Genomic DNA, 64836 nt, shown 5'->3' with positions numbered 1-64836 from the left:
ACAAGTGACCTGAAGAGTGTCATCATGGGCTTGGCCTCCCTAGTTTTGAAGGTTCTCATTATCCATCCTGTCATTTTTCTAGCAGATGCGATTGATACAATGTTATGGTCCTTGAAGGTGAGATCCTCCGACATGATCACTCCCAGGTCTTTGACGTTGGTGTTTCGTTCTATTTTGTGGCCAGAATTTGTTTTGTACTCTGATGAAGATTTAATTTCCTCGTGTTTACTATGAGTAATTGAAATTTCTCATCGTTGAACTTCATATTGTTTTCTGCAGCCCACTGAAAGATTTGGTTGATGTCCGCCTGGAGCCTTGCAGTGTCTGCAATGGAAGACACTGTCATGCAGATTCGGGTGTCATCTGCAAAGGAAGACACGGTGCTGTGGCTGCCATCCTTGTCTATGTCAGATATGAGGATGAGGAACAAGATGGGAGCGAGTACTGTGCCTTGTGGAACAGAGCTTTTCACCGTAGCTGCCTCGGACTTTACTCTGCTGACTACTACTCTCTGTGTTCTGTTAGTGAGGAAATTATAGATCCATCGACCGACTTTTCCTGTTATTCCTTTAGCACGCATTTTGTGCGCTATTACGCCATGGTCACACTTGTCGAAGGCTTTTGCAGTCTGTATATATTACATCTGCATTCTTTTTGTCTTCTAGTGCATTTAGGACCTTGTCGTAGTGATCCAATAGTTGAGACAGACAGGAGCGACCTGTTCTAAACCCATGTTGCCCTGGGTTGTGTAACTGATGGGTTTCTAGATGGGTGGTGATCTTGCTTCTTAGGACCCTTTCAAAGATTTTTATGATATGGGATGTTAGTGCTATTGGTCTGTAGTTCTTTGCTGTTGCTTTACTGCCCCCTTTGTGGAGTGGGGCTATGTCTGTTGTTTTTAGTAACTGTGGGACGACCCCCGTGTCCATGCTCCCTCTCCATAGGATGGAAAAGGCTCGTGATAGGGGCTTCTTGCAGTTCTTGATGAACACGGAGTTCCATGAGTCTGGCCCTGGGGGAGAGTGCATGGGCATGTCCTTTATCGCCTGTTCGAAGTAATTTGGCATCAGGATAACATCGGATAGGCTTGTGTTAACCAAATTCTGTGGCTCTCCCATAAAAAATTAATTTTGATCTTCGACTCTCAGTCTGGTTAGCGGCTTGCTAAAAACTGAGTCATATTGGGACTTGAGTAGCTCACTCATTTCCTTGCTGTCATCTGTGTAGGACCCATCTTGTTTAAGTAGGGGCCCAATACTGGACGTTGTTCTCGACTTTGATTTGGCATAGGAGAAGAAATACTTTGGGTTTCTTTCGATTTCATTTATGGCTTTTAGTTCTTCCCGCGATTCTCTGTACATTTTCTAGGTCAGCAATTTCACCTGCCTTGAAAGGTGCTGTTAGTGTGCAGCAATATTCCAGCCTAGATAGAACAAGTGACCTGAAGAGTGTCATCATGGGCTTGGCATCCCTAGTTTTGAAGGTTCTCATTATCCATCCTGTCATTTTTCTAGCAGATGCGATTGATACAATGTTATGGTCCTTGAAGGTGAGATCTTCCGACATGATCACTCCTAGGTCTTTGACGTGGACAGTACTCATTAAATTTCATTTCTATTTTTATTTTTACTTCTTCAGGTACATAATATAACTTATACAGATCAAGCTACATCACTGACATACTATATAGAAAGCCCCTTGTTATGCAAGGCATTTCGGGCAACTTAAGTTAATCTTGTCCCCCAGGATGCGACCCACACCAGTCGATTAACACCCAGGTACCTACTTACTGCTAGGTGAACAGTGGGCGGTAGTCAAAAAGATTACAGAGGTACATAATGGGTCCAGGGACAAGTCCCACTTTACCTATTTTATCGAGTAAATAATGATAATAATTTTTAATTCAATAACTAAAGAATGCTTCTGATTTGCTTCAAAATATTGACGATACATTCGTCATTTGTTATATATAACCTCAAATATGTGAACTCTTGTATTCTATATGTTAAAAAAATCTCTTCCCAAGCAACTGGATATAATTAAGAAAACGGAGGGACTTCAAATACCATGGTGTTGGGATTTGTATAGGAAACTCTGCTCTCAGTATATTGAGCCTGTATGTTCTTGCTAGTAAATTTAATTACATGAATCCTCCACCTTGTGTACTTGTGCTCTGTCTGAACTTATTCTTATTGTTGGAGATTACAGTGCAAGTTGCATAAACATTGGAAACGCACAATTTTGTAATCGTAATGGCAAACAACTTTTGTCATTCTCAAATAGTCATGATAATGTGTAAATTGTAGGTGATATTGAACACACACATTTCTATGGAGGTGTCTTTGATCTGTGTCTTGGCTTTAACATTACTGTAGCCAGCAGTGAGTCTTCCATTGTAACAGGTATACCATTAGAGCATTTCCCAAGATTAACCACTCTCGATGTTGATAATACTGCCCTCCCTGACGGGATATTGGTAATACTATCCTCCCTGGTGGGATGTTGGTTAATACTATCTGTGGAAAATTGCTTTTATCTGAATGTATCATCATATACATAACAGTAAATGAAAAGATAATTATTATTTATCAGTTAGACAAGTAGGAATTTGGGACACCTAGGTCGCAAAAAATGTCCCCCTTCGATACCTACCACTGTCATATCCACAAGTTGCTCTGGACCTATTAATTACCAATAAAATATGTATAACCAGGAATACTGGTAAATATATAAATTTTGTGGACTGTATATTAAAAATAATAAATGGTTATATATATACACAATTACATAACAGAAGGAAAATATATCTTAATATCACTCACCAATTTGACTGGAGATTAATGTGTATCATACTCAGAAAACCTCACTCTAACTAAATCTATGAAAATAATGCTGGCCAGAATTACACACAAATCTAGAGAGCTTATCTGAGGTTCCTGGAGCTGTCTTGTCCAGTCGCCTGATATCTCAAGTTATGCAGGAATGCATATCCACCAATTTCGCCTCCTATTTGAGAGGTGTCACCTGGAGACCTGGAGTTTACCTGGAGAGAGTTCCGGGGGTCAACGCCCCCGCAGCCCGATCTGTGACCAGGCCTCCTGGTGGATCAGAGCCTGATCAACCAGGCTGTTACTGTTGGCTGCACACAAACCAACGTACGAGCCACAGCCCGGCTGGTCAGGTACCGACTTTAGGTGCTTGTCCAGTGCCAGCTTGAAGACTGCCAGGGGATCTGTTGGTAATCCCCTTTATGTATGCTGGGAGGCAGTTGAACAGTCTTGGGCCCCTGACACTTATTGTATGGTCTCTTAACGTGCTAGTGACACCCCTGCTTTTCATTAGGGGGATGTTGCATCGTCTGCCAAGTCTTTTGCTTTCGTAGTGAGTGATTTTCGTGTGCAAGTTCGGTACTAGTCCATCTAGGATTTTCCAGGTGTATATAATCATGTATCTCTCCCGCCTGTGTTCCAGGGAATACAGGTTCAGGAACCTCAAGCGCTCCCAGTAATTGAGGTGTTTTATCTCCGTTATGCGCACCGTGAAGGTTCTCTGTACATTTTCTAGGTCAGCAATTTCACCTGCCTTGAAAGGTGCTGTTAGTGTGCAGCAATATTCCAGCCTAGATAGAACAAGTGACCTGAAGAGTGTCATCATGGGCTTGGCATCCCTAGTTTTGAAGGTTCTCATTATCCATCCTGTCATTTTTCTAGCAGATGCGATTGATACAATGTTATGGTCCTTGAAGGTGAGATCCTCCGACATGATCACTCCCAGGTCTTTGACGTTGGCGTTTCGCTCTATTTTGTGGCCAGAATTTGTTTTGTACTCTGATGAAGATTTAATTTCCTCGTGTTTGCCATATTCTTCCCCATTCACCAACGTTTCTAATACAAATTCAAAACCAAGATGGCCAGTCTTGTCTGCGCAGATGCAGGCTTTCCGTTTTCTATGACGAATATTATTAAATACAGTATGGCCATCTATTTACATATAAATACTGAATTTCTGGATTATTATTATTATTATAATCAAGGGGGAAGCGCTAAACCCGTAGGATTATACAGCGCCCAGGGGAGGGGGGGATGTGGAAGGCATTCAGGCTTAATTCGGGGAACTGGAGCACAGATCCAATTCCCTAAATCAAGAGCCCCTCACCAACATCAAGGAACCTTCCATGAGGGGTGAATTTCTGGAAAATATATACAGTATTTTCCACACTATCCTCCCTGGTGGGATGTTGGTTAACACTAGACTCCCTGACGGAATATTGGTAATACTATCCTCCCTGACGGGATATTGGTAATACTATCCTCCCTGGTGGGATGTTGGTTAATACTATCCTCCCTGGTGGGATGTTGGTTAACACTAAATTTCCTTACGGGATATTGGTAATATGTACTATCCTTCCTGGAGGGATGTTGGTTAATACTATCCTCCCTGGTGGGATGTTGATTAATACTAGACTCCCTGACGGAATATTGGTAATACTATCCTCCCTGACGGGATATTGGTAATACTATCCTCCCTGGTGGGATGTTGGTTAATACTAGCCTCCCTGACAGGATATTGATAATACTGTCCTCCCTGGTGGGATGTTGGTTAATACTAGACTCCCTGATGGGATACTGATAATACTATCCTCCCTGGTGGGATGTTGGTTAATACTAGACTCCCTGACGGGATATTGGCAATACTAATCTCCCTGGTTGCGTTATGTACTGAAATGTAATAAAATTAATGAATGACCCCAGAGAGAGATATTTGCAATATCATCAGTGAGCTAAACGGCAGCCACAAGACAAAAGTAGTGTCCGCTCACAGGTGCTCGCTTGGCTCTACCAGGAAAGGAAGAGTGATACTAGACCAGCCAGTTGATTCAGTGAGGCCAGAGATGAACCTCCCATTTGACCTCTATCCTCCTACCAATAAAGCATGCTCCCTACCTTCAGACTACCAGTCTGCTCAACTTTCAGACAGGAGAAAACATGGAATTTATGGGTTGCAGTGCAGAACAAACGCTCAGGACTGTATTTAGCTAGGCTACTATGTGCCATAGGGGTTATCAAGCTCACTCAGTAAGACAGCCAAGGTTAGATAGTTGGAACATCAGAGATATAGACTGTACATGGTTTAAACATGGGTGACCATGGGGATGGGTACCACAGGGGCCTGAGGGCACTGAACAACTCTGGAATTAGAGCTGTGGATGTCTTCCTAGGTGAAGGCAAGACACTGTCTTAGCATAAGAGAGGCTCTCCTTTTCTTTAAAACAATGGATTTCATGTTTCCTTAAGAAAACTGGGAATGGTGTGAATATGTAGGGTAAGCCTCTCAGTGAAAATAAGTGGGGAGCTGGCTGTAAGATAGATTATAGTCAGCTACACATCGGATGACATTCTGCTAGTGATCTACAGTACTTGGCCAGGTGGACAAGTGCCAGCAATTTATGTACTGTTGAGATGTAGGAAGTAATTCCTGCACTTGTAAATGCTATCCTGCTACATAAACCAAATATTGTAGAGATGTTATCTATACACTATTTGGCAATATTGTGTAGATAACATCTCTGAACTCAAGCAGGAAGGACATAAGTTTCTACTTTGATAACTGAGAGGTTCTGGAGCTCAAGCTGCTCCTTAATGATTGGGGCACATTGTGTGAAGTCCTGTTGGACAATATAATGCAGAATGAGGACTGCACCAGTTAGAATTGAGAAAAGAATGTGTATTGTGATAGGTGTTGCCAATGGAGCAGAGAATTGAGAGCTGTTCATTCTTAACAGAAAAAATACACATCCCACTCTTGAAGGCATAAAGGATATGTTTTACCCAACATAATTCAAGAGTGCTTTGCTAATGCTATGGTCGGCAAATCCAGCAGTAGATGTTGTTGGCTGAAAAGGATTTTGTCCAGGATTGGCCATGAAATACAGTTAAGAGAGGAAGAGATTTCTAGGGAGCTTGTTTCATGGATTAGGAGCAAGTAGTGTCAGGATCATCAAATATGGGTCGAGGTAGTTTGGACAGTGGCTTCAAGTCAATCTGTCCTGTGATGTGCGAATGATCTGAAAACGGATGCACCATCAAGGGAAAAGCCAGGATCATTGTGAAAATCAAGCAAAGGTTAGAAGTATCAAAATGGTCAGCCAGAACTCCAGTACTATAATCAGGCATGATAACGATGCCCGAAAGTGGTACTGATTTAGAGGAGGACTAGCAGGCCTGCTGGGGTCAATGAAGGGTGCTGCAGGGGTAACAAGAAGGCCAGGAGACAAAACATGAATACAGTAATCCATGTTTAAGGTCTTTTCTTTATAAAACGGGGGGAGGAGAGAAAGAGGGGCACCTCCGAGGGTAAACGAGAGACATATATCCCCCTTCGCAGCCAAGAGTATACTCAGCACAGCAAGTATTGCTGATGCTTCATGGAAACTGCTCCTTACTCTTCCCTCCATGCCAGTGAACCAGCACTCCAGTATGGCATTCTCTGAATCATCCAAGCCAGACTTAGCCAACAAGAGAGGTAGGTGACTGGAAATGCACTGAGAGTTGTATCCCCTTTGGCTGCCACCAGGAATACTTGTCACTTAAGGACAAGCGAGGCCACCCACCTGGATCTTGAAGGGCAGCCCATCATCATCCCCAGATAATCAAATTCCAATGGCAAACACCACCACTACTGAGATCCTTAACAAAATGGGGTAAACAGCAATCCCTTTTCCTTCAACCTAGCTGTTTTTTGAGAAGAGAATATCCCCAGAGGACAAATGGAAAGGAGAGAAGAGTGGAGGGGAGGAGGTACTTAGATTCAAATCGAGAAAGGAGACAAGAACCTTGATTCCTCAGACTGAGAGCCCATGGGGAACATCCCATCCCCTTTGAAGGAGAATAAAAAAATAGAAAATATATATTTTTAGTAAATTTTTATTTTCCACAATGGCATTATACATGATTTATATTACAAATTGCATTGATATGCTGCATATGCAAAATAGAGCCACATTTTATTTAAAACTGGTAAGTCCCTAAAAATGTATATGTACATATATCATATATGACAGAATTACAAAACTGAATATTCACCAGCACACACACACTTATGCAAATCAAATCAAATTAACTGCAGTTTTATATACATTACCTATACAGTGTATCTGAAGAATTATCTTTCCAAACCTCATCCTTCACAAACCCATCTGCTGACAAGTCAACTACCAAGTATCTGAAAACATTCACTTCTTTCATACTCCCTCCCTCTAATGTGATATCCAATTTTTCTTCATCTAAATCATCTGGTACCCTCATCACCTTATTCGCATCTATGTTCACTTTTAACTTTCTACCTTTGTACACCCTCCCAAACTTGTCCACTAACCTTTGCAACTTTTCTCTAGAATGTACAAGAATGGTATATAATACCGACAAGATGAAATTAAGACACATGTGCAACATCTGGGTATCTTTATTGTAGACATTTTGCCATCCAGTAGCATTATCAATACAAATTCCAGGACATAACTTGAAGACAGTAGAACTATGTACAGAAGATGAGGTAATCAGTCCCTCAACCAAGGTTGAGGGACTGATTACCTCATCTTCTGTACATAGTTCTACTGTCTTCAAGTTATGTCCTGGAATTTGTATTGATAAAGCCACTGGATTGCGAAGCGTCTACAATAAAGATACCCAGATGTTGCACATGTGTCTTAACTTCATTTATTCTAGAATCTCCCAAAAGCACAGTATCATCAGCAAAAAGTAACTGTGTTAACTACCATTTTGTTTTTGACTCCCCATAATTTAATCCCACCCCTCTCCCCAACACCCGAGCATTTACTTCTTTTACAACCCCATCTATAAATATGTTAAACAACCATGGTAACATTACATATCCCTAAGACCTACTTTTACTGGGAAGTAATCTCCTTCTCTTCTATACACCCTAATCTGAACTTCACTATCCTCATAAAAACTCTTTACAGCATTTAGTAACTTACTACCTAGTCCATACACTTGCAACATCTGCCACATTGCTCCACTATCATAAGCCTTTTCTAAATACATAAATGCAATGAAAACGTCCCTACCTTTATCTAAGTACTGTTCACATACAGTGGAACCTCGGTATGCGATCTTAATTCATTCCAGAAGGCTGTTTGAGTGCTGCTCCGTTTGAGTATCGAACAGGTTCTTCCCAACCAGTTTTCTGTTTGGTTGGCTGTTATCATTAATCTTCGCAGTCCCCATTTTGACTTATTTATACATACACAAAAGGCATCACGAAATGCAAAGAAACATGAAACAATTTACAGCGAAGTTCAGGCAGGTCGTATTTGTTTGGTTGAGTGATGAGCTTTGTTCGAGTAGGAGCAGGTCATATACTAAGGTTCCACTGCATATGCTTAACATCCCCTACCCATTTTAAAGCCTCCTTGTTGATCTGCAATCCTGCTCTGTCTTACCTCTAATTCTTTCAGTAATAAAACTACCATATACTTTACCTGGTATACTCAGTAAATTTCTTCCCCTATATTTTTACAATCTCTTTTGTCCCCCTTCCCTTTATGTAAAGGAACTATACATGCTCTCTGCCAATCCCTATATACCTTCCCCTCTTTCAGACATTTTTTTTTTTTTAACAAGTTGGTCATCGAACATTAAAATGGTATAAAATACCGACAGGTTGTAGGTAAGACACATATGCAACAGTTAGGTATCTTTATTTCGAAACGTTTCGCCTACACAGTAGGCTTCTTCAGTCGAGTACAGAAAAGTTGATAGAAGCAAAACTTTAAGGGTGATGGACTGATTACATCGTCTTCAAGTATCTTCTGCTTCTATCAACTTTTCTGTACTCGACTGAAGAAGCCTACTGTGTAGGAATAAAGATACCTAACTGTTGCATATGTGTCTTACCTACAACAAGTTGGTCATCGCCCACCGAGGCAGGGTGACCCAAAAAAGAAAGAAAATCCCCAAAAAGAAAATACTTTCATCATCATTCAACACTTTCACCTCACTCACACATAATCACTGTTTTTGCAGAGGTGCTCAGAACACAAAAGTTTAGAAGCATATACGTATAAAGATACACAACCTATCCCTCCAAACTGCTAATATCCCAAAACCCCTCCTTTAGAGTGCAGGCATTGTACTTCCCATTTCCAGGACTCAAGTCCGGCTATATAAAAATAACCAGTTTCCCTGAATCCCTTCACTAAATATTACCCTGCTCACACTCCAACAGATTGTCAGGTCTCAAATACCATTCATCTCCATTTCAAATATTATGCAGAATATCCCTGACTTGGTGGGATACAGCGTCTTGTGTTAAAAACAAAAAATTTGCTAAAATATATACAGTATATATATTTTTTGTATCGTACAAAGAGAAGTATATTTGACAAAATTAATACCGTACTGAATTACAGCACTTGGTATTCTTTAATAAGATTTGCTGCTATGACTAAACGTTGAATTTCTGAAGTGCCTTCGTATATTTCAGTGATGCGTGCGTCCCTGTAGTGCCTCTCTGCTGGCATGTCACTAACATAGCCCATCCCTCCAAGGATCTGTATAGCCTGATGGCCACAGAAAGTGGCTGTTTCTGATGCAGCTAATTTTGCCATTGCAGCATACTGTGAAAAGGGAGACAACAGGTATACATAACTACTTCCATTATTTAACAGAAAAATCTCTAAATATTAAAAACTTTATAAAATATTCTATATTTGGATTGTGAAATTACTGTAAACATGTTAGTAATACAGTACCATACTCTTTTTTAATTAAACATACAATACTACTGTACAAGCACATTAAGATAATTACATTAGAAAATACATTAGACTGTGAATCTTGAACATAAATAGAGCAGCTGGTTTCTCCTATATTAAATATATCCTGGCTTCTACTCAGCACCTCAACTGGTACTTATACACTTGTGCAGCATTCTAGCATTTATTTACATGATTTTCTGTAAGGCATCATTCAGCCACAAAAAGGTAATTATTTACTGTAGAGTACAGTACGTACATTACTTTTATTTTTACTGCCCAAGTTACTAAAGGTATTATTCAGCAAACTGAAGAGTTGTTGAGGTGGTATGGTCATTTAGAGAGGGTGGAGCAAAATAGGATGACTTGGAGGGTGGATTCATTTGTAGTGTAGGGGAGGAGGGGTAGGGGTCATTCTAGGAAAGGATGGAAGGAAAGGGTAAAAGTGGTTTTGTGTGCAAGGGGCTTGGACATGCAGCAGGCATGTATGAGCATGTTAGATAGGAGTGAATGGAGATGAATTGGGACCTGACAAGCTGTTGAAGTGTGAGTAGGGTAATATTTTGTGAAGGGATTCAGGGAAACCAGTTAGCTGGACTTGAGTCCTGGAGGTGGGAAGTATGTGTGCACTTTAACCCTTTCAGGGTCCGTCCCGTAGATCTACGGCTTTACGTTCAGGGTCCAAACCGTAGATCTACGTCATGAGCTCAGCTCACTCTGATAAACTGTGAGTGGTACACTTGGGCCTAGATATGAGAGAATACATCTATGTGGTATGTGTGCACCACATAAAACAAATCCTGCAGCACACTGTGCATGAGAGAAAAAAACTGAAACTAAGATTTTTGATTAAAACAGCAACTTTGCAGTGTTTTTTTCGTATGTTTTTTATAGTTGTATTTGCATTTCTTGGTCTCATTTGATAGAATGGAAGACATATTACAGAAATAGAGATGATTTTGATTGGTTTTAGCACTGGAAATGGCTTGAAACTGAGCTCAAAGTAGCGGAAATGTTAAATTTTTGCCGATGTTCAAGAGTAAACAAACGACCTCACACATCTAATACACGCCAGCTGGTGGGTCTAATATACATTCACAAATGTGGTGATGATATTTATACAATTGTTACAATATTGCATAACAGTAAATCTTCTATTTTTTGGTGTGAATAAAAATTCATTATGTGAATAAAAAATCAAAATGGAATTTATTTGTAAAGCCTCAAAACATAACTAATGAACAGAGGAAATGTTAGTTTAGTGCCAGGAATGCCTACATTGTTTATTCTGGATGCTATTTTGAAATTGGAATATTTTGAACTTTGTGTTAAATTGGCCAAATTACCAATTTCCTATCACTTTATTTTGTAGTTGAAACAGTTGACTTGGCGATTTCTTGTGCTCAATCGATAGAATAGAAGTAATACTAGTGAAATAGCTAAGAATTTGGTCAACTGGAATGATGTAATTGGCCTAAAATGGGAGTGAAAGTAGGCAAAATCGCCGATTCGTAAATATCGCTGACATATCAAAATTTGCGAGAACATAATTTCGTCAATTTTCCATCAAATTTCGTACTTTTTGTTTTATTGCCTTCACAAAAAGATTCTCTACCATTTCATAAGAAAAAATAACAAATTTTTTTTTTGGAAAATTCTTGAACACTGGGGCACCACTTCAGATTTTGGCCTTGGACCCTGAAGGGGTTAAAAGAGGGGTTTGGGATATTTGTTGTTTGAAGTGATATCTGAATTGTTGTATTTAAGCGTCTCTGCAGAGACAGTGATTATGTGTGAATGATCGTGAAAGTTTTTTTTTTTTTTTTTTTTTTTGGGCTACCCTGCCTTGGTGGGAGATGGCCGATGTTTAAAAAAAAAAAAAAAAAAAAAAAAAAAAAAAAAAAAAAAAAAAAAAAAAAAAAAAAAAAAAAAAAAAATCCCTTGCATTTTCAACAATAAAAATAGCAGTGTAAGAAAGTGTGGGTCAGATGTTTGAGTACTGGTATCCCTTAACACCACCATCACCTAAACAACGACTTTCACACAGCCTAGTTTCTTTATTACAAAATAAAAGTGTACCAACTAAACTGAAGCACTGTATACACAGTACATCCAGGTTCCTCTCATTTTTAATCTTTATTATGCAAAGGAAGATAAGCAAGTGTATATAAACACCAAGAGTGTCCCTCATGGACAGGTACGGTTCATGTCTGTCCTCTCAATTTGTATATAAACATTGTCTTCAGCATGCTCACATTGGAGCACAGATAAGATACTTTATTTCAGCATGAGACAACATTTGTACAAATGTGAATGACATTTAGAAGTGTATGCATAAAACCCCTTAACCCCTTCAGGGTCCCCAGGCCCCTCCCAGACTTGTTCTCAGGGTCGTCCAAATTTCAGAAAAATAAAAAAAATTATTTTTTTCTCATGAAAAGATAGAGAATATTTTCCCGATCAAAATGGCACCAAAAGTCTGAAATTTGATGGAAAACTTACGGAATTATGCTCTTGCTAAGTTAGCGGTCTCGACGATGTTTACGCATCGGTGATTTTGCCCATTTTCAGCCAATTCCATTGTACTAGTCGACAAAAATCATAACTATTTCACTAGAACTCCATTTTTTCTATCGAATGAGTACAAGAAACCACCCATTTACCGATTTCAACTATCCAATACAGTGGTCAGAATTTAGCAGTTTTGCCTATTTCACACAAATTTCAAAAGATGCCAATTTCCAAATAGAGTCCAGAATAAACAAGAAAGACATTCCTGGCACTAAAATAACATTTCCTCTGTTCATTAGTCACGTCCCCACGCCCCTCTTACATTCTTTTGCTTTCCACTTGGAATTTTGATTCTCACAAAAACTACAAGATTTACTGTTATGCAGACTACTGCATTAGTGTAGAAATGGTATAAATAATATCGGCGCACTTGTGAAAGAATATTTGATTCACCAGTTGACGTGTATTGGACGCTTAGCATGATTTGTTTACTTTTGAACTTTGGTAAAAATCGAACATTTCTGCTACTTTGAGCTCAATTTCAAGGTACTTTTCATTGTAAAACCAGTCAAAATCATCTCAATTTCTGTAATATGTCTTCCATTCTATAAAATGAGACCAGGAAAACTAGAATACAACAATAAATACCATACAAAAATACAGTGCAAAGTCGCTGTTTTAATCCAAAAACATGGTCAAATTTTTTTTTTCTCATTACGCACTGTGTGCTGCAGGATTTTTTTTATACTGCGCACACTGACCACACAGACCCATTCTTTCATATGTAGGCCTACCAGCTTTCTCTCACTAGATTTGAGGGTGCTAGAATTTATGTGTACTAGTACGTCAAAAACCCTGGTGGGTAAGCCGTACTAGTACGTCCGAAACCCTGAAAGGGTTAAAATGAAGAGCATTTTGGGCGATGATGATGATACAAATGACATGAAAACACTGCAATACTTGCTGGTATTCAAGAATCAATTGAATAATCACTGTAGCTACATACTAGCACTGAAAAGTAAATAAATGAGATGTTTAAGCTTACGTGGGTTGCCCTCACCCAGAATATGCATTGCTATCACACCATTATAAAGTTGAAATATCGTAAGCTGAACCATCCTAAAGCACAGTATTTTAACAAGTTGTTTGGCTTTTTTGAGGTCTGAGGAGCATAACCCCATTTTTCTAATGTTTTTTCAGATTAACAGTGAATTAGGTAATGCAATTTTCAGGAGAGGATACACACATACACACTCATACATGTGTGCGCACAAAAAAAACTGCGTGGTAGTGATGGCGAATATTTTCCTTACCACCTATCTTCTCATAATATTTCAATTACACTGAGCTATATTAATTGTTTTTATAGATTTTTCTGAACAGTGCATACTCCAAAGAATGAACAGATGTGATTTAGTGATAGTCACATATGGGAGGAGATTCATATCACAAATTCTGTTTTTCAAAGGTAGGAAAGACAGTATAGCATGTGGAAAGTATATTTAAAAACTCTTACCTTAGAGTATGCTTTCCCTTCATCTTTCAGTACAGCGGCCTTATAGGTAAGAAGTCGAGATGATTCAATTCTTAATGCCATGTCAGCAATCTTTTGCTATGAGATACAGAGCTTTATTATTACTTTCTTAATAGTACATAAAATCCACTTGATTTATTAGCACACAAAACTATATGGAGAGTACAATTATTTATTTGTAACTACAGGAGCAAAGCTATACTCGTGGTGTTATGTCTTCAGTACATGTGTTCCTTGCTATATAGATGGAATCCAGGTCCACAACACTTATAATAAACTCAATCAAGCTTTCCATACTTAATTCCACCTAATAAGAATCTCAAAATCTTCATGAACCTACTGACAGCATATGGTGACTTTATTTCACACATGCAGAATTACCAGGAGAAATGGGACACTGTATAATTAAGAATTCACATACATACACAGAACACGAGACACTTGTATTTAATTTTTAGTGGTTACGGCATTTTCTACTAGTTCTTGTAACATATTCCATCCTAGTATATCAGGTTCACCTGCCACAGTTTGTAACTACAGTTATTATTATTATTTTATTATCACACCGGCCAATTCCCACCAAGGCAGGGTGGCCCGAAAAAGAAAAACTTTCACCATCATTCACTCCATCACTGTCTTGCCAGAAGGGTGCTTTACACTACAGTTTTTAAACTGCAACATTAACACCCCTCCTTCAGAGTGCAGGCACTGTACTTCCCATCTCCAGGACTCAAGTCCGGCCTGCCGGTTTCCCTGAATCCCTTCATAAATGTTACTTTGCTCACACTCCAACAGCACGTCAAGTATTAAAAACCATTTGTCTCCATTCACTCCTATCAAACACGCTCACGCATGCCTGCTGGAAGTCCAAGCCCCTCGCACACAAAACCTCCTTTACCCCCTCCCTCCAACCCTTCCTAGGCCGACCCCTACCCCGCCTTCCTTCCACTACAGACTGATACACTCTTGAAGTCATTCTGTTTCGCTCCATTCTCTCTACATGTCCGAACCACCTCAACAACCCTTCCTCAGCCCTCTGGACAACAGTTTTGGTAATCCCGCACCTCCTCCTAACTTCCAAACTACGAATTCTCTGCATTATATTCACACCACACATTGCCCTCAGACATGACATCTCCACTGCCTCCAGCCTTCTCCTCGCTGCAACATTCATCACCCACGCTTCACACCCATATAAGAGCGTTGGTAAAACTATACTCTCATACATTCCCCTCTTTGCCTCCAAGGACAAAGTTCTTTGTCTCCACAGACTCCTAAGTGCACCACTCACTCTTTTTCCCTCATCAATTCTATGATTCACCTCATCTTTCATAGACCCATCCGCTGACACGTCCACTCCCAAATATCTGAATACGTTCACCTCCTCCATACTCTCTCCCTCCAATCTGATATTCAATCTTTCATCACCTAATCTTTTTGTTATCCTCATAACCTTACTCTTTCCTGTATTCACCTTTAATTTTCTTCTTTTGCACACCCTACCAAATTCATCCACCAATCTCTGCAACTTCTCTTCAGAATCTCCCAAGAGCACAGTGTCATCAGCAAAGAGCAGCTGTGACAACTCCCACTTTGTGTGTGATTCTTTATCTTTTAACTCCACGCCTCTTGCCAAGACCCTCGCATTTACTTCTCTTACAACCCCATCTATAAATATATTAAACAACCACGGTGACATCACACATCCTTGTCTAAGGCCTACTTTTACTGGGAAAAAATTTCCCTCTTTCCTACATACTCTAACTTGAGCCTCACTATCCTCATAAAAACTCTTCACTGCTTTCAGTAACCTACCTCCTACACCATACACTTGCAACATCTGCCACATTGCCCCCCTATCCACCCTGTCATACGCCTTTTCCAAATCCATAAATGCCACAAAGACCTCTTTAGCCTTATCAACTACAGTTGACCATCAATTAAGATAATTAAGTTCTTGAAAATGGTGTATAATGAAAATATCATTTAAAATGAACTAAAGAGCATGGAAAAAATAAGGTTACATGTTTCAGACCCCCACAAAATGGCATTTTTGGGGGGGAAGGGTCTGAAATTGTAAAAAATAAAGGTAACAATGTAACTGCAGATGGATGTAGTATGTGTTATATTTAATACAATACCTCTGACAACAAGTTTTTTTTTAACCCGTTTCCCACTGAGGCAGGGTGACCCAAAAAGAAAGAAAAACCCAAAAAGAAAAAAAAAAAACTTTCATCATTCAACACTGTCACCATCGCTCAAACATAATCACTATCTATGCAGAGGCACTCATGTAAAACATTTTAGATGCTCCTCCAAACTGCAAATATCCCAAACCCTTCCTTTAAAGTTCAGGTATTGTACTTCCCATTTCCAGGACTCAAGTCCAGCTAATTGGTTTCTCTGAATCCCTTCACAAAATATTACCCTGCTCACACTCCAACAGCCCCTCAGGTCCCAAAAACCATTCGTCTCCATTCACTCCTATCTAACAAGCTCACACACACTTACTGGAAGTCTAAGCCCCTTGCCTACAAAGCCTCCTTTACCCCCTCCCTCCAACCTATTCAAGGACAACCCCTACCCCGCCTTCCTTCCCCTACAGATTTATACACTCTCCAAGTTATTCTACTTTGTTCCATTCTCTCTAAATGACCAAACCACCTCAACAACCCCTCTTCAGCCCTCTGACTAATACTTTTAGTAAATCCACACCTCCTCTTAATTTCCACACTACGAATTCTTTGCATAATATTTACAACATACATTTCCCTTAGACACGACATCTCTACTGCCTCCAGCCCCTTCCTTGCTGCAGCATTTACAATCCATGCTTCACACGGTTTGTGTCTCAACAGATACCTCGATGCACTACTCACCTTTTTTCCTTCATCAATTCTATGGTTAACCTCATCCTTCATAAACCTATCCACTGACAAGTCAAATCCCAAATATCTGAAAACATTCACTTATTCCATACTCCCTCCCTCCAATGTGATATCCAATTTTTCTTTATCTAAATTGTTTGATACTCTCATCGCCTTACTCTTGTCTGTCACTTTCAACTTTCTGAATTTACACACACAAATAATATTTCTTACCTTAAATTCTGGTTGCTGGTACATGTAAATGATTTTGAAAGGAGAGGAGAGGTGAAGTGTGGCCCCACTGGGCTGAGGTAGAAGCCTGTGGATTGTTGATTGAGGTGGATGGCTAAGGTTCTTGTAACAATGTCGACAGTTGCACTGGAGTATTGAGGAATTCTGTAGTATGTTTTTGGTATGTTTTACCCTGCAGTATTTTACACAGCTGACAGAAAGGCAACACCAGCTGCTCCAGACCCTATTACAGAGCAGTGTTTCTAGCTCTGCCAGGATCCTCTTCAGTGAAAAAGTGTGCAGCTTACCAATATGGAGCTGCTCATGTAATTGTTACAGTGTTAACTGTTTCTCTGCAGATTTTTTTCCTCATCCCTGCTGTTATTTGCCTCCATCTAGGCATTGAGCTATGCCAACATTTCCTAACAGTTCATTTACATCATCTTCCTGGATATCTTCAATGCCTTCACCTGGCAATCTCCTTGCTAGCTGAACAATTTCCTGCACCGATCACTTTAGACATAATTTTCCCCAGGCTGCATTGAATGTTGATTGGGGCACTTTGTTCCACGCACTTCTGATGTAGCTGATGGCATCTGCAATTTTAAATTTATGCCAAAAGTCTAGTACTCTAAGGTTTGAGTCAGCATCCATTGTTGCAATGAATTTTAGCATCACTTTTCAGGTGTAATTACACTTAAATGTCCTAATATGTCATCAAACAAGCTATATACTTTATTGAAAGTTCTAGGACAAGAGAAGCAATATTTGATGGATTTAATACCCTCCCATCTCCAAATCTCATCAAACTTATGACCTAGGTCATAAGATTTACAAGCTTCTGTTTGTAAATCTTATGACCTAGGCCATTTTGAGGTCACAGAACAACATGCATTTTTTGGGGGAATTTCATACCTCAAATAATAATTATACAGTGATACCTCACATATCCAGCCTGCCATTATCCGAACCTCGCCAATATCTGAACAGGCCCTGGGAAAGGGCAAAATTCTAAAATTATTACCGAAACATCCGAACAGCCGTTCAGGTACAGCAGAAGGCTGAATCAAACTTGGCGCGAACTTTAGTGTACCGATTGGCCACTAGGAGCCGCACTCCCAGTGGCAGGACTGGATAGTGTGTGATGAAGATGACCCTGGTGTGCAGTCTCTGATAGATGCAGAGATTGCAGAATCAGTGTTGCACCCAGAACATTCTGAAAGTGATGACGACGACCAAATGCCTCCAAGACCAAAAACTTCAGCAGCAGGGGCAGGTGTCGAAACACTTATGGAGTATTTGGAGCATTCACTGTCCACAGCCTATTTGAAAAGTTATAATCCTGTGGTCCATGAAATCTGAGAGGCTGTTATTCAAGCCCAGATTGTCTGGTCCCACAGCCAGACGTTGGACTTATTTTTTTATATCTACAACACCATTGCTGATGGTCTTATCACGGGGTATAAATGGCAATATGAAAGTAGAGATGAGCATTCCCCCCCTCACGTATCTGGAAACTCCGTGTTTCCGAACTGGTCTCGGCCCATATATAGTTCGGAGATGAGAGGTCTCACTGTATATTAAAAATATATATATTAGAATCAACAGAGTACAAGGATTCTACTGTATAACCCCATGACCTAGTTTAAATGACTTCTGATATTTATATGACTTTTGATATTTTTTCTATAGGAATAACTTTGAATACCAAATTTGAGATTTGAGATGGCAGGTGGTAAGACACTGGCTGTCTTGTCACATTCTTCTATTTCAATTAAACGAACAAGCAAGATGGAACCACATCTTTTACTTAAGCATTTAAAATTAAAACTAAGTGTGAAAGACAATATGCAAAGCATTAAGGACAATGACAAAATAATCAAATTGTGACAGACAATGTAAGAGATATTAAATAGAAAGTGCCAGAAGACATCACCTTAACTGTAGTGGATTTAAATCCTAAGCAGTCTATTGAAATGGAGGACAACGAAATATCCAATGAGGAGGAAAAGAAGCCACTACTGAATGTTGAAAATACAGACAAGAAGACAATACAGAATAGCATTATGGATTTAATGAGTATGTGTGGATGAACTAAGTGATCCACTATAGATTTTTTTTTAGGAATTTCACTACAAAAGGGTAAACCTGCAAACAAATGAGAAATGGCACACACTGTGCAGAAACCGTGAACCACGTGGTGTAGATACTGCACATCATCTCTAACAAACTAAGGTACTATGAGCCACAGAAATTATTCAATACAGAAACAGGTGGGCAGACTGAGCTTATATTTAGATTTCAAGAAAGCTTTTGATAGAATGTCTCATAAAAGACATTTGGAAATTGCAAAACACAAGAGGCAAAAGAAAAACATTAACAATGGATGAAATTGTTTTATATGAATGGAAAACAATGATAATATGTAAAATGTCCATATGGGGTAATACCAACGGAGTGAACAAGAATAAATGCTGGCTCCACTAATGTAAGAAACTTTTTAAATAAGTAAGAATAGTAAGAAGAGAACGTTTTCAGATATTTGGGAGTTGACGTGTCAGCGGATGGGTTTATGCAGGATGAGGTTAACCATAGAACTGATGAAGGAAAAAAGGTGAGTGGTGCATTGAGGCATGGAGACAAAAAAAAATTATTTATGGAGGCAGAGAAGGGAATGTATGAGAGTATAGTGGTACCAACACTCTTATATGGGTGTGAAGCTTGGGTTGTAAATGCTGCAGTGAGGAGGCAGTTGGAGGCAGTGGAGATGTCATGTCTAAGGGCAATGTGTGGTGTAAATATTATGCAGAGAATTTGGAGTATGGAAATTAGTAGGTGTGGAGTTAATAAAAGTATTAGTCAAAGGGATGAAGAGGGGTTGTTGAAAGTGGTTTGGTCATTTAGAGAGAATGGATCAAAGTAGAATGACATGGAGAGTGTATAAATCTGAAGGGAAAGGAAGGCAGGGTAAGGGTCATCCTCAAAAAGGTTGGAGGGAGGGGGTAAAGGAGGTTTTGTGGGCAAGGGGCTTGGACTTCCAGCAAGCGTGCATGAGCGTGTTAGATAGGAGTGAATGGAGACGAATGGTTTTTGGGACCTGAGGGGCTGTTGGAGTATGAGCCAGGTAACATTTAGTGAAGAGATTCAGAGAAACCGGTTATTTTTATATAGCCGGACTTGAGTACTGGAAATGGGAAGTATAATACCTGCACTTTAAAGGAGGGGTTTGGGATATTGGCAGCTTGGAGGGATATGTTATATATCTTTATATATGCTTCTAAACTGTTGTGTCGGGTGTCTCTGCAAAGACAGTGATTATATATGAGTGAAGTGAAAGTTTTGAGTGATGACAAAAGTATTTTCTTTTTGAGGATTTCCTTTCTTTTTGGGTCACCCTGCCTTGGTGGGAGACGGCCGACTTGTTGAAAAAACAAAAATTATACTGTATAACCAGCAAAGACTGTTCATGGTTTACAGCATACCAATAATTGAATCAGACCTATTATAAAACCATAAAACCCTGCCTCAGTGGGAGACGGCCAACTTGTTAAAAGAAGAAAAAAAAAAAAAAACAGATTTGGGGTTGTAGAGGGAACTTACCCATTCTCTGGTATAACAACAAAAATCAAACATTTCTGCTACTTTGAGCTCAATTTCATGCTACTTCCAGTCCTGAAACCAATCAAAATCATCTCTATTTCAGTAATATGTCTTCCATACCAAGAAACTGCCAATAAAACCATATAAAATATCCGAAAATACACCACAAATTCGCTGTTTTAAAACCACCACATGGTCAGTTTTGTATTTCCTATCTTGCACATGTGGGGGAGTATTTTTTTATATGGTGCACCTTAATGCACAAATCCATTTTGTCATGTCTAGGCCAAAATTTACTGTCCACATCTTATCTGAGTGAGCTGAGCTCATAATGTAGAGCTATGTGACGGACCCTGAGCTCAAAGGTGTAGTACTAAGAGACACTCATCGAAAGGGTCACAGCTTCAAGCCATCCTAAAATGGTATTCTTAAATTACCTCAAAAGTAAAAAACTCTCATAAATGTATAAACAGAATACACATTCCAATAACAATCTTAATCTTCTATGTATGTGTACATCAGTGTTGAAGGTTTGAAACTGATCAGAACTGTTCTCAAGTTTTTGCATAGAAACCAAAATCACTGCTGTACCTAAACATTAAACAAAAAGGTAACTGCACATTCCAATAACAAATGAACCTTTTCCAAGATACCATACACCAATGTTGAAAATTTGAAGCTGATTAGAAAAGGCATTCTGAAGTTATGTATAAACTAAAACCTTGGAAAACAAGAGAACCTGACAAAAATAATAGATTCTCTCTGTCAGATAAGCTTTAGTAACACCATTAATAGGGAAGACAAGATGGTGGAGTTATAGACTGAGGAGGTGGCAGTTCTGAAAGATTACCTAAATGTTCTTTACAAGAGTGGTGGAACAATGAAATGGGTAATAAGTAACAAAGCCACTGGGAAATTAAAAAATGATGGCAATACTGAAGATATGACACCATGATCAGACCGCTGATCCAGTAGCTACAAACACTTTATTATAAACGGGAACATATCCTCGTTAAATAACATAGTATAGTACAGAAGTTTACATACAGTTGCAATGATTGTTTTGATTACTGAAACATGTTACATCAGATTTGCATAAAATTGTAATGCCAATACTAATGCTCAATTATGTAAAATGCACACATTTTAAAGTTCTTGATAAAAGTTAATGCAGTGTACCTGGATAAGCTGAAGCTTCAGGATGGGAGCATTAAAAGCCATTCTCTTTCCTGCATAATCTATGGCACAGTCAAAGGCAGCCTGGGCTATACCAATGGCTTGACTAGCAATTCCAATTCTTCCAGAATCTGCAAATTTAGATCATTTGTAGCTTAACAGAAACATGATTGAACTTGGAAATTTTATTGTGCATACTTCCTTTGTATAAAGGAAAGGGGAAACAAACAAGTTTAAAAATTATAGGGGAATAAGCATGTTGAGTACACTACATAAAGTGTATGGTAGAGTTATTATTGAAAGAATTATGGGTAAGATGGAAAGTAGAACTGCAGATGAACAAGGAGACTTCAGGAAGGGTAGGGGATATGTAAAGCAAGTGTTTACACTAAACCATATAAATGGACAATATTCAGATAAAGAGAAGGAGGTTTTTGTTGCATTCATGGATTTTGAAAAGGCACATGACAGGGTGGATAGGGAAACAATGTCACAGGTGGAATAGATGGAATTGGTGGAAGGTTACCGAAAGCAATTAAGAGTTTTTATGAGGGCAGCGGGGCTCAGGTTAGGGTATGTAGTAGAAAGGGAGATTATTTTTCAGTATAAGCAGGCCTTAGACAGGAATGTATGATGTCACTAATGTTTAACATATTTATATATAGGATTGTAAAAGAAGTAAATGCTAGGATGCTGGATAGAGGTTTAGGATTAAAATATGTAGAATCTAATAGTTTTATGCCGATGACACTGCTTCTGGGAGATTCTGGAAAGAAATCACAAAGGTTGGAGGAGTATGGAGGAAGTGTTCAGATATTTGGTAGCGGACTTGTTAGCAGTTGGGTACATGAAAGATGAAGTGAACCATAGAATTGACAAGAGAAAAGACGTGGACGGTGCACTAAGGCATCTGTGGAGGCAAAGAACGTTATCCATGGAGGCAGAAAAGGAATGTACGAAAGTACAGTGGTGCCAGCACTTTTATATGGGTGTGAAGCATGGGTTGTGAATGTTACAGCAAGGAGCAGCTTGGAAGCAGTGGACATGTCTTGTCTGAGGGCAATGTGTGGGGTAAATATCATGCAGAGAATTCGTTGATTGGAGATTAGGAGGTATGGGGTTACTAAAAGTATTATCCAAAAGGCAGAGCAGGGGGCTGTTGAGGTGGTTTGGACATTTAGAGGATGGAGTATAATAGGATGACTTGAGGGGATGTATAAATCTGTATAGATGGAAAGCAAGGCAGGGACTGTCCTAGCAAAGGTTGGAGGGAAAGGTAAAGGTAGTTTTGTGTGTTAGAGGCTTGGATATCCAGGAGGCATGTGTGAGCATGTTAAATAGGAGTGGAGGCAAATGGTTTAATGGCCTTAACAAGCTGTTGGAGTGTGAGCAAGGTAACATTTTGTGAAGAGATTCAGAGGAACTGGTTAGCCAGACCCGAGTCCTGGAGATGGGAAGCATAGTGCCTGCACTCTGGAGGAGGGGTGGAGATATTTGCAGTTGGGAGGAGTGGGGATATTTGCAATTTGGAGGGGCATCTGAACTGTAGTATCAGCATGACTAGCAAGGCAGTGAAAAAGAGTGAATGATGGTAAAAGTGTTGTCTCTTTTTTTGGGTCACTCTACCTCAGTGGGAGACAGATAGTGTGTTAGAAAAAATCTTAGCCAAGGTGTCTAGACTGATAATCCAGCAAGTGCCACTCTGCCAACCTCTGCCAAGAATTTGAGAAATTCATAATGGTTGCCTAGGTGTTCACCTATCATCTATGAACAGTAAAACACACAGATCAACATGAATATTGAATATTTTAACCAAATTCACTGCTAACATGCTTTTTTAGGAACAGGAAGTCACCTATTGTACTCTTATGCTGATAGGAATGTTGGCAGGTGCAACACCAATTTTCTGGCACCCTTGGCACCTAGGCTTTGTCGGTATCGATTTTGCTGGACCAACAGAGGTCATATAATTCAACAATACACCTCTGACCTAGGGTCTGCTGAAAACTTAAGTTAAACATTAGCATAAATGAAACAGATTTATTTATTACTGGACTTACAGGGAATACTGCAGTACTATCACTACCCAAGTGGTAAATTTTAAAATTTTACTGAAATTGTAATCACAAAGATTAATTGCTAGGAAAATATGCTAAGAATCACATAAAATCATGGATCACCACCAACAACTGTAGTGTAGGAAATATAAGTGAGCACACATTACATACAACACTGTTTGTGGCTGCCCAGTAAACTATTTTTGGCAAAAAAAGTAGTCTCGCAATTTTGTCCAGAGTAAAGGAGGTACCAGATGATCTTCACTATCCAGTAAAGATTACAGGCGTATAGATGCACTCGCCTTCTCAGCATCCTCTACATTAGACAGAGGAAGAAAGTAGTGATGTATCGGACATCCGCATCTGCGGAACATCTGCACAATTTCTTACATTCGCATTCGCATTTTACTGCAAAGAGATATCCACATATGCATCTGCATCCAAAATCCATGGAATGTCCGCACAATTTCTTACATTCGCATCCGCAAAACAAGACATCCTCATACACATCCGCATCTGTGGATATCTAAATTTTCACATCCAATGCATCTCTAGAAGAAAGCTAAATAACATTGTTTTGGGTAAGATAGAGAACATTAATTAACCAAACATTTTACAATGTATCTTCAGATGCCACTCAAATAGATAATGCAATATGATCAACAATAAATTGTCATTCATTTTTAAACAGAGGAGTGTATGTGACACTCCATCAATGATTACCAATACATTATTGATCATCCATGCACAATAACCACCTATAACAGTAGATAATAACTCTATTTGTAGCCAAGACCACTACTTCTACTGTCACAGCCATGTCATGCTATCTCTTCCTTGTGGGTAGTTACATTATCAGAAGATATATTTAGTGAAGGGATTCAGGGAAACCGGTTATTTTTATATAGCCGGACTTGAGTCCTGGAAATGGGAAGTACAATGCCTGCACTCTAAAGGAGGGGTTTCGGGATATTAGCAGTTTGGAGGGATATGATGTGTATCTTTATACGTATATGTTTCTAAACTGTTGTGTTCTGAGCACCTCTGCAAAAACAGTGATTATGTGTGAGTGAGGTGAAAGTGTTGAATGATGATGAAAGTATTTTCTTTCTTTTTTGGGTCACCCTGCCTCAGTGGGAGACGGCTGACTTGTTGAGAGAGAGAAAAAAAAAAATATCCTGTAAATCTTGTATACCCTTCTATAATCTGCTATATACGTACAGTTGACCCTTGAATAACGCAGGGGTTATGGGTGCGATCCCCTGCATGGTCGAAAATCCACATATGACTTTTGACTCCCCATTAACTTAACTACTAATAGTCTACTGTTGACTTGAAGCCTTACCAATAACAAACAACTGATTAACACTTCTTTTTTTTTTTTTCAACAAGTCGGCCGTCTCCCACTGACGCAAGGTGACCCAAAAAAAAAAAAAGAAAGAAAATCCCCAAAAAGAAAATACTTTCATCATCATTCAACAAATTCACCACACTCACACATTATCACTGTTTTTGCAGAGGTGTTCAGAATACAACAGTTTAGAAGCATACACATATAAAGATACACAACATATCCCTCCAAACTGCCAATATCCCAAACCCCTCCTTTAAAGTTCAGGCATTGTACTTCCCATTTCCAGGGCTCAAGTCCGACTATATGAAAATAACTGGTTTCCCTGAATCCCTTCACTAAATATTACCCTGCTCACACTCCAACAGATCGTCAGGTCCCAAGTACCATTCGTCTCCATTCACTCCTATCTAACACGCTCACGCACGCTTGCTGGAAGTCCAAGCCCCTTGCCCACAAAACCTCCTTTACTCCCTCTCTCCAACCCTTTCGAGGATGACCCCTACCCCTCCTTCCTTCCCCTATAGATTTATATGCTTTCCATGTCATTCTACTTTGATCCATTCTCTCTAAATGACCAAACCACCTCAACAACCCCTCTTCTGCCCTCTGACTAATACTTTTATTAACTCCACACCTTTTCCTAATTTCCACACTCTGAATTTTCTGCATAATATTTACACTACACATTGCCCTTAAACAGGACATCTCCACTGCCTCCAACCGTCTCCTCGCTGCTGCATTTACCACCCAAGCTTCACACCCATATAAGAGTGTTGGTACTACTATACTTTCATACATTCCCTTCTTTGCCTCCATAGACAACGTTTTTTGACTCCACATATACCTCAACGCACCACTCACCTTTTTTCCCTCATCAATTCTATGATTAACCTCATCCTTCATAAATCCATCCGCCGACATGTCAACTCCCAAGTATCTGAAAACATTCACTTCTTCCATACTCCTCCTCCCCAATTTGATATCCAATTTTTCTTTATCTAAATCATTTGATACCCTCATTACCTTACTCTTTTCTATGTTCACTTTCAACTTTCTACCTTTACACACATTCCCAAACTCATCCACTAACCTTTGCAATTTTTCTTAAGAATCCCCCATAAGCACAGTATCATCAGCAAAAAGTAACTGTGTCAATTCCCATTTTGAATTTGATTCCCCAAAATTTAATCCCACCCCTCTCCCAAACACTCTAGCATTTACTTCCTTTACAACCCCATCTATAAATATATTAAACAACCATGGTGACATTACACATCCCTGTCTAAGACCTACTTTTACCGGGAAGTAGTCTCCCTCTCTTCTACACACCCTAACCTGAGCCTCACTATCCTCATAAAAACTCTTTACAGCATTTAATAACTTACCACCTATTCCATATACTTGCAACATCTGCCTCATTGCTCCTCTATCCACTCTATCATATGCCTTTTCTAAATCCATAAATGCAATAAAAACTTCCCTACCTTTATCTAAATACTGTTCACATATATGCTTCAATGTAAACACTTGATCTACACATCCCCTACCCACTCTGAAACCTCCTTGCTCATCCGCAATCCTACATTCTGTCTTACCTCTAATTCTTTCAATTATAACCCTACCGTACACTTTTCCTGGTATACTCAGTAAACTTATTCCTCTATAATTTTTACAGTCTCTTTTGTCCCCTTTCCCTTTATATAAAGGGACTATACATGCTCTCCGCCAATCCTTAGGTACCTTCCCCTCTTTCATACATTTATTAAACAAAAGTACCAACCACTCCAACACTATATCCCCCCCTGCTTTTAACATTTCTGTCATGATCCCATCAGTTCCAGCTGCTTTACCCCCTTTCATTCTACGTAATGCCTCACGTACCTCCCCCACACTTACATTCTGCTCTTCTTCACTCCTAAAAGATGGTATACCTCCCTGACCAGTGCATGAAATTACTGCCTCTCTTTCTTCCTTAACATTTAAAAGTTCCTCAAAATATTCTCGCCATCTACCTAATACCTCCCTCTCCCCATCTACTAACTCCCCTACTCTGTTTTTAACTGACAAATCCATACTTTCCCTAGGCTTTCTTAACTTGTTTAACTCACTCCAAATTTTTTTCTTATTTTCATTAAAATTTCTTGACAGTGCCTCTCCCACTCTATCATCTGCTCTCCTTTTGCACTCTCTCACCACTCTCTTTACCTTTCTTTTACTCTCCATATACTCTGCTCTTCTTATAACACTTCTGCTTTGTAAAAACCTCTCATAAGCTACCTTTTTCTCTTTTATCACTCCCTTTACTTCATCATTCCACCAATCACTCCTCTTTCCTCCTGCCCCCACCCTCCTATAACCACAAACTTCTGCCCCACATTCTAATACTGCATTTTTAAAAATATTCCAACCCTCTTCAACCCCCCCACTACTCATCTTTGCACTAGCCCACCTTTCTGCCAATAGTTGCTTATATCTCGTCCGAACTTCCTCCTCCCTTAGTTTATACACTTTCACCTCCCTCTTACTTCTTGTTGCCACCTTCCTCTTTTCCCATCTACCTCTTACTCTAACTGTAGCTACAACTAAATAATGATCCGATATATCAGTTGCCCCTCTATAAACATGTACATCCTGGAGCCTACCCATCAACCTTTTATCCACCAATACATAATCTAATAAACTACTTTCATTACGTGCTACATCATACCTTGTATATTTATTTATCCTCTTTTTCATAAAATATGTATTACTTATTACCAAATCTCTTTCTACACATAGCTCAATTAAAGGCTCCCCATTTACATTTACCCCTGGCACCCCAAATTTACCTACTACTCCCTCCATAACATTTTTACCCACTTTAGCATTGAAATCCCCAACCACCATTACTCTCACACTTGATTCAAAACTCCCCATGCATTCACTCACCATTTCCCAAAATCTCTCTCTCTCCTCTACACTTCTCTCTTCTCCAGGTGCATACACGCTTATTATAACCCACTTTTCACATCCAATCTTTATTTTACTCCACATAATCCTTGAATTAATACATTTATAGTCCCTCTTTTCCTGCCATAGCTTATCCTTCAACATTATTTCTACTCCTTTAGCTCTAACTCTATTTGAAACCCCTGACCTAATCCCATTTATTCCTCTCCATTGAAACTCTCCCACCCCCTTCATCTTTGTTTCACTTAAAGCCAGGACATCCAGCTTCTTCTCATTCATAACATCCACAATCATCTCTTTCTTATATTTTGTATTTTGTATAAGTATTATATACTGTATTCATACAATAAAGTGAGCTAGAGAAAAGAAAATGTTATTAAGAAAATCGTATGGAAAAGAAAATACACATACAGTAACCAGATTGTAAAATCTTGCAGTTTTCATATTTGTTATCTTTATGCAGTCACAAAATATCTTGATACACAGAGTGTGTTGCTCTTTAACCATGAATTTGTTTCCACTTGTAATGATTTATTTAACTGTTCATGGGTTGGTCTAATTACTTGCTTAAAATATTTAACTCCGTACTGAATCATGAAGCAAGATTGGCATATTCACTCTGGAATTTAAATTCTTATCAACATCTGCAACTATTAAGTTCAATGAACTCAAGTATCTTGCCAATATATTTGGGAAGTACAATGCCTGCACTTTAAAGGAGGGTTTGGCATATAAGCAGTTTGGAGGGCTATGTTGTGTATCTTTATATGTATATGCTTCTAAGCTGTTGTATTCTGAGCACCTCTGCAAAAACAGTGATTATGTGTGAGTGAGATGCAAGTGTTGAACGATGATGAAAGTATTTTCTTTTTGGGGATTTTCTTTCTTTTTGGGTCACCCTGCCTCGGGGGGAGATGGCCAACTTGTTAAAAAAAAAAAAAATTTGTACCTTTTACAATGCATCTGAGAATGTTTCTGCAAATTGCTGAAGACTTTTTCATACTGACTGAACTTTGTGCTGCTGAGGAGAAATCAAGTGGAGAAAAAGCCATTTCTTATGTAGCTCCCAGATTGCATAACAGGTTACCAGTGTCTCTTAACCCTTTCAGGGTTTCAGCTGTACTAGTACGGCTTACACGCCAGGGTTTTTGACGTACTAGTACGCATAAATTCTAGTGCCCTCAAATCTAGCAAGAGAAAGCTGGTAGGCCTACATATGAAAGAATGGGTCTATGTGGTCAGTGTTCACAGTATAAAAAAAATCCTGAAGCACACAGTGCGTAATGAGAAAAAAAAAACTTCGACCGTGTTTTTGGTTTAAAACAGTGACTTTGCACTGTATTTTCATATGGTATTTATTGTTGTATTCTAGTTTTCCTGGTCTCATTGTATAGAATGGAAGACATATTACAGAAATTGAGATGATTTTGACTGGTTTTACAATGAAAAGTACCTTGAAATTGAGCTCAAAATAGCAGAAATGTTTGATTTTTACCAAAGTTCAAAACTAAACAAATCATGCCAAGCGTCCAATACACGTCAACTGGTGAGTCTAATATTCTTTCACAAGTGTGCCGATATTATTTATACCATTTCTACACTAATGCAGTAGTCTGCATAATAGTAAATCTTATTATTTTTGTGTGAATAAAAAATCAAAGTGGAAAGCAAAAGAAATGTAAGAGGGGTGTGGGGGCATGACTAATGAACAGAGGAAATGTTATTTTAGTGCCAGGAATGTCTTTCTTGTTTATTCTGGACCCTATTTGGAAATTGCCATCTTTTGAAATTTGTGTGAAATTGGCAAAATTGCTAAATTCTGACCACTTTATTGGATAGTTGAAATCGGTAAATGGGTGGTTTCTTGTACTCATTCAATAGGAAAAACGGAGTTCTAGCGAAATAGTTATGATTTTTGTCGGCTAGTACACTAGAATTGGCCAAAAATAGGGCTCAAAGGGCAAAATCGCCGATGCGTAAACATCGTCGAGACCACTAACTTCGCGAGACCATAATTCCGTAAGTTTTCCATCAACTTTCATACTTTTGGTGTCACTATGATCAGGAAAAGATTCTCTATCTTTTCATAGGAAATAATCTTTTTTTTTTTTTTTTTTTTTTAAATTTTGTTGACCCTGAGAACAAGTCTCTCAGAGGGCCTGGCGACCCTCAAAGGGTTAAGAGTCAGAAATCTGTTCATCTTGTAAATCTCAACTGAATGCACATCTTTTTTTAGAGCCAATGATCCCTATAAATATAAACTTCATTATTCTTTTTTTGCTATTATTATATTTATAGTTTGGTGTGTGAGCACTTGTGAATTACTTGAAAGACCAGGCACACAAGTGTTATGAAACTGAATAATAATTATTATAATAATTATTATTTTTATTATTCTTATTAGCACTCTGAAGTCATCATTTACTTCTTTCTAAAATGAAAAAAAAAGTGGTACTATATTAAAAAAGAAAAAAAAAAAAAAAGCACTTTAATATCTTCATCTACTTAACTTCTGAAGGGAGTTTAAGTATAGGACTGGTGATAGATTTATTAAAAAATGTATAGCATTCAAGCAAACACGTCATTCTGCCTCGTTGATAATAAACAGAATTAACCTTTTGACTGTCGCAGGCCCCTTTCTGAAACTGTCATTCTATGTCACAAAACATTCGAAAAAAAAAAATTATGTTTTCTTATGAAAATGTTAGGAATATTTTTCCGAGTGTTTCAAGCCTAAAAAAAATTTTTTGCCATCAGTACTTACCGAGATATAGAGCCGCAAAGTTTGCAGAAAGTGACGTGCGTACGGCAACAGCGGTGACTGCCGCCCACCCGGTATTCTTTTATTTGCTCTAATTCAAAAGTTTCTTGCATTTTTCAATTTTTTCTTTTCCAAGTAACTTAAGTGGCGTGTGAGACCAATGTAAGGTGCATTGTTCAAATATACACTCATTGTTTACAACACAATAACAGAACAAACTTTATCACTATTAGTTTGTGTATACACTTTGTTTACACAAACAAACAATACAAAACAATGTTTATTACTATTGTTCCATAATATATATACATATGTAGTCAAGGATTATGTGGAGTAAAATAAAGATTGGATGTGAAAAGTGGGTTATAGTAAGCGTGTATGCACCTGGAGAAGAGAGAAGTGTAGAGGAGAGAGAGAGAGATTCTGGGAAATGTTGAGTGAATGCGTGGGGAGTTTTGAATCAAGTGTGAGAGTAATGGTGGTTGGGGATTTCAATGCTAAAGTGGGTAAAAATGTTATGGAGGGAGTAGTAGGTAATTTTGGGGTGCCAGGGGTAAATGTAAATGGGGAGCCTTTAATTGAGCTATGTGTAGAAAGAAATTTGGTAATAAGTAATACATATTTTATGAAAAAGAGGATAAATAAATATACAAGGTATGATGTAGCACGTAATGAAAGTAGTTTGTTAGATTATGTATTGGTGGATAAAAGGTTGATGGGTAGGCTCCAGGATGTACATGTTTATAGAGGGGCAACTGATATATCGGATCATTATTTAGTTGTAGCTACAGTTAGAGTAAGAGGTAGATGGGAAAAGAGGAAGGTGGCAACAACAAGTAAGAGGGAGGTGAAAGTGTATAAATTAAGGGAGGAGGAAGTTCGGGCGAGATATAAGCGACTATTGGCAGAAAGGTGGGCTAGTGCAAAGATGAGTAGTGGGGGGGTTGAAGAGGGTTGGAATAGTTTTAAAAATGCAATATTAGAATGTGGGGCAGAAGTTTGTGGTTATAGGAGGGTGGGGGCAGGAGGAAAGAGGAGTGATTGGTGGAATGATGAAGTAAAGGGTGTGATAAAAGAGAAAAAGGTAGCTTACGAGAGGTTTTTACAAAGCAGAAGTGTTATAAGAAGAGCAGAGTATATGGAGAGTAAAAGAAAGGTGAAGAGAGTGGTGAGAGAGTGCAAAAGGAGAGCAGATGAAAGAGTGGGAGAGGCACTGTCAAGAAATTTTAATGAAAATAAGAAAAAATTTTGGAGTGAGTTAAACAAGTTAAGAAAGCCTAGGGAAAGTATGGATTTGTCAGTTAAAAACAGAGTAGGGGAGTTAGTAGATGGGGAGAGGGAGGTATTAGGTAGATGGCAAGAATATTTTGAGGAACTTTTAAATGTTAAGGAAGAAAGGGAGGCGGTAATTTCATGCACTGGCCAGGGAGGTATACCATCTTTTAGGAGTGAAGAAGAACAGACTGTAAGTGTGGTGGAGGTACGTGAGGCATTACGTAGAATGAAAGGGGGTAAAGCAGCTGGAACTGATGGGATCATGACAGAAATGTTAAAAGCAGGGGGGGATATAGTATTGGAGTGGTTGGTACTTTTGTTTAATAAATGTATGAAAGAGGGGAAGGTACCTAGGGATTGGCGGAGAGCATGTATAGTCCCTTTATAAAGGGAAAGGGGACAAAAGAGATTGTAAAAATTATAGAGGAATAAGTTTACTGAGTATACCAGGAAAAGTATACGGTAGGGTTATAATTGAAAGAATTAGAGGTAAGACAGAATGTAGAATTGCGGACGAACAAGGAGGTTTCAGAGTGGGTAGGGGATGTGTAGATCAAGTGTTTACATTGAAGCATATATGTGAACAGTATTTAGATAAAGGTAGGGAAGTTTTTATTGCATTTATGGATTTAGAAAAGGCATATGATAGAGTGGATAGAGGAGCAATGTGGCAGATGTTGCAAGTATATGGAATAGGTGGTAAGTTACTAAATGCTGTAAAGAGCTTTTATGAGGATAGTGAGGCTCAGGTTAGGGTGTGTAGAAGAGAGGGAGAATACTTCCCGGTAAAAGTAGGTCTTAGACAGGGATGTGTAATGTCACCATGGTTGTTTAATATATTTATAGATGGGGTTGTAAAAGAAGTAAATGCTAGGGTGTTCGGGAGAGGGGTGGGATTAAATTATGGGGAATCAAATTCAAAATGGGAATTGACACAGTTACTTTTTGCTGATGATACTGTGCTTATGGGAGATTCTAAAGAAAAATTGCAAAGGTTAGTGGATGAGTTTGAGAATGTGTGTAAAGGTAGAAAGTTGAAAGTGAACATAGAAAAGAGTAAGGTGATGAGGGTATCAAATGATTTAGATAAAGAAAAATTGGATATCAAATTGGGGAGGAGGAGTATGGAAGAAGTGAATGTTTTCAGATACTTGGGAGTTGACGTGTCGGCGGATGGATTTATGAAGGATGAGGTTAATCATAGAATTGATGAGGGAAAAAAGGTGAGTGGTGCGTTGAGGTATATGTGGAGTCAAAAAACGTTATCTATGGAGGCAAAGAAGGGAATGTATGAAAGTATAGTAGTACCAACACTCTTATATGGATGTGAAGCTTGGGTGGTAAATGCAGCAGCGAGGAGACGGTTGGAGGCAGTGGAGATGTCCTGTCTAAGGGCAATGTGTGGTGTAAATATTATGCAGAAAATTCGGAGTGTGGAAATTAGGAGAAGGTGTGGAGTTAATAAAAGCATTAGTCAGAGGGCAGAAGAGGGGTTGTTGAGGTGGTTTGGTCATTTAGAGAGAATGGATCAAAGTAGAATGACATGGAAAGCATATAAATCTATAGGGGAAGGAAAGAGGGGTAGGGGTCGTCCTCGAAAGGGTTGGAAAGAGGGGGTAAAGGAGGTTTTGTGGGTGAGGGGCTTGGACTTCCAGCAAGCGTGCATGAGCGTGTTAGATAGGAGTGAATGGAGACGAATGATACTTGGGACCTGACGATCTGTTGGAGTGTGAGCAGGGTAATATTTAGTGAAGGGATTCAGGGAAACCGGTTATTTTCATATAGTCGGACTTGAGTCCTGGAAATGGGAAGTACAATGCCTGCACTTTAAAGGAGGGGTTTGGGATATTGGCAGTTTGGAGGGATATGTTGTGTATCTCTATACGTATATGCTTCTAAACTGTTATATTCTGAGCACCTCTGCAAAAGCAGTGATAATGTGTGAGTGTGGTGAAAGTGTTGAATGATGATGAAAGTATTTTCTTTTTGGGGATTTTCTTTCTTTTTTTGGGTCACCCTGCCTAGGTGGGAGACGACCGACTTGTTGAAAAAAAAAAAAAATGTAGTCACTGAACACGTTCCTAGAACTGCTGCAGCTTGTGGAACTCTTTGAAACATGGGTATATGCAGAGTGGCACTTGACACTCCTCACACATAAAACGAGTGTCTCTGCGTGTTTGTGGGCGTTTTGTGGTATGTGTACATACATAACACCTCTTCTGAGCATTTTTCTTGGCAGTAGGAGGAGGCAGTTGTATGGGGTAGTGATCAGCAGGCCTGAAACGAGATGGCGTGTGTTGGTAATTTCGTGGGCGCTGGTCTATTGCAGGTGTTGCTCCTTGGTACTTTGCAATTATTTGTCTGATTACTGACAAACAAAATTCACCATATTTTGGTGTTTTGTTGGTCTTCAACTTGTATATGTTATAAGCATTTAGCATAGAGATATCAACAAGATGGAAAAAAAATTTTATATACCACTTATAACTCTTGTGTACACAATCTGCAAACCCAATCTGCATGTCACATTTGTCCACTAAGCGCATATTGAGGTTGTAGTCCATGACAACTGCAGGCTTTAGAATGGGCTCATTGGTCTCTCTGTTGTGCCTGCCACTGTGTGCCATTTCGTTTGGGTGAACTGATGTCAACAATGTGACATCACGTGTCATGCCACCGAAATGCCATGATGTCATTGGCAGCAAAGGCTTGCACCTCACCTCTGCGAGTGCCAGCGTCGAACCTTGGCATATGTTTACGATTACCATGTACTATGCCACACACGTCTGTCAAGTTCACTCGCAAGAAATCACTGAGTAAGGGGCTTGTGTACCAGTTACCAGTAAATAACATATGCCCCTTTCCAAGATATGGTTCCATCATTGTTCTAACCATATCACCAGAGATACCCAATAACTTCATGGTATCTCTCAAAGTATTACTGCCAGTGTACACAATGATATCCAAAACTAGACCACTTCTGCAATCACACAGTACAAATAACTTTATACCAAAGCGTTTCCTCTTGCTTGGTATATATTGCTTGAATGAGAGTCTTCCTTTGAATAAAATCAAGGACTCGTCAATAACAAGCTTCCTGAAGGGATAAAAATGCATGCAGCACTTTTGTTTCATGTACATAAACACATTTCTGATCTTATATAACCTGTCGGTTCTGTCAGGCCTGGTTTTGTCTGAAAAGTGTAACATATGTAACAGTATCAGGAAACGATTGACACCTATAATGTCACTAAAACCTGGAGTTGAAATCAGGTGTTCTGTTGCCCAGTATGTGGTGACAGTGTGCTTATACACATGTGGCATAAGCATTATTGTGCCAAAAAACAGGTACATCTCTGCCACAGTTGTCTCCTTCCACTGGTGTAGCCATGATTTTGGTGAGAGAATTGTATTTGCCATGGTGTAATCATAGTATGTGTTTGTTTCCCTGACAATGATGTCCATCAGGGGTTCATCGAAGAATAACTCAAAGCATTCCAGTTCACTAGCATTGTTCCCAAGTGGACATGATGGCTTTATTCCACTTTGTGCTTCATCAAAGTCATGGGGACTGGGAACAAACTCGTCACCATCCTGCCAATCCCAGATGTGGTCTGGGATTGGTTTTCAAAACCATTCATCACAGATGCAGTCTGCTGGTGGGTTCTGGATATTGTACCGTGGTTGTGGTTGTGCAGGTTGTGAGAGTGTGGGGTCGGGTGAGGCTGGTTGTTGTGCAGAGTCGGCAGCGTGGGTAGTAGCGTGGCCCGCTGCTGGTGCCACATGGGCCGTGCCACCATCACTATCACCACTGCCTGCTCCCTCACTCACATCATTCATACCCATCGTAACAATATCGTCATCTTCACTATCAGGTCATGGTGTAGGGCCACGGGATGTGCTCCCAGAGTTTCTCCTTCCCCTTGGAACAGCATATGAAACACTACCAGACCGCATGATACGTCGTACATACTGCCGCTTCACTGGGGAATATTCAGCCTCACTGTCACTAGAACTGCTTTTAATGACCTTGAAATCACTATCACTATCACATTCACTGCTAACATCTGGGTGTTGTACACGACGAAATAGTTTTCTCTTTGATCCTGGTACAGGCAAACGTGAACGTGAACAAGCCGACCCAGCACCAGAGGTGGAAGGTTGTGGGTCATCTGGGTTTTCATCACTAATTACATTATCCTGGGCACTTTTTCTGGTCACACTCACTTCAAAACCCTGGAATTCACTGTCACTGACATTTTCATCGCTGTTAGAGCTATCACTTGGGAACAAAAGACCTCCAATCCGCCGAGGAGTGAGGAACTTCTTACCGAGAGGCATGGTGAAAATGGACTACCAAGATGGTGTTCCCACAATGCACCGCTGGGTCCCAGATTTTTTTCACAGGGTGCACACCGACCACTGAGACCCATTCTCTTTCATGTAGGCCTACCAGGCCTTTCCCGCTCGATTTGAAGCCGCTAGAATTTGTGCATATAAATATGTCAGAAACAGTGGCGTGTAAGACGTATTTATATGGCGTAAACAGTCAAAGGGTTAAATGAAACCATCTTGCATTATCATATACTGACTCTTTCAATCATGATTAGAACATAAAAAGTGGTCTTTTTTATCTGAAAACCAAAAAAGTGAAACTTATTAAAACACTCAAAATTTATTGTCTTCATGAATTCACAGGTGACTGGATTATCAGTCTAGACACCTTAAAGAATCACATTCTGCTGAAAACAATTATGCACCAGGTTAAAAAAAAAATTAGCTTTGGCAACAAGACTACTATATTTATTTATGAACATATTATTAATTTAAAATAAATTCATTAATTATTATACAATACTCCTGAAGGTCTGTAATTCAAATGCTCTAACAAATAAGAAAAATATATATCATACCACATACCTAAAGTCATCATTGCAATCTTGAAACCCATTCCATGTGAGCCCAGCAGATTTGCTAATGGAATTTCACAGTCCTCAAAAATTAGATTACATGTTGAGGATCCACGAATGCCAAGCTTATCTTCTTTTTTTCCTAAGGACAGGCCTAAAAATACAGTAAAGAAAAAATAAGTGCTGACAAGTTTGCCTTGCAATGTCTTGTTAGTCACTGAAGTAGAAACACCATCATACATACATACATACTCATGTGTACATACTATCAGCACGACTATCTCTGCCTTTGTCGAAGATCCTACGTACAATATTCTTTTAGCCAATGGACATACCCATATTTAGAAAATCATTAAAATTATTATGCTTGCATACTTCTGGCATAACAGCTATTGTAAGAATAATGGTGAATGTGTTTATTTCTTTGGGTCATTTCGCTTTAGTGGGAACATCAAAGAGGTATGATAAATATTTCCTTTGTCTATGGGATCTATTACAATGGGGGTTTCATACAACCTAACTTTAGCATGTGATAAGGATTTGGTGCATTACAATTATTATTATCACAGTAAACGCCATGGGGAGGTGGAGAAGAATCCCTCCTCCGTAAGTTATGCATGTTGTAAGAAGGCGACTAAAATGCCGGGACCAAGGGTTCTCCTGTATAAATTACTAATTGTACAATGGAGAAAAACTTCCATCTGTTCTTTTTTGGGATGCCTTGCCTCGGTGGTGGATGGCTAGTGTTAAAAAAAAAAAAAAATACAGTAAAGGTTTGATAAAAGGGACTAAGAAAGGGAGGGGGTGTATGATTTACTAAAAATTCTGCAATACTGAATGTTCCAATTAAGCGGATGTAGTATGCTTAATCAATCAACTACTAGACATGGAAAAATGCCCAATAAAACATAATTAATCTGCTGTATTGATAGACTACCAGACTTACTAAGAAAAAACAAATAAAATACAGTCTTACCTGTAAATGAACCTGAAAAGAAAATGGGTTAAAAGTACAGCAAAGTAAAATACAATTGAGTACAGTACAGTAATTTTTCTTACCTTGTCTAGTGAGCAGATGAGCTTAAAAATATACATTACAGTACAGTATTCCCATGTGGTCTAGTGGTGACCCAGAATACCTTATTCTAAGTCATTGGAGCAGTAAAACCCCAACTGCAACATTGTAGATGGTGTGGGAGAGAGACAGGTATGTGGTGAGGGAGATGTAGATGGCTCAGGCTTACTGACATAAGGCCGGGAAGTTGGCACTGGATGCTCACGGCTACGTGGAGTCCTGCCGTTTGCAGATATATTGAAGATATATCATTTTTTTTATAGTATATCTTGGAATTTCATAACCAACTGTTGTTCAAACATAAATACTATTAGGTATGACAATAGTAATCATACTGTTACAAAAAAACATGAACACAATGACAGGTGAATATGTACACCTGCCTCATTCACATATTATTGTCTACAAATATATACAATCAAGGTAGTAGGTTGGTAGACAGCAACCGCCCAGGGAGGTACTACCGTCCTGCCAAGTGAGTGTAAAACGAAAGCCTGTAATTGTTTTACATGATGGTAGGATTGCTGGTGTCCTTTTTTCTGTCTCATGAACATGCAAGATTTCAGGTACGTCTTGCTACTTCTACTTACACTTAGGTCACACTACACATACATGTACAAGCACATATATACACACCCCTCTGGGTTTTCTTCTATTTTCTTTCTAGTTCTTATTCTTGTTTATTTCCTCTTATCTCCATGGGGAAGTGGAACAGAATTCTTCCTCCGTAAGCCATGCGTGTTGTAAGAGGCAACTAAAATGCCGGGAGCAAGGGGCTAGTAACCTCTTCTCCTGTATATATTACTAAATGTAAAAGGAGAAACTTTCGTTTTTCCTTTTGGGCCACCCCGCCTCGGTGGGATACGGCCGGTGTGTTGAAAGAAAGAAGAAGAAATATATACAAGTTATTTACAGGTCCTGGCAATGTTTTTAAAAGTCCTGGATAGAATGATACTCCATGAAGCACAGTATCATACAGAGTGCCACCTCACATTTCTGACACATGACTCATGTATCCTTCTGCTGTTGGGGTGCTTTGTGGCGCAGGCACACACAACACACCTTTTCTGAAAATACTTCTTTTTCTCAATAGATGGTAGCTGTATGACAAAGTGATAGCAAAAATTCACCCCGGTACTTTCCTCTCTGGTTGTGGGTGAGGGGCAGGTCACTGTTGAGGTGCAGGTAAAGATGTGACATGGTACTTTTTTACTATCTACTTTATGACACTGAGGGTGAATTCTGCATATTATCACACCACATCAGTGCCATGGTGTCAAAGGCATGAAACACTTGCATTGTACCATCTACACTGCTTCCAGTGAACCTTGGCATATGTTTTCTATTTCTTCTCACTGTTTCATACATATCAGTATTGTTCATATGGAGGAAATCAGTGAGCATAGGACTTGGATACTGATTGTCTGTGAACTATGTATGACTCTTGCCAAGGTATGGTTCCATTATCTTATGAATAACATCAGCAGAAATGCCCAATGTCTGTCTGGTATCACTGATTGTTTCTCCCAGTGTAGACAATGACATCCAATACCATGCCATTCTCAGTCACACACAACAAAAAAGTTTTATACCAAAGTGATTACGTTTTCTTCGTATACATTATTTTAATGACAGTTGTCCCTTGAACAGAATCAAAGGACTCATCAACAACAATGTTCCTGAAAGGATAAAAGTAAGACGAATTTTTATTTCAGATACAAAAACATTTTCCGGATTTTGTACAGTAGGTCATTTCTGCTGGGCCTATTCCTGCCTCAGAAGTGCAGTATTCGTAGCAACAGCGTGAATCTGTTGTTGGGGGAGGAGGTGGTCACGGAAGCCTGGAGTACTGAGGAAGCAGTCTGTGGCCCTGTACTGTGCTATACTGTGCTTGTACATATGAGGTATAAGCATGACAGTGGTAAGGAATAAATACATTTCGCTCACAGTTGTAACCTCCCACCTGTGCAGCCATGGTAATAATTGTTTGTCTGGGTGACAATCAGGTTCATCATGGGCTTGTCAAAGTAAAGCTCGAAATATTCTATGTGAACTTATTCGTGGTAGGACATTCTGAGAGAATGCCACTTCCACTGGCATCAAAATTGAAAGGATGCAACACAAATGTACCGTCTTTCCAATTTCATTCCCAGTCTGATGGTGCATGGTGGACCTGTGGCATGGGGCATGGTGGAGAAGGGACAGGAGTGGAGGCAGCACATGGTGGAGTGGATTCTGGGTGGTCCTTTGCCTGCCTGCCCACCGTGCCACACCCCCCCTCCTCCATCCCCGCATATTCCCCATCATGATCAGTATCACTATCAGTGGCAAGGGTTTTCGATTGTGACCTCCACAACAATTGAGGATTGCATATGTCACACTGCCCAAACATAGGCTACAATGCCTAAAGGTATGCTTCACTGGAGAATTACGTATATCACTGTCACTCATAGAATTCCCTAGGGGAATAAAATCACTCGTCGTTTCTGGTATCATTTTCACCATCAACAAAACTATGGGAAATTGTTAATTTTCGCTTACATCATAGCCTTTGAGTAGTAATGCTGGCCACCCCAGATGTGGTGGGCTGAGGGTCATACAGGTTATCACCGATATTTTCAATATTTTTTTGATAATTCGAGGCCAATCCATCTCAAATCCACTAAACTTGGGTTCTATGTCACTTTCCTTGAATAAGTGTGTGTTTATATGAAAGAGTGTGATATTGATCCTAGATGGTGCTGAAACAAACTGGTGCTCCCATGTGGTGCTGCAGGGTCCCCAATTTTTTAATATTACACACATTGAGTGTGCAGACCCATTCTCTCATGTCTAAGCCTCTCACGCCCATCAGGCCAAAGTGAAGGCAGGAAAAATAGTGTATTGATCTGTCATGAACACTAGTAGTATAGCATATATCAATGGTTTGACTGTTAAGGGTTAAAGAATGAATCCAGCTTAATTTATCTGGAAAACTGATATTCAAGAGAACCAACATTAACATCAGCAGCATGCTGTTGAGCAAACTGTTTCTACAATGCTGTCTCAACCCTTGTATCTTGGGCAATTTCCATATACTTACCAGTACTAACTGAAAAGTCTTTTAGGCTAGCATCTACACTGTGCTTCATGGCATATTGTGAAAGCTTTTCCTTGCTTCTGTGAATGTCAGACACTGTTTTGCTGCACCATATTCCTTACACACCCAGGTCACTGAAACCCTAGCCTCCAGCTTCCTTATTCATTCAAGTTTCTTCTGAACAGTTAAGGTCACATGCTTCTTCTAGGCACCATCACTTGCTTTAGAAGCCATTGTTAATAACACTGTACACAGTACTTCAATAAAATTATTAAAAACAGTAAATCCAGGGGAAATTGGAGATAAAATGAGTGTGAGTGCATGTGCAGACAAGAACACATTTACATGGGCAGTCACTGGCCCTGCTGTCCATGAGTAATGAAATTGGATGCATCCAGGATGAACCCTTGACTATACAAACTTGTGGTTAAACAGTTAGTCCATTTTAGAGAATGCACAACCAGACTGGATAGCCATTTTATATAGCGGATTTGGTCCATTTCATGGCTATTTTAATCAGACACCTCATAAAATGTACATGCTGATTATTATAATTACAATCAAAACTAAGCACTAAACTGACAAGGATCATAGCATACATGTTGATCCTTTGTCTGGCCAGATTTTTTTGTCCATTTTAACTGACATCTGCTTGATGGGGTTCATTTCATCAGACTTTTACTGTATAATCTTATAGAAATAAATAATTTTCATTCTCCCTCCTCGCCTTGTCTCTTTCCCACCCCCTATTACTCATTCCATATAACTTTGCTACTAATGATCAGCTTGAATCAGAATAATACTGTAAATGTAATGTATAATACAACTACATGTAAAATAAGCTTTGGATGAAAAAATATTAAAAGGAATTATATATTTTCTAACTTTTATGTTGAGCAAATCTATTGCAAAATCCCTCAATGCAGCCCAAATAACTGGCATATACACAGATTAACTTACCCTTTGTGGGTTTGGGGACTATAAATGCAGATATTCCTTTGTGCTTTTTAGCCTTATCTGTTGTAGCAAAGACAATCGCTGCCTCAGATTCATAACCATTAGTGATCCAAGCCTTGGTGCCATTCAAGATAAAACTATCACCATCTTCTTTACCCACAGTTGATGCAGCACCTGCATCACTACCATTACCTAAAATGAATTTGAAATATAAACTTAAATGAAAATACAACTTGGCAATAGATATGAATTTAGATACAGTATATTGTGCATAGCGGGACTACAGAGACCACTTATACATAAATGAAAACAAAGAAAATGAAGTTAAAGTGTTAAAATAATTTAGAATGATTTGCTGTAGTGAAAAATAAAAATAAAATGCTACCAAAAAAAAAAAAAAAATATAAGAACTTTTCTGTCAAAATCTAAAATAATTTTCAAATTGATAAGAAATAACAGACCGGGTTCAGAAAGGGCAAAACATCCAACGCGTTCTCCTGTTGTAAAGGGTGTGATCCACTCTTCCTTTTGCTTGTCACTTCCAAATCCTAGCAGTGGACCCATATAGAGAGAGTTGTTGACACTCATTATGACCCCAGCAGTTGCACAACCTCTGGAAGGAAGTCTTTTTATAATACAGAGTACAGCCTCTCCTTACTTAATGATGGAGTTCCATTCCTAAGATCACATTGGTAAACAAATTCATTGCAAAATGAGGAGCATACTATAATGGTAGTGAGTTTGTGTCAACCATCTCTGATATTGTTTTTATGTTACCTTTGCACCATTTATAACATTTTTAGTATACAGTGGACCCCCGCCTTACGATATTAGTCCGTTTCTGAGAGCTCATCGTAAGCCGAAATTATCGTAAGGCAAATTAATTTTCCCCATAAGAAATAATGGAAATCAAAGTAATCCATGCAAGACACCCCAAAGTATGGAATTTTTTTTTTTAACACATGAAATATTAATTTTAATACACACAAAATGCAGAAGACATGCAAAATTACTACTCTACTAAGAAGAGAATACATGACACTTACCTTTATTGAAGATCTGGTGATGATTGATGGGATGGGAGGAGGGGAATGTGTGGAAGTTATTGTTTAGAAGGGGAATCCCCTTCCATTAGGACTTGAGGTAGCAAGTCCTTTTCTGGGGTTACTTCCCTTCTTTTAATGCCACTAGGACCAGCTTGAGGTACTGGACCTCTGTCGCACAACAAATCTGTCCATAGAGGTCTGCACCTCCCGTTCCTTTAAGATTTGCCTAAAATGGGCCACAACATTGTCAATGTGATAGTCACCAGCAAGGCTTGCAATAGCCGTGTTAGGGTGATTTTCATCCAAAAAGGTTTGCACTTCAACCCACTTTGCACACATTTACTTAATCTTTGAAGTAGGCACAATGGATTCCACAACTGGCATAGGTTTCTCAGGGTTAGCCCCAAACCCTTCAAAATCTTACTGTTTAGAAGGGGAATCCCCTTCCATTACGACTTGAGGTAGCAAGTCCTTTTCCGGGGTTACTTCCCTTCTTCTTTTAATGCCACTAGGACCAGCTTGAGAGTCACTGGACCTCTGTAGCACAACAAATCTGTCCATAGAGCTCTGTACCTCCCGTTCCTTTACGATTTGTCTAAAATGGGCCACAACATTGTCATTGAAATAGTCACCAGCACAGCTTGCAACAGCTGTGTCAGGGTGATTTTCATCTATAAAGGTTTGCAGTTCAACCCACTGTGCACACATTTCCTTAATCTTTGAAGTAGGCACAATGGATTCCACAACTGGCATAGGCTTCTCAGGGTTAGCCCCAAACCCTTCAAAATCTTTCTTAATTTCCATACTAATTCTCACCCTTTTTACCACAGGGTTGGCACTAGAAGCTTTCTTGGGGCCCATGGTCACTTATTTTCCAGAAACAGCACCGAAAATACTGTAATAATACGAAATATTCCGAGTGTATGCTTGGATGTTACCGCGGAGGCTGGCTGGTAAACAATGGGACGGGGCGGCACATGTGAGGCTGGCTGAGGGCACATTGGACGCGTCTCGGACGAAAATCGGTAAGCGGGTTTTTAATCGGTATGCGCGGCAAAAATTTTGCGATAAAAGTAATCGTTATGCGGAAAAATCGCTATGTGATGCCATCGTTATGCGGGGGTCCACTGTACTCATAAATTCTAACGGCCTCAAATCTAGTGGAAGAAAGCTGGTAGGCCTTCATATGAAAGAATGGGTCTATGTGGTCAGTGTGCACAGTCTAAAAAAAATTCTGCAGCACACAGTGCATAATGAGAAAAAAAAAACTTTGACCATTTTTTTTGAATAAATCAGCGACTTTGCAGTGTATTTTCATATGGTATTTATTGTTGTATTCTAGTTTTCTTGGTCTCATTTTATAGAATGGAAGACATATTACAGAAATTGAGATGATTTTGACTGGTTTTACAAAGAAAGGTGCCTTGAAATTGAGCTCAAAGTAGCAGAAATGTTCGATTTTTACCAAACTTCAAAAGTAAACAAATCGTGCCAAGCGTGCAATACACGTCAACTGGTGAGTCTAATATTCTTTCACAAGTGCACCAATAATATTTATACCATTTTTTACACTAATGCAGTAGTCTGCATAACAGTAAATCTTATATTTTTTGTGAAAATAAAAATTCAAAGTGAAAAGCAAAAGAATATAAGAGGGGACTTGAGACATGACTAATGACTAGAGGAAATGTCATTTTAGTGCCAGGAATGTCTTTCTTGTTTATTCTGGACCCTATTCCGAAATTGGCATCTTTTGAAATTTGTGTGAAATTGGCAAAATTGCTAAATTCTGACCACTGTACTGGATAGTTGAATTTCATAAATGAGTGGTTTCTTGCATCCATTCGATAGAAAAAATGGAGTTCTAGCGAAATATTCATGTTTTTTGTCGACTAGTACAGTGAAATTGGCCAAAAATGGGGCTCAAAATTGGGCAAAATCGCCGATGCGTAAACATCGCCGAGACCGCTAACTTTGCGAGAGCATAATTCCGTAAGTTTTCTATCAAATTTCAAACTTTTGGTGTCTTTATGATCGGGAAAAGATTCTCTATCTTTTCATAAGAGAAAATAATTTTTTTTTTTTAAATTTGGCCGACCCTGAGAACGAGTTTCGGAGAGGGCCTGTCGACCCTCAAAGGGTTAATTTCCATACTAATTCTCACCCTTTTTACCACAGGGTTGGCATTAGAAGCTTTCTTGGGGCCCATGGTGACTTATTTTGCAGTTACAAGCACAAAAAACACTGGGATAAGGTGAAATGTACCGAATGTATGTGTGGATGCGACCGCACTGGCTGGCTTGTAAACACTGCTGCTGAGGCCACACGTGGGACGTGTCCCGGACAAATTACATAAGGCGAGTTTTTTATCGTGAGGCGAGGCAAAAATTTTGCATTCAAATGCTTCGTATGGTGGATCTAACGTAATGCAATGCGTTCGTAAGGTGGGGGTCCACTGTATTTTTAAATGTTTATACAGTATTGTACTGTATATAGTAATAAACAGAATATAGAAAATCAGCTGTAATATACATTATTCAGGTATGCATACTAGTCAGAGAGCCCGTTGTAAGTCCGAGTCGTTGGTAAGCGAGTACGTCACTAAACGAGGAAATGCTGTACGTATTTTGAAAATGCTGTAGGAATAGTCCAGTACCTCTGTGTTCTGTTATTGTGAGGATTACCTCTGCATAAATTCTTTTTCATTATATTAACCCTTTGACTGTTTCCGACGTATAAATACGTCTTACGAGCCAATGTTTCTGACGTATTTATACGCACAAATTCTAGCGGCTTCAAATCGAGCGCCAAAGGCCTGATAGGCCTACACGGGAGAGAATGGGTCTCAGTGGTCGGTGTGCACCCTGTGAAAAAAATCTGGGACCTAGCGGTGCATTGTGGGAACGCCATGTTGTCAGTCCATTTTCACCATGCCTCTCGGTAAGAAGTTCCTCACTCCTCGGTGGATTGGAGGTCTTTTGTTCCCAAGTGATAGCTCTAACAGCGATGAAAGTGTCAGTGACAGTGAATTCAAGGGTTTTCAAGTGAGTGTTACCGAAAAAAGTGCCCAGGATAACGTAAATAGTGACGAAAACCCAGATGACCCACAACCTTCGACCTCTGGTGCTGTGCCGGCTTGTTCACGTTCACGTTCGCCTGTACCAGGACGAAAGAGGAAACTATTTGGTCGTGTACAACACCCTGATGATAGCAGTGATAGTGATAGTGATAGTGATTTCAAGGTCATTGAAAGCAGTTCTAGTGACAGTGAGAGTGAATATTCCCCAGTGAAGCGCCAGTATGTTCGACGTAGCATGCGGTCTGGTAGTGTTTCATATGTTGTTCCAAGGGGAAGGAGAAACTCTGGGAGCACATCCCGTGGCCCAACACCACGACCTGATAGTGAAGATGACGATATTGTAACGATGGGTATGAATGGTGACAGTGAGGGAGGAGGCAGTGGTGGTGATAGTGAGGGTGGCACGGCCCATGTGGCACCATCACCGGGCCACGCTACTAGCCACGCGGCTGACTCAGCAGAACAACCAGCCTCACCCTACCCCACACTGCCACAACCTGCACCACCACAACCTGCACAGCCACAACCACAGCCACAACCACAGTACAATATCCAGACCCCACCAGCAGACCGCATCTGGGATTGGCAGGACGGTGACGAGTTTGTTCCCAGTCCCCATGACTTTGATGAAACACAAAGTGGAATAAAGCCATCTTGTCCACTTGGGAACAATGCCAGTGAACTGGACTGCTTTGAGTTATTCTTCGATGAACCCCTGATGGACATCATTGTCAGGGAAACCAACACATACTGTGAATACACCATGGCAAATACAATTCTCTCACCAAAATCACGGCTACACAAGTGGAAGGAGACAACTGTGGCAGAGATGTACCTGTTTTTTGCCACAATAATGCTTATGCCACATGTGTATAAGCACACTGTCACCACATACTGGACAACAGATCGCCTGATTTCAACTCCAGGTTTTAGTGACATTATAGGTGTCAATCGTTTCCTGATACTGTTGCGTATGTTACACTTTTCAGACAAAACCAGGCCTGACAGAAGCGACAGGTTATATAAGATAAGAAATGTGTTTATGTACCTGAAACAAAAGTGCTGCATGTATTTTTATCCCTTCAGGAAGCTTGTTATTGATGAGTCCTTGATTTTATTCAAAGGAAGACTCTCATTCAAGCAATATATACCAAGCAAGAGGAAACGCTTTGGTATAAAGCTATTTGTACTGTGTGATTGCAGAAGTGGTCTTGTTTTAGATATTATTGTGTACACTGGCAGTAATACTTTGAGAGATACCATGAAGTTATTGGGTATCTCTGGTGATGTGGTTCGAACAATGATGGAACCATATCTTGGTAAGGGGCATATGTTATTTACTGATAACTGGTACACAAGCCCCTTACTCAGTGATTTCTTGCGAGTGAACTTGACAGACGTGTGTGGCACAGTGCGTGGTAATCGCAAACATATGCCAAGGTTCGACGCTGGCACTCGCAGAGGTGAGGTGCAAGCCTTTGCTGCCAATGACATCATGGCATTTCGGTGGCATGACAAACGTGATGTCACATTGTTGACATCAGTTCACACAAACGAAATGGTACCCAGTGGCAGGGACAACAGAGAGACCAATGAACCCATTCTAAAGCCTGCAGCTGTCATGGACTACAACCTCAATATGCGCTTAGTGGACAAATGTGACATGCAGATTGGGTTTGCAGACTGTGTACGCAAGAGTTATAAGTGGTATATCAAACTTTTTTTCCATCTTGTTGATATCTCTATGCTAAATGCTTATAACATATACAAGTTGAAGACCAACAAAACACCAAAATATGGTGAATTTTGCCTGTCAGTAATCAGACAAATAATTGCAAAGTACAAAGGAGCAACTCCTGCAATAGACCAGCGCCCACAGACGTCATCTCGTTTGAGGCCTGGTGATCACTACCCCATACAACTGCCTCCTACTACTGCCAAGAAAAATGCTCAGAAGAGGTGTTATGTATGTATGCATACCACAAAACGCCCACAAACACGCAGAGACACTCGTTTTATGTGTGAGGAGTGTGAAGTGCCCCTCTGCATATACCCATGTTTCAAAGAGTTCCACAAGCTGCAGCAGTTCTAGGAACGTGGTTAGTGAGTGTACATATGTATATATATTATGGAACAATAGTAATAAACATTGTTTTGTATTGTTTGTTTGTGTAAACAAAGTGTATACACAAACTAATAGTGATAAAGTTTGTTCTGTTATTGTGTTGTAAATAATGAGTGTATATTTGAACAATGCACCTTACATTGGTCTCACAGGCCACATAAGTTACCTGGAAAAGAAAAATATTGAAAAATGCAAGAAACCTTTGAATTAGAGTAAATAAAAGAATACCGGGTGGGCGGCAGTCGCCGCTGTTGCCGTACGCACGTCAATTTCTGCAAACTTTGCGGCTCTATATCTCGGTAAGTACTGATGGCAAAAATTTTTTTTTAGGCTTAAAACACTAGTAAAAATATTCCTAACATTTTCATAAGAAAAAATATTTTTTTTTTTCGAATATTTGGCGACTTTAGAATGACAGTTTCAGAGAGGGCCCTGAAACAGTCAAAGGGTTAAACATGCAAATACATTATGTTTCCTACACAAGATACTAATATATACAAGTGTGAGTCTTTGTACCTGATGTGTAATGCTTAGCAGGTGCTGTATTAGTGAGCCTTTATGGAAAATCTATTAACTGTTTTCAGCTATCAATTTAGTGTTTTACATAATATATTATGCTGCTATTGACTGAACATTTAACCCTTAAACGGTCCAAACAGATCGACGTTCAAATTCGTAGTGCTACAAAAGTAGATCTACTTTTTTTTACACATTTTCAAATATAAAAAAAAAATGAAGATAAAAGTTTTTTTTACACGTTTTCACATGTAAAACAAAAAAAAAAAAGATCTACATTTTTTTACATACTTTCAGATGTTGAAAAAACGTATATATACGTTTGGGCCATTTAAGGGTTAACTGAGTTTGTGTATATAATGTCTACCTCAATTCACTGTGCTGCTTTTCTATCCCAAGAAGGTTTAAAGAATTGAGCATAGAAAGTGCTCTACTTTAAGCATTTTGTAAGGAAACATTTGCTATTGTGTATGTATTGTATTGTATGTAGGATTGATGAATCAACAGAAGGTACATAATAGATATCACAGCAGCATAAAGGCACATGTCCAACACTACACCACTGGCTGCAAAGGTGGCAAAAATAAGTAGATAACCCCTTGTGGAAGAGATGAAACTCTTGCTGATAGAACAGATTGAAGTCAATAGCTAAATGAATAAGAGAGTGGTTAATTATCTGAGGAAAGGAACAACAATTACACAATCATCTAAAGCATGAAGGCAGATCAGATGGTGCAAAGGATGGTGTAGGAAATGGGTGGTCTGACAGGCTTAGGAAATGCCAAAACATTCATAACAAATTCACATAACAGACTGCTAATGCAGATCATGATGCTGCTACAAAGTTTCCAGATGATTTAAAGGCAGTGATAGTGGTTCATGGGTAAACACTGTTAACAGTAGGTGTTTAATGCTGACGAGATGTTGCTCCGAAAGGATATAATATGCAAAGCCTTTACTTCCAAGGAGAAGACAACATCTAGATTTAAAAGACTTTGTTTTTTTGTGACAATGTGAACAGACATCTCAAGGGTAAACTTGATACTTTCTGATTTACCACATTAGGATTATGCATGCTCAAAAAATCTAAAGAAGAACATGATACCAGTACACTAAGGAAAAAAAATGGTGGATTAAGACCAAAGGTTAGTGCTTCTAAAATGTAAAGAACAAAATATTCCAAGCACTACTTCTGGTCAACAACACACCTACCTGATCACAAGTTACATTTTGAAAATCTACACTATAATAATTGGATCAGAACATTCTTGTACTACTACTACCACCACCTCTTCCTGCCTATATATAGCCGTCCTGCTCCTCTTCTGGTTAGTGTGACTTTGTAAATGGTCCAAGTCGGACCGAAATGTCGTCGTAAGCTTCTCTCTTTTATGTGCGGGTTATTTGTGTATCGTTCCAGTCATGGTATTGTGCCTTTTTTTTTTGTTATTTTAACATTTGAACACTATTACCTCTAAAGCACACTGAGTCACTGATGGTTCAAATAATCAAACACTGTAAATTGGGGTGAAGCTACATCCAGGACATTAAGAACACATGGGATGAAGTGAAGATCACCAATATAAAGGTGAGACCTAAATGTGTCCATGACTTCACAGGTTTTGGTGCATTTTTGCTTGAGTTGCACCTCTTAACATGACAAACTCTAGAACTTAGTAAATGCCCTTGAAGAGGAAAGATTTGATCAATTAGAAGAAAGTGATTTCAAAAGTAAGCTGATTGCCAAGGAATTATATTTGAAAGACAGTGCAGAAGAAAAAAAAAAAAAAGTAGCAAACCCACAAAAGATCTGGTGACCACAAAGAAGTTTCTTCATCTCTTCACACTCACAGAACAGGCAGCCACAAACATTGTGAACAATGACTCAATCTATAAAAGGAGATTAAACTTAAAGTAAAGCCTGAAATCACTGCTTGCTCCACACAGAAGTTGTGGGAGATGGTCGATATGTTGAAAAAAAAAAAAGTGTCTATGTATGTACTACACATATCACCATACTTTTTCTGCAGCCAAGTGCTCCCTCACTTAGAATATTGCTCAGTGCTGACGGCCTCATTCAGGGCAGGAGAAATATCGGAGCTGGAACAAATACAGAGATCGTTTACGGCTCACATTGAGCCAGTAAAGCACCTAAATTACTGGGAACGCCTGCAAGTCTTGAACATGTACTCACTGGAGCGGAGGAGAGAGAGGTACATGATAATATGTACCTGGAAGGTACTCGAGGGCTTGTTCCCAAATCTGCACACTGCCATAAGATACTGGAGTGAGAGATATGGGAGGAAGTGTAAAATAAACCCAATGAGGAGCAGGGGTGCGGTGGGGACAATAAGGGAACACTGTATCAACATCCGGGGTCCCAGACTTTTCAACATCTTACCAGAAGATATCAGAAACACTGCTGGAACAAGTGTTGAAGCCTTCAAGAGGAAACTAGACAAGTATCTTCACCAGGTGCCAGATCAACCAGGCTGTGATGGATATGTGGGGCAGCGGGCCTCCAGCAGCAACAGCCTGGTTGACCTGGCGAGCACCAGACGAGCCTGGCCCATGGCCGGGCTCAGAGACTAGATATACTCTCGAAATTCTTCAAAGGTATATCAAAGATAAAGGTAAGTATTGTATGTTTGGCAAAGATCTATGAACTGGGATAGTCTGAAGTGTGAATACAAAACTGGTAGAAATTTAATTCAAACACGGTTCTCTAAACTGCAAGAATTTTACCAGGCTTGACACTGATGTCTAACCATTAAGAGATTTAAAAAATATGGGCTTGATATAATCATTCTATCACATTTTCTTCCTAAAACTTAGGAAAATTAATAGTACAAGTCAAATATCAGAGCGAGTGTCATTATTACAAAAAATAGAAATATTAATTTTGTATAAAAATCAACAAAGCAGCAAGATTAAATGGAAATTGTTTGAATCATAGACAAGAAATGTGCAAAAGACAAAATACAGGAAGACAAATTTTCAAGATGACAATGAAATAGAAATAGTCTGAACAGACAGAATGGGTTTGAGACTGAAAAAGCATGCAATGCTGTGAAGTTATAATCTAGGTATCGGACAAACCAATGATGTTTCTCACAAGATGTAAAAAAAAAATTAAAAGAGTAATATCAAAAGAATGCAATAACTTAAAATTGTAAAATTATTTTTACCTGCTAATTTCTTCCATGGCAATAGCATAAGCCAAATAATCCATACCAGTCCCACCATACTCTTCTGGTACTACTAAGGCCATCAAACCTAATTCTCCCATGGTTTTTACCTGTAACAAAGGATTACTATGCCAAGAAATTTTGATGTGATACAATAAGCTGTTCATTTAAAAAAAAAAAAAAAATTCTTTAAATTTGAAGTGCTTACACTCAGGAATAATCAGCAACACAGTACGCTATATGATAGGATGACAAGACATTCAAGCATTTGTAACTCTTATGTGAAAATGCATATTTTTAAATGTAACTACAACTTGCCTTTTTTTATAATTTCCATCTTTGAGTTATTTATGTGATTTTTTCCACAGAAAGCTAACCACCCAAAGAACATTTACAAATATTTCAACTAACAATTTTTAATTAACCAAAGCATTTATACGTAAATAACTATTCACTCAACAGTACATTTCCACACCTGTAACTCAGGCATTAAATGAACTCTATTATTTTCCCATTTAAATTCCTCTATTCCTTTTAACTTTTGTTTCACTTGGTACTAGAACACTGAGTTTCCAAGAATTCATTATATGAACAATATAGTGGCTTTCAGCTTGCACCACAAGCAAGAACATGTTCACAAAACCCTCCTCCAAAATGCCTAATTATCTACTGCAAGAAAAGGGGTAATTAGATCCTTGTTTCAAGCACTTTAATCACCTTTAATTAATAATTTTTTATGCATCATTACCTACTACATGAATACCAGTATACAAAATTTTTCAATGGTAAACTACTTTTTTTTTAACATCTCGGCCGTTTCCCACCAAGGTAGGGTGACCCAAAAGAAAGAAAAAAATTTCATCATCATTTAACACTTTCACCATCATTCATACATAATCACTGTCTTTGCAGAAGTGCTCAGATATGACAATTTAGATGTTCCTCCAATATCCTAAACCAATCCAATATCCTGAAGTGCAGGCATTGTACTTCCCATTTCCAGGACTCAAGTCCAGCTAACTGGTTTCCCTGAATCCCTTCATAAATGTTACCTTGCTCACACTCCAACAGCAAGTTCTAAAAACCATTAGTCTCCATTCACTCCTATTTAAACACACACACACATGCTTGCTGAAAGTTCAAACCCCTTGCACAGAAAATCTCCTTTACCCCTTCCCTCCAAACTTTCCTAGGCCAACCCCTACCCTGCCTTCCCTCCACTACAAATTTACACACTCTCAGTCATTCTATTTTGTTCCATATAATAATAATAATGATATTATTATTATTTTTACATTATGTATATCATTTTTATGGACCCATGTAGTTCAAACCCATGTTGTTCAAGGGTCAACTGTACTTTCATTTATGATTAATGTGATACCTAATTATCACTTCTTATATAATACCTGTTGCTTTGGGAAGACACCCTCCTTATCAAACTTTCCTGCCATGGGCTGTAACTCTGCTTCAGCAAAATCTCTACAAGTTTTTCTTAACATTTCATGAGTCTCTGGGAGTTCAGCCAAAACTGAAGAGTAGTGAACAGAGGAGACACATGGCTTTATGAAATTCTGTGGATGAGATATCCATCCTGAAAAGAAAAATATAAAACTGAGTGGATATTATTATTATAATCAAAAAAAGAAGCGCTAAGCCACAAGGGCTATACAGCAACTGAGTGGATAGATAGATATATGTACACCTACCATCTGACTTACGACCTGCTCGACATACGACCACTCGATTTACGACAATGTTTTGTATGCCAAATTTCTGGGAAATAAACAACAGTTTGTGTTGTACAGTGTTTATCCTAAACCTTATAGTATAAAATACAGTACTAACAGCACCGAGCACGTCTTCGGAAGCACACATCAACCAGATAACTGCTGCAGCACATGGGTGCCTGGCAAACCTGAGAATAACATTCCAATACCTCAGTAAGGAATCATTCAAGATTCTGTACACCGTGTATGTCAGGCCCATACTGGAGTGTGCAGCACCAGTTTCGAACCCACACCTGGTCAAGCATGTCAAGAAATTAGAGAAAGTGCAAAGGTTTGCAACAAGGCTAGTTCCAGAGCTAAGGGGAATGTTCTACGAAGAAAGGTTAAGGGAAATCAGCCTGACAACACCTGAGGACAGGAGGATCAGGGGTGACATGATAATGACATACAAAATACTGCGAGGAATAGATAAGGTGAACAGAGACAAGATGTTCCTGAGATGGGACACAGAAACAAGGGGTCACAATTGGAAGTTGAAGACTCAGATGAGTCAAAGGGATGTTAGGAAATATTTCTTCAATCACAGAGTTGTCAGAAAGTGGAATAGTCTGGGAAGTGATGTAGTGGAGGCAGGAACCATACATAAGTTTTAAGACGAGGTATGATAAAACTCGTGGAGCAGGGGGAAAGAGGACCTCGTAGCGATCAGCGAAGAGGCAAGGCCAGGAGCTGAGTCTCGACCCTTGCAACCACAAATAGCTGAGTACACACCCCTCTGCGTTTTCTTCTATTTTCTTCCTAGTTCTTGTTTATTTCCTCATCTCCATGAGGAAGTGGAAGAAAATTCTTCCTTTGTAAGCATAACGCATGTGTCATAAGAGGTGACTAAAATGCTGGAGGCATGGGGCTAGTAACCCCTTCTCCTGTATATATTACTAAAGTTGGAAAGAGAAACTTTTGTTTTTCTTTTTGGTCCACCCTGCCTCATTGGGATACAGCCGGTTTGTTGAAAGAAGATACCTAAATGTTTTTGAGGCTGTAACTCCATATTGTGATGTTTCATTAGTCATATGAATAAATTTTAATATATGCAATGACTAATTGCAAATAACTCATAACCACTCAAACTTATTTAAGTCTAGCCATACCTTAATAAAATATAAGATAATATATGTAATTCAATGCCAAATATAAGTTACACTATAATGTTTGTGTGACTAATTCATGTCTGCATAAATGTCTCATTAAGATTGTAACCAAACAAACATGTAAATGGTTCATTACCACTAACTTGCTTAGCTATCAGAACTCACGAAATTGTAATAACAGCAAACAAATCATGAAACTGGTGGGGCTTGAACCCATGGCCTGGATGGTAAAACTCTCACTTCACATGCTGAGGGTCCGGGTTCAATTTCTGGCAGGGTGGAAACACTTAACGCATTTCCTTACACATGGTGTCCTGTTCATATTGCAAATAGGTACCTGGGTGTTAATTCACTGTTGTGGGTTGCATTCTGGGGTATATGATTGAGGACCCCAATGGAGTTTACCTGGAGTTTACCTGGAGAGAGTTCCGGGGGTCAACGTCCCCGCGGCCCGGTCTGTGACCAGGCCTCCTGGTGGATCAGAGCCTGATCAACCAGGCTGTTGCTGCTGGCTGCACACAAACCAACGTACGAGCCACAGCCCGGCTGATCAGGAACTGAAATAAGAACTGAAAGAAATAAGAACTGAAATAAGAAACAGTTCCTCAATGACACACTGCCTGCCTTTCTTCCTGAGTGGCTAACCCTCCGGGGTTAGCTACCCAGGATAGCCCAAAATCGTATCTTATCTTAACCCATGGTAGGCCTCACCTTCCATGGGTGGAAGGTAAGTAGCTGTACCGGCGATCAAACCACAGACCTCAGTGTGAGCTGAGTGCACTACCAATCGAGCTACGGGACACATTATGGGTAAAAGATTAAGAGATGAATCTTACCATTCTGTTTTGGGTGATTTGCAGTCTATCTTTCAGTTTTTTGTCAAGGCAGAGTACCATGAAGAGCAAGCGTAGTCCATATGACACTTTACAGCAGAACCCTATGTCCAGCCCTTATACAATGTCATATGGACTACACTTGCTCTTCATGGTACTTTGCCCTGACAAAAAACTGAAAGATAGACTGCAAATCACCCAGAACAAGATGGTAAGATTTATCCTGGACCTGAGTCCAAGAGAACATGTAGGCCAGGATAAATTACAACAATTAGATAGGCTGAATGTTGAAGACAGAGTAAAACAATTCAAGTTTAATCAAATTTATAAAATTGTACACCAACATTGTCCAGAATATCTTGCTGCCAATTTTGTCAAGTAGGGAGAGAGAACACAACTTTGTACAGTAGTATTGTACAGTAGTACCCACAGTCAGTGTCCAGGTTTCAAATACCTTTTATTGTACAGCAATAAAGGAATGGAACAGATTGCCTGTACATGTCAAAGCCAGTCATAGCATGAACCAGTTCAAGAACAGTGCCAAAAGGTACCTAATGAATGTAGCGACAAATTTATTTATTTTTTAATTGAACATGATACATAGTTGTACAAAGAAATACAGTGATTGGGTGTACATGCCAAAAGCCCCTTGTATGCAGAGCATTATGGGCAGGAGAATCATTTTTTTTATATTTTTGCTAACACACATGTAAATATAAATAACATTTTACCTTATTCCTAGTATATCTACTTTATAGTATAATAATAAGATATTATCTCCTTTATAGTATAATAATGTATTAAAAGAACCTCAATGGAAATAAGTCACTTTGACTTTTTTGGGTTATCCCAGGTTCTCTACACATATGTTGTTTTTGTGTATACTTGAATAAACTTAATTACTATGAACCCCACTAAAAATCAATAAGAATGATCAGCTTCCTTGGAATATTTCGAGTTTCTAACCTCCGGTTAATATGAACAAATACCGATCACCATAACTAGTTGCTTGTACGTCCCCTAGTTAACGTTTACATAATATCCAACTCTAAAATTCTATATGTATTAACTTCAAATATAAAGTTTCATCAATATAAAGACAAACCTTTGTGTCTGTACACCGAGGGTCGAGAAATCCTAGAGAAAGTGTTCATCAGCTGACTAATAGACGCCATTATTGTTTTGTCTTCCTGGCAGCTGCTGCAGCATCCACTCACTCTATATTATTATTATTATTATTATTATTATTATTATTATTATTATTATTATTATTATTATTATTATTATTATTATTATTATTATTATTATTATTATTATTATTATTATAATAATAATAATATCTTTATTTACTACAAGTACACGTACAAGGTATACAGACGTAGCTGACATTAATAACATATTACTATATAGAAAGCCGCTTGTTATGCTGAGCATTTCGGGCAAATTAGGTCAGTTTTGTCCCAAGATGCGACTCACACCAGTCCACTAACACCCAGGATGCGACTCACACCAGTCCACTAACACCCAGGATGCGACTCACACCAGTCCACTAACACCCAGGATGCGACTCACACCAGTCCACTAACACCCAGGATGCGACTCACACCAGTCCACTAACACCCAGGATGCTACTCACACCAGTCCACTAACACCCAGGATGCTACTCACACCAGTCCACTAACACCCAGGTACCCATTTTACTGATGGGTGAACATGGATAACCGGTGTAAAGAAGCACGTCCAATGTTTCCACCCCTTCGCCCGCAATCGAACCCGGACCCTCACTGTGTGAATCGAGAGCTCTTGCCACGGGGCACCGTGACTAAGTAAGTTTATTCAGGTATACACAAATACAGTTACATAGAATTATCATACATAGCAGCATATGTGTAGAGAACCTGGGATAACCCAAAAAAGGTCAGAGTGACTTATTTCCATTGGGGTCCTTTTACCTTATTATTATAATATAAAGGTTATAATATTTTCTTATTATTCTACAATGAAGATAACATCTTATTATCATACTAAAAAGACTACTACACCAAGGTCATTAAGACTATCTACAATACGAGGGTCATTACTAGGAATAAGGTAAAATTTACACGTATGTTAGCTAAAAAATAGAAAATCATTCCCCTCCCTTTCTGTAGCTACATTCAACAGACACCTTTTGGCACTCTTCTTGAACTGGTTCATGCTATGACTGGCTTTGACATGTGCGGGTAGTCTGTTCCATTCCTTTATTGCTGTACAATAAAAGGTGTTTGAAGCCTGGCCACTGACTGTGGGTACTACAAAGTTGTGCTCTCTCCCCCTAGTACTATGATTGCTGCGGTTCCCAACCTTGACAAAACTGACAGCAAGATATTCTGGACACTGTTTGTGAGCAATTTTATAAACATGATTTAGCTTCAGTTGTTTTATTCTATCTTCAACATTCAGCATATCCAACCTAGAATAACTTAAAAAAAAAAAAAGGCCAGACAGTTATTTTTTCCAATAAGAATCACAGACTGACCATATCTGGACTAATATAATAGTTTCTCTGAGGAGAGATAATCACAGACAACAACACTACTGGTCACTACCCCTCCATTATCCTCATAACCAAAATATATGAGCTTCCCCTTGTGCAAGAAAGGTATAAAATACCGACAATATTCAAGGGGAAGCTCCATGTGCAACATCTGGGTATCTTTATTGTAGACGTTTCGCCATCCAGTGGCTTTATCAATACAGATTCTAGGACATAATAGGAAGACAGTAGAACTATATACAAAAGATGAGGTAATCAGTCCCTCAGCCTTGGAGTTAGTGTTCACAGCATCGTGGTGGAGGAGAATCTGGCAAGAAGACTGGCGGTTATATAGGCGTCAGTGGACCTTTCTCCCTCGGGAGCCAGAGACGGGTCATCGCAAGATTGAGACCCGTGCCAGGACTACGGTCTTGGCGAACATTATACATACAAGGACGGGCAGCAGACGAGGGCAAAGTCACTTATCCACTGACGCCTATATAACCGCCAGTCTTTTTGCCTTTGCTCCAGATTCTCCTCCACCACGATGCTGTGAACACTTACTCCAAGGCTGAGGGACTGATTACCTCATCTTTTGTATATAGTTCTACTGTCTTCCTATTATGTCCTAGAATCTGTATTGATAAAGCCACTGGATGGCGAAACGTCTACAATAAAGATACCCAGATGTTGCACATGGAGCTTCCCCTTGAAATTAGAATGACTTCGTTTCGTCTCCATTATGAGACATTACATAACTTCGCTACAACATTAAATTACACTGACTGGCCAATGGAAATAAATCACTGTGTCTGATTTTATCGGGTTATGATAATTGGTGTAACTGTATATATGTGTACCTGTATCTAAATAAACTTACTGACGACAGGGGCAGTAACGAATGGGTCTGTGGAAAGTTTTTTTTTTTTTTGTAGTTTTCCTAAATTCAGAATGTGTAAATATGAATAATATAATAATTGTGTATTAACATATGACGCTGATTTGATCCTACGAGAAATTTATTGTGAAGGAGGGTGTGCAGCGGCCGCGGAGTGATACAACCCAGAAACAAAATTGATTCATTTCTCACACAGAAGAATCGACTCGAACCACTTTTATCAAACGTTGACTGGCTTTGGAAACTGGCATTTTTTTTTTTTTGCATACATGACAAGCCATGTGAATCAGTTGAATCTGAAGGTGGAACAAATTTCTGATCTATTCAGAGCTAAATTGATGCTGTTTGAAGGACAGGTGAGTTTCTAACTTCATTTCCCATGAAAGTGAACCAGAATTTCCTTCTTCGCTTGCAACAGAAGTAATTAATAACTTGCAAAAACAATTTCGGAAACGATTTTCAGATCTTGGTGGAAAAACAGGTGAAACAAAATCGTTTCAAAATCCACTTGATTGCAGTGTTGAAACTCCCAGGTCAGTTTTAAATGGAAATTATTGATCTCCAGTAACATAATATGCCGGAAGAAGAGTATAAATAAGGAAATCTGATCTAATTTTATCCATCTTTATAGCCTGAATAGTTTCCAAATTTGAAGCAATTTGCTTGTGGATTTCTATAAGTTTTTGGCACAATGTACCTCTGTGAACAAGCGTTAAAAATGAAGCATATCAAGTGAAATATCACACAAATTTATCCGATGAGCATCTGAAGACCATACTAATGACTCCTCAACCTTGAAACTTCACCAATATTTTGAAATTAAAAAAGAAAAACTTCCATCATTCCCAGTAATCTTGTACAACTTGATCTTGTGTCAGCTGTTCTCATCTGCAGTTCATTAATTAATTATATGTCAGAACACTGTCTGACGTTTTTACTCACTATATATCATTTCTCATTGTATTGTTTCTTCGTAATTGTCACATTTCTCTTTTGTTTTGAATCATATCATGACGATAAAAAGGATCCAGATAAAACATATTCATTCATTTAAATTTTATTCATTCATTTATATTTATTCTTTATAATTTCTTCTTTAGCTCTCGAAAATGTGTAAAATATACGATATTGCTTGGTATTATTATTATAATCAAAAAGAAGCGCTAAGCCACAAGGACTATACAGCATTGCTTGGTATAAGTCGAGGCAAAATGTGCTTACAACCTCAAGATTTTAGATATCATCAATAATGCCTTTGAAAGGTTGGATGTTTGGACGCTAAGATATAATGTTCCAGTGTATGACACTGTCACTGTCCACTGGCGACATTGCAGACATGGAGAGTGTACAAAGAACTTTCACGGCACATATAAGTACGATAAAGCACCTAAACTACTGGGAATGGTTGAAGGTCCTTGATCTGTATTCCCTGGAACGCAGGCGAGAGAGTTACATGATAATATACACTTGGAAGGTCCTGGAGGGATTGATACCAAACCTGCACACGAAAATCACTCCCTATGAAAGCAAAAGACTCGGCAGGAGATGCAACATTTCCCCGATGAAAAGCAGGGGCGCCACGAGTACATTAAGAGTCAATACAATAAGTGTCCGGGGCCCAATACTGTTCAACTGCCTCCCAGCCTACATAAGGGGGATTACCAATAGACCCCTGGCTGTCTTTAAGAAGGCTGTGGTTCGTACGTCAGCTTGCGTGCGGCCAGGAGTAACAGCCTGGTTGAGAAGACCCTGATCCACCATGTGGCCTGGTGTCAGACCGGGCCGCGGGGGCGTTGATCCCCGAAACCCTCTCCAGGTAAACAATTTATTTGATGTCATTGACGTCTCGACACAAACAGCACCACTAGAGATACTGACATCCTAGACTTTTCTAACAGTAACAACGTCTTGTAATCTGCTCACCTTGTTACTTTCTCCACAGATATGCCTGACATGACACATTTCCTTATGACAGACAATAGATCTGCTAATAATAATAATACATAATAATAATGCCTAATTTTTGGTATGTGGTCCATGGTACCTGATTTCTGGGATCTTATTTTTGATCTCTGGTCTCTGGTGCTTGATCTTTGTTATTTGGTACCTGATGCCTAGTACCTGGTTCCTGGTCTCTGATCCCTGGTACTTGGTGTCTTGTGCCTGGTCACTGGTACCTTGTATCTGGTGCCTGGTCTCTAGTGCCTAATCTCTGGTCCCTCGTCTCTGATATCTGATCTCTGGTGCCTCTTCTCTGGTTTCTGGTGCCTGGTCTCTGATCTCTGGTCTCTGGTCTCTTTATCAGTCCTTTCTCAATTTATTGACAAATTATAATTTCCGTAGTGTTCATTGTTGATGGTCAAGAGTGTGCGAGAGCCAGGTAATAATTGATTCACCTGCCTCATTAGTGGTCCTCACACGCACTGTCGAGTGCCCACGTGTACCGCCACGTGTTCTCGAGGACCTGCGCGTGTCACCCGTGTGCTGGGACGCGCACACCTGCATGGAGCACACGTGCTGAAGCTTACTGATGCGTGCCTGAGCGCGTTGACACGTGTTAAGATGTGCTGACACGTGTCAAGACGTGCTAACACGTGATAGAACGTGATGACACGTGCTAAGACATGCTGACACGTGCTAGGACGTGTTGACCCGTGATAAGATATGCTGATACGTATTAGGACAAGCTGAGACGTGTTAGGACATGCTGACACGTGCTATCATATTATATGACGTGCTAAGACGTGTTGACATGTGTTGCTCTCACTGTGCTATCACTGTGGTACCACTGTGTTATCACTGTGCTACCACTGTGATACCACTGTGCTACCACTGTAATACCACTGTGCTACCACTGTAATACCACTGTGCTATCACTGTGCTACCACTGTGCTATCACTGATACCACTGTGCTACCACTGCGATACCACTGTGCTACCACTGTAATACCACTGTGCTATCACTGTGCTACCACTGTGCTATCACTGTGCTACCACTATGTTATCACTGTGCTACCACTGTGATACCACTGTGCTACCACTCTGCTACCACTGTGCTACCACTGTAATACCACTGTGCTATCACTGTGTTATCACTGTGCTACCACTGTGCTACCACTGTGCTACCACTGTTACCACTGTGATACCACTGATACCACTGTGCTACCACTATGTTATCACTGTGATACCACTGTGATACCACTGTGCTATCACTGTGTTACCACTGTGTTATCACTGTGCTACCACTGTGCTACCACTGTGCTACCACTATGTTACCACTGTGATACCACTGTGCTACCACTGTGCTACCACTGTGCTACCACTATGTTACCACTGTGATACCACTGTGATGCCACTGTGCTATCACTGTTACCACTGTGCTACCACTGTGCTACCACTATGTTACCACTGTGCTACCACTGTGCTACCACTGTGCTACCACCGTGCTACCACTGTGCTACCACTGTGCTACCACTGTGCTACCACTGTGCTACCACTGTGCTACCACCGTGCTACCACTGTGCTACCACTGTGATACCACTGTGCTACCACTGTGTTACCACTGTGCTACCACTGTGCTACCACTGTGATACCACTGTGCTATCACTGTGTTACCACTGTGCTACCACCGTGCTACCACTGTGCTACCACCGTGCTACCACTGTGCTGCCACTGTGTTACCACTGTGCTACCACTGTGCTACCACTGTGCTACCACCGTGCTACCACTGGGCTACCACTGTGCTACCACTGTGCTACCACTGTGCTACCACCGTGCTACCACTGTGCTACCACCGTGCTACCACTGTGCTACCACTGTGCTACCACTGTGCTACCACCGTGCTACCTCTGTGCTACCACCGTGCTACCACTGTGCTACCACTGTGATATCACTGCTGTGTTACCACTGTGCTACCACTGTGCTGCCACTGTGCTACCACTGTGATACCACTGTGCTGCCACTGTGCTACCACTATGCTACCCCTGTGCTACCACCGTGCTACCACCGTGCTACCACCGTGCTACCATGTGCTACCACCGTGCTACCACCGTGCTACCACCGTGCTACCACTGTGCTACCACTGTGCTACCACCGTGCTACCACTGTGCTACCACTGTGCTACCACTGTGCTACCACCGTGCTACCACTGTGCTACCATCGTGCTACCACTGTGCTACCACCGTGCTACCACTGTGCTACCACCGTGCTACCACCGTGCTACCACTGTGCTACCACCGTGCTACCACTGTGCTACCACCGTGCTACCACCGTGCTACCACCGTGCTACCACTGTGTTACCACTGTGCTACCACTGTGCTACCACCGTGCTACCACCGTGCTACCACCGTGCTACCACTGTGCTACCACTGTGCTACCACTGTGCTACCACCGTGCTACCACTGTACTACCACCGTGCTACCACTGTGCTACCACTGTGCTACCACTGTGCTACCACCGTGCTACCACTGTGCTACCACCGTGCTACCACCGTGCTACCACTGTGATACCACTGTGCTACCACCGTGCTACCACCGTGCTACCACCGTGCTACCACTGTGCTACCACCGTGCTACCACCGTGCTACCACGGTGCACTTCCCACATCGTACACCCAGCACTCTTCCCTCAGTCCAGTACACATGTGTGTTGGGTGGCGTCAGCTGGTGCTGAGGGTGGCAGGGGTGGCGTCAGCTGGTGCTGAGGGTGGCAGGGGGGAGCCACTGTGTGTACATGGAGGGATGGAGGCAAGGTGGGAAAGAGGGAAGGGGAGATTACAGGAGGGAGGAATTATGGGAAGGAAGGGTGGAGGGCGGGAACGATTTACCGAGATTTTACTGAAGTCAGCAAAATTAGATACATTTGAAGTGTGCTGCTACACTACTGTATCTGATAGTTGTTACACAGTGGGAACAACAGCAGTGTGCTGCTACACTACTGTATCTGATAGTTGTTACACAGTGGGAACAGCAGCAGTGTGCCGCTAAACTATTTGATGAGATACGTACACAAATAACTCGCATATAGAAGAATTAAACATGACGACGCTTCGGTCCGACTTAGACCATTAACTAGTCACATACAAGAGTGAAGGGAAGGGAGCTCGTATACATTCGAGGGGGGTGGCCGGGCCGGGAGTCGTGGAACAAAAGGAGGTAGTAATATAATGGTAGAAATAGTGGAAGAAAGAGTAGTGGTAGTAGTAGTTATAGGGGATGATAAGAAAGGAGTAGTGTGTAGTGACGTGGGAGTCAGAGAATGGAGTGTTAGCGATGTAGTAGTAATAATTATAATTACTACTACTACTAGGACTGACTCCACCTTGGCAGAAGAAGAGTCACGACTTTTCTGAAGTCTGGAACATTTGACAATGTAATGAAACAAGAAGGCATCTAGAGAGACAAAACCAGGATTAAGATTCATATTAGGAAAGTTGTGTATAAGAGAGCTTCAACAAGACGGCGATTGTGAAGGCTAGAAGAAGGGTAGACAGTTTTAGCAGAGGACCAGTCAGTAAGACGAATGTGATCTCTAACATGACAGAAAAAGGCATTACTGGTGTTGACAAGTCTAACACTTCTTTTGTGTTCTATAAATCTGTCAGAAAGAGAGTGGTTAGTTTCTCCAAATTTCTGTAGAGGACAAGAAAAG

The 64836-nt window shown here is 39.7% G+C and overlaps 2 protein-coding genes across 3 annotated transcripts in view; one reads left to right on the top strand and one right to left on the bottom strand.

Annotated features, from left to right (window-relative positions):
• Positions 1-8575: 8575 nt before the first annotated feature.
• LOC128695850 (short-chain specific acyl-CoA dehydrogenase, mitochondrial) lies at positions 8576-56991 on the bottom strand. Of its 2 annotated transcripts, XM_053786742.2 has the most exons (9): positions 56882-56991; positions 53475-53659; positions 52066-52175; positions 42573-42724; positions 42115-42303; positions 37011-37154; positions 21698-21825; positions 13803-13898; positions 8576-9637 (listed from the first exon to the last, which is right to left on the bottom strand). In XM_053786742.2, exons 1-9 carry the CDS (start codon positions 56949-56951, stop codon positions 9425-9427), a joined length of 1287 nt encoding a protein of 428 aa, XP_053642717.2. In that variant the 5' UTR covers positions 56952-56991; the 3' UTR covers positions 8576-9424. The 2 variants fall into 2 exon arrangements, with proteins under 2 accessions (XP_053642717.2, XP_069940890.1); XM_070084789.1 differs by lacking the exons at positions 8576-9637; positions 13803-13898 and adding an exon at positions 16948-17514.
• A 2467-nt stretch (positions 56992-59458) lies between these two features.
• The window catches only part of Prdm13 (PR/SET domain 13), a 9440-nt gene continuing 4062 nt past the window's right edge, over positions 59459-64836 (top strand). The window contains exons 1-2 of the mRNA XM_053792063.2: positions 59459-59545; positions 61533-61569. Coding sequence (XP_053648038.2) covers positions 59459-59545; positions 61533-61569 — 124 coding nt within the window. The remainder of the gene's footprint in view (positions 59546-61532; positions 61570-64836) is intronic.

This window comes from Cherax quadricarinatus, chromosome 14 (assembly GCF_038502225.1).
Source record: "Cherax quadricarinatus isolate ZL_2023a chromosome 14, ASM3850222v1, whole genome shotgun sequence".
NCBI classification, from domain to species: Eukaryota; Metazoa; Arthropoda; class Malacostraca; order Decapoda; family Parastacidae; genus Cherax; species Cherax quadricarinatus.
The sequence above is the reverse complement of the archived record's forward strand: the minus strand, read 5'-3'. Positions and strand labels throughout refer to the sequence as shown.

Bases quoted from the DNA above. Each gene is read 5' to 3' on its own strand.
- LOC128695850 (XM_053786742.2), bottom strand. From the start codon at position 56,951: ATGGCGTCTATTAGTCAGCTGATGAACACTTTCTCTAGGATTTCTCGA. The intron at 53,660-56,881 runs GTTTGTCTTTAT...TTTTCTTTTCAG, and splicing joins CTCGGTGTACAGACACAAAG to GATGGATATCTCATCCACAG. The intron at 42,304-42,572 runs GTCTGTTATTTC...AATTCATTTTAG, and splicing joins TTTTGCCCTTTCTGAACCCG to GTAATGGTAGTGATGCAGGT.